Source organism: Ambystoma mexicanum, chromosome 12 (genome assembly GCF_040938575.1).
Source record: "Ambystoma mexicanum isolate Mex_15411 chromosome 12, UKY_AmexF1_1, whole genome shotgun sequence".
Lineage (NCBI taxonomy): Eukaryota > Metazoa > Chordata > Amphibia > Caudata > Ambystomatidae > Ambystoma > Ambystoma mexicanum.
In genome coordinates, this window is record NC_090936.1 from 1022281168 (window position 1) to 1022353256 (window position 72089).

The following is a 72089-nucleotide window of genomic DNA, read 5'->3' on the forward strand; positions in this document are numbered from 1 at the left end:
CAACATATCATGTAGCTAGTAATTTCCGGAGGGTCCTAACAGGTAACTTTGCAAAATTTGGTGCAGGTTGGTGAAACGGTGTGGAATTGTATAAGGACAAATGCTTCACCAAGTCACAAAGCCACACATTTTCACTGGTTGCTGCGGTTGCAGAATACATGTTCATTTAGATACACTAAATAAAATAATCCCATACACCCCCCTCTGTGTGGGTATTAAGTTGTGCTCAGGAGAGTCACTGCATTTACTAAAATAAAGATACAAGTCCTATTATTCGACAGTCCTGGAGGTCCTTCGTATGAGTATATAGACTCACCTGTAAAGTGGGAAAGGCTCATCTGGGAGTTTTTCATAAGGAGATGAAATGTATACCAACTCAATGCTAGCCCAGATCTCCTATTTGCCAGATAGCACCAGATATGAAAGGAGCAGTTATACATACAGCAATTAACAGAAGCACCAGGAAGAAGCTGCATCCTAGACTAGAAGTTAGGAGAGGAACATGGGTTGAGATGTGGGAATAGGGAACAAATAATTTTGATGCCAAGGGGTAGGCCAGACTGATGGAGCTGGGGTTGTACCCCACTCTCCTGTTGGGGCAGGAAGCTTTTTGGTCAGGTTTGCAGTGGTTCCCTCCGCTCCCTAAATAGGGCAGGTGGTGTCCTCCGCTCTCTAAATATGGTGGGTGCCATGTTGGGTGACGGGTCACAAGGGTATCCAATGCACTTCCACGGTTACGGGAGGAGACGCAAGAGGAGCAGCAGTGGACTTTTTTGTACTTGAGCTTTGTCAAAGCTTAGCCTGGTAAACCAGACTTCTGAAAATCTGGCCTGTGGGAATACACAAAGGAACGCTTAACAATATAGAACATTCTGCCAGGGCATTACATTCCAAGGAAAATACTCCCTTGCAATATTAGCTCACTGGCAACAATGATCTATTGACATCATGAGAATAGGGTCAACCTCTTAAAACCCCTGTTTTTTTTTTTAGGATTTTAAGTCTGAAGCTGTGAGTTTAGGCTTCAATCCATACATAGTTCAACAAAATCCAGGGACAGTTTTAAATCCCAGAAGGCCCAATTTAGCTGTTCTGGATAAATATTGTGCCATTTATTCGCGTAATGATGGTGCACGTATCATTACAGTGCTTAAATAAGGGATCAATCTATCATGAAACACTATGGGAAAATATGATTTTATTATATTTAATACAATTAGATAATATTACCTATGCATGGTATGTTACTAGGAAAAACTTGGCTGTACTATTTAAAGCCCATCCATGTCATTACAAGGTGGTGGCACGTACACATCAATGTAGCTCCAGCTGGAGACAATGGGCCTCATTACACAGACGGCGGTGGACCAAGGTGCTATTAGCACCTTTGTCCATACCGGTAAAATACTGGCACTGCCTTGGTGGAAAGGGGAATTACCGCCCCATTCCAAGGTTGGTGGGGCGGCAATTCCCCCTTCCCCCATTGCCCTTCCCCATTCCCATTTTTGCCCCATAGGGCATAATGGTAATGGGGAAGGTTCTAATTACGGCAACGCAAATTGCGGTACCGTAATTAGCTCCCTGGTCCCTTTGCGGGTTGGTTTTTAACGCCTGCAAAAAGCAGGCGTTAAATTCTCCAACCCGCAAAGGGACCTCGTAGTAAGGCGGTAAGGGTTTACCGGTACCGGTAAAATACCGGTACCGGTAAACCCTTACCGCCTACCGTGTAATGAGGCCCAATGAGTACACTAAAGTGTTACATGAAGAGGTGTCCAATCCAGGCCTTGATAGCCAGATCCATGTTGCATTATAAGGATATCCCTCCTTAATATTCATGAGCTAAATTTAAACACAATGATTCTAAATGTATGCAAATGCTGTCTCATGAATATTAATGAGGGATATCCAGAAAACATGTCAGGTTGTTGGCCTTCGAGGCATAGAGTGGAACAACCCTCTAACAGTATTCTCTTTTCAATAGAATTGCAAGCATGTTTCAGTGAGGTATCAAAATGGAGCTGTTTTCCCAGGCATGAACAGGCATAGGTGGATATGTGGCTAGATACAACCCAATATTAGGCCTGGTTTAAAAAGTCATATTGCAGAAATGAAGAGTGCACAAGATTATTTAGGATGCAGCTGTGATTTGTTAAAGAAATAACAAACTCAAGCAATACTAAACAATCATAAATCACGGAGGGCAAAACACAACAGGAAAAGAAAACTGAAAACAAAATGGCATCATATGAGCAACTAGTGAGTGACTGTTGCCACGTCCAGAGGGCAAACTACAAATCGGATCGCTGATCCGCAATGCATCTAGTGCTTGCCGATTATCTCGTCATAAACAAAGAGCCGATTGAGCCAGGTAGATGTGGAGCTTCGCCATGTGTGTCCTGGTTGACCTCCGCAAAAGCATGCTTCCCAGAAACATGTTAGGGTATCACAGGCCATCAAAGCTCATTTGACCACCAGGATTAAAAGGCAGAACCTCGTAATTGTACTCTTCCACTGGGAATCTCTGGGATTTTATGGGGGGTCTGACAAATGAACACATGGGCATGCCATATCTAACTCAGAGAGATTGCCTTTATAGGTGCCAAATATCAAAATGTTGTTGGGTGACAGATGGCCCTAGGGCATTTCTTAGGTGCTCTTTTCTCATAATTATACAATTATACATTGATGTCTATAGTTTAAAGAAGTACATACTGATAATAGACTGACAATAGACTGTTTCCATTCCTCATAGTACTGGAGGCTGAACTTGAAATGGAAAATAAACTTACCTTTTCTGGTGATGCTACATTGATTTTGTAGCAGCTACAGACTAATGGCTGGAAGGTTTTGAATCAATCATAACCAGTTGTATTGCTCTAGTCATCCCTTTAGACCCAGGGTGTCGAACCTTTATGTTGGCAGTAGCTACTAGTGATTGATGACCAATAGGCGGGAGCTACTGGTGAGAGCTACTCGGGTGGTGATGTTCATAATATGAGAATTTGACCAAGATTTTCCTGGGTGGTTTATTTGCCCTTTATATAAAATAAAAGTACAACATATATATTTACTATGATATTTCAAAACATAACTTCAAAATTGTCATGCATCTCAGAATGTAGGAAACCAAACCAGACAGTCAAGGTGAAGGCTGATACTGCATGCTATCCACCAGGGTTCAGTAATCTGGTGTGCAACCTGAAACAGCAACAGCACTCAGATGCTATTAGAAGGGATCAACGTTTTGATTTTAGGAAGTGGATGTCTGAAGAAGGCTGATTCGCAGAGATAGGCAATCACATTCCCTGATACCCTCCTGGCCAACATGTTTGCACCTAACTGTACACCTAACATGGCAGAGATCAATTTAGGACAGTTATTAAAATCTCTTACCTTTTATTGTTAGAGAAACTTCTGATGTCTTGTTTTGTTACAAAACATGCTATGTAGAAATGTTTTTACCTATGTGCTGATGTTGGCTATGTTTAGTTCATACCTAATATGTTCTTAAGTTTATAAATTTGTATTGTAAGGTTTAAATAAACCAAGAAAACGAATTAATTTTTTTTTTTTTTAAATCTCTTACAACCAACTCAGACATGGGATATTCACTGTGCCCTTCACAATTGCAACATCTGTAAAAGTACATTTACTTTCATCAAATAATTGGCAACTTTGACGCATGCCTCTGCAATACTAAATACTAAAGTATTTCCATTGCAGCATTGAGATAACCTACTTTTTAGAGTCGCAGTCAGCTACCTTTGGGAACATTATTGTCATAATGTTTGTATTATTGCAGAATGCCTCTCAACATTACTCTTTTTTCCCAATGTAACTTGGGCACCGTAGATTAAAGATGGACATTTTCTTTTTATGCTGGGAAAATAAATCGGTTTCTCACTCTGGAAGGAAATGGTAAATATTTTGCCTTTTGTTGAACAATGTGCATGCATCTACACCCAAGATTTCAACAAGGATAGTTTGTTTCTTTTGGGGCCGAATGTGCAAAAACAATCTGAGGAGTATTTAAACAAATGTGTTAAACGGTTTTAACAAAATTCAGCATATGCCATTTTCTGTCTTGTCAAAAAATGAAATCCACTGCCATTTTAGCATATCCCCAATTAACCCAATGCCTACTTTATTGACAACCCTTAAACGTTGTTGTCAAAATAATTTTCAAGCTTTTAAACATGAACACATGGAAATCATGTGATCAAGTTATATGCTAACTTGTGTAAATAAAAGGGCTTAAATACATTTTTAGCCAAAGGTGAGCAATATTGTATTCACAAATCATTAAACAACCCAACCAGACAATATATGAATCTTTATATTACCATTTTGAGCACATAGAGTATGGTTGTAATGAGGAGAGATGCATTCGTAAAGGGTGGTAACAAGCCACCCATCTGCCCTTTACAAAGCAGTTAGTATCACAGAGAAAAACTCTCAGAACCTCTGCCTCTCCCTGCAGGAATCATGCCATATGGGCCATGCCTGGCATGCATGCACAGCTTTCTCAGGCATATTGAAGGTTCTAGCATCACAAAATGGTTTAAAATGGCAATTTTCACATATTGTTTGCAATGGCATCAACATGTGATTTACAGTTTCGGTTCCTGCAGCGTGCTAGCATTTCCTGCTTACTGTTGGTGACCAGGCATCCATTGGAATATTCCATGTGTTGGAGAATTACTTGTAAATTGTAAGCTGTTTTGCAAAAAATGTTTTGCAAAAATAGTGCTCAGAACTGGCACCATTTCAATCCAGAATTGAAATGCTGAAAATCTCCAGCCAGAATTTGAACATCTGCATACAAGTTCCACACAAATCTCTGTTGATCTCCTTGTTTGTTTACATAGCCAAAGGGAATCAGCCCTATTAATTGTTCTTCCATCCCAATGCACTCCACAATGAACCCTCCCTGCATTCACCACCCTGTTACTATAGTGCTGTGTTAGTTAATAACTAGATTTAAGCTATATTATTCCTATGCATCAAAATATATACAAACAAACCACTGCTAACATTTCCTAATTACTTCATTCATACTCTTTTTTTTCTTAAAACATAGGCTGCAACAGATGTTTTTTAAGTCCTGGCATTGATAGCACATGCCAATTTACATTCCCGTTTAGTTGTATAAATGTAAGTGGGCAAGTAACAAAATGCAGTGCAGCTGGTAGTTTTCCACATTTAGTTAAATGTAAAATTGGCATAGCACTTAATTTACTTTTATGGGGCATGCATAGAGGTAGCCTCCTCCAAAACAAGCAAATTTCATATTCACCTATAATACATTTGAGGTACTACTGCCTGAAAGCAGAAAACTACTCTGTATCTTCATGATAGATTTACCATTTTACTTGAAACCTGGGACTCACACGGTTTGTCTTTTTTCTACACACACACGCACACACACATGCGGAGCAAAAAACCAGTACAGCTGTAGCTTCATTTTCTCTATTCTGATTGAAGGCCAACAATGACCAGCATGCAAAGTAATGTTAACCAAAATAAATCTTAAGAAACACAGTGAAACTGAACCAATCACCACCCCAGCTTTGTTTCACATAACACACAGATGTATGCACCTCTTCCCTTTCTAATCAGCCATCATTTGCACCTCTTGGTGAAAATGGCCACACTACACCTTTCCCATGTACGTTTGTTGTTGATAGTTACCCCCTAGTTGGTACAATGACCCCAACCCTTCAACCAAACTAAAGCCCCTTCTCTCACTGTGCACACAGTTTCTGACTGTTTGCTTCGAAGGAAGAAGAGTGGGAGAGGGCAGGGGAAGAAGCCGAGATTCCTCAGCACCAAAATAAACACACAGTGCTCATATTAATGTCTGATGTGAGGAGCTACTGGGAAGCCTCAGGCGAGCTACCAGTGGCTCATTATCTACATGTTTGAGTGTCTGAGAGCCCGGTTTGTAGACCATAATTCTTCAGCCTGCCGTGCTGTTACACAAGAGAGATTACCATATGCCAATCAGTCCTGATACCTCCTAAATGGTCGGTCCAACCCAAACTGTTTGGTCTCATCCCTTCTGCCCAATACCACAAGCATCCACAGACATGTTCAGCCTATTAATTCAAAATCTTCCAGACACCACATTTTTGTGTTTAATCAATGTTGTAGTCCACTAGCCCTCTGCCTCCTCTGTATTCCTTCTCCAGTGTCCCATCATTAATGTATATCTGCTAGCGTGGTACTAAGGTTTTTTGGTTTCCTTCAAAGTTTTGGTGCATTAGTGAATGGATGCTTAATTAAAGTCAGGTCTGAGAAAAAACCTCAAAAACTGGAGAGCCGATGTCCACATAGGACATACATACATACGTACTTCCGCATTGCAAAGCCAACTGACTCACAATTAGCTGTTAGTCTATACAGGCACCTTTCAGTAATAAAGTTGCATGCATTAGATAAATGTGTACATGGCATAATGAAAAGCAGCAACAATGTACTTTCATTTAAATGTGTACAGGTTTTAAGAAAAGGAATCAATTGTATACAACTGCCCCTTCAATTTTCATAATTGTTATCACATGCAGTAATGGTAACTGAGTACTGTGGTAATGCCAGAGGCCTCACATCCAGACTCGTAATGAGACCCACAGGGTAATTCTGTCTTCTCAATGAAAACGTTAAATATCTTCCAACTTTATCAGTGACCAACATTTCTAAAGAAACCTCTCATTTGAGTAGCTTGTAGTGGACACTGTTACGTTTTATTCGGATAAGACTTTTTCAAATTTCAAATTTACCAATGAGAACACAACCAGGTCCCATGGTTTCTTCACCTCTGCCACCGCATGGTCTGGCCTCTCACTGCTCTCCTCCCACGTGCTACTGCCACATCATTTTCCATTCTACCTTCTGACCCTTGTCTGTACTTCTCTCCCTATTATATCCACTCATTTTGCTCTGACTACACAAAGTCTACTTAGAGAAATATTGCAATTCTGTGCCAATCTCTCAATTACTTCCAACATTGAAATAAGCCTGACTCACGTGAAAGACCAGTTCTCAGATAAGGAAACATGCAGATATCCTTGCCAGCCCTTGCAAGGGGGCAGGAGGCCTAAGGTTTGCTGAAGAAGCATCACAGTGGACTCCTTGGAAAGGGAGGGGGAATTTGCGGAGGACAACAAAAGACCTTCCCTGGGATTTTTCACAGCTCTGTGTCTTGTTAGACATGTAACTCATCTCAACCATCACACTCAAATTCTGAGCATTGTAAACAGTCTTGATTAGGCATATCCCTCCTTCCATTACTCATATAACTGGCTTATTTACTCTTGCTGGGTACTTTTCAATTCCCCTCTCCTCCCTAATTTGTCACCTCTGGAATTGCCACTTCGTGGACGGACAATTTCTGACTTCCATGACCGGTGGAAACTGTACAGAAGACCTCCCACATCTGCTAACTGGTAAAATCGATCATCAATTCATCTTATCAAATTGGCGGCATACTCTTTCCTGGCTATTGCATACTTTGCAATCTCGGACGGGTCTAGAAAGTGATCTGTGACACTTCTATCTTCCAAATACTCTCTTCCTTCTCCCTCAAGACTTAGCTCATACTACTAATTCATTTTACCCTGTCATAAAACTCCACAATAAATATATCTTTCATACCTAAGTGGTCTGCACACTGCCGTTTGTTGTAACATGTTAATTTCTTCTTGTTTTATGTTTTGCTAACTTTAAAGACCCACATGCTCAGTCACACAAACACATGATTCTTAAAAATGTTTCACTTCCTTGTTTACTTTCACTATAACCCCAATCCTGGCCAATCACTCTGACAAGCACCATAACAGATGTCCCCACCAAGTCTAAGTTGTCAATCCCCTCTGGAACTGGAATGTTCACACTGTCGCTGTCACCATCAACAAACCAATGCAACATTGCTTGTGCGCCAACCATACAACACACGCCCCCCAACATTGCCAATATACCTGCCATCTAAAACTAATGCACGCTTCACCAATGCACATACACCAAAGACAAAAATGTACCAAAATTGCAATCGACGCAGCTCTGCAAATTTTGAGTGCAAATTGCACAACGATTACCCAACCAACTGACAATGCTTCCACCTGAGTAACAGCCGTCAACAACCATTTTGACTGAATGATATCACTAACCAGTAATGATCTAGCATAAACCGAGTGCCCATCAATGAATCATGCCATATTACCTCTAAATGATGGCACACAACTCCTAAGTTTCTCAAACAACTTGGTCTTGGTGTGGAATGAGGAATTGAGGGGCAGGCTCTAAGTATGGGGCGGGGGCTGGAAATGACTTTACTTCCAAGGAGACTGGAATCAAGCAAGATATGATGTGCCCATCTGGCTTTTTGTTTCTTAATCACATGCTCGAACCCCACAGGCAGTCCTGTGGGGGTTGGAGAATATAATTAAGAAAAAAAGGAGTGGCTACTGCAGTGCTAGTAGTGATGGCAGTGATAGCAGTGTACCTGTCTCTTTTTTAGTTTCTTAATTATAGGCGCCAACCCTGTCAGGCATCTCTTTCTCCCAAGAAAGCTGCCTGGTTAAAGGTCTGTCTGTGGGGGTTGATATGTCTGAAAAAGAAACCAAAGAAGAGTCAAGCACACTGCTATCATACCTTTTGTCTCACCCTCCTCTCATTTGTTTCTTTAATCTGAAGCACCGCCACCCGCAGGCAGCCCTTTCACAGGAATGGGTTAGCACCTCAAGGGTTATTTCGGTGGAGTACAGCAGTGCTGCGGCTAGGGAGCACATTTTGAAGACTGCCATGTCACGTCTTAGCCAGCCCTGGCACACTTAAATCCCTGTCATGCAGCATGTTGGGGCAGACGTCTGCTTGTCATGGATTCCTCAAGATTCCATCTGAACCATAGCGTTTAAGCGGTCCCTCCCAACATCCCCGGTGGCAGGTTTCCTATCTTATTTCTGTCTGGACAAAACCAATCACTGCTGCAAGTCAACTGGAGATGTCACGACTCTCGACGCAAAGCCCATGAGTTCAACTACAAAGTGTAGGGGAGGCATGGTATCACAAGTATGACACTGACACAAAAGGTACAATTTGAAAAACCTTTATTAAAGTTTCTGGGTTTGTAAAAACTCCTATTCTGACCTATAACTTGGATGGGAGTGGTCTCGACCATTAAATAATAAATAAAACAGTCTTAGTGAAGTCTGGCAAATCAAAATGGCCTATGCTAACGAAACCTAATGCCTGCCCTATCTCTTGTAAAAAAAGTGTATAAAGGAAATATGTATGTAAAGGAAGATCAGTGTTCAAGTATAAAGAATTAATGTGGCTGAATCAGCTCTCCTCCCCACGTTAGACAGCAAGGAGTAAGGCCATCCCCGTAGGCAGGATGACACACTCTGGCTCCGGTTCTGAACACAAAACAGTACAAGGTGTGGATTGAGGTCCGCCTTACCTTTCAAGTTAAAGTCACTCTTCCCAGACTTCCAAATAGCGTTTCAACCAAATGTTCACACCGGTCCACCTTTGTCAGGCTCAGACCTCTTCAAAAACAAAAGTTCACTTTGGTCCCCATTCCACAAGCTTATTACAAGCTGGGTCTCCCTCAGTCGGGCTCAGACTGTTTTCAGATGTCGAAGACTTTTGAATTTGCATGGCTTTCTTTACAGACCTCCACAGGACCACTTTGACTCAAAGTTCAATGATCAGATTTTTACTCTCCCCTTCTCTTGTGGTTCATTTTGATCACTTTCACTTTTACAGTTCATTCACTTTATCGCTACAAACAATGCACCTTTCACATAAGTTTTCAAGTGGGTTACTTCCTTTCGCTGGACTACTCTGTTACTCAGTATGACTGATTTCACAGCCGTTCCTGCTTCAACGTTAATTCACGGGTCTGCCTTTCTTCGCGTTTCATACCCCAATATGCAGCCTTCACTTGCCACTTCAATCTTTCTTTAACACACACCGGTCTCTCAGGTTACTTACCAACTCACCGGCTGTGTGCGTTTCTTTCTTGGTTTTACGATTTCCAATTCACGAGTCAAGGTTAGTACCACAGGCTTGACCTCACCTCCTCACCTCTGCCATTCAGACAAGAGGGTCACTGGCATCCTTGATACACAATGCAGCCTTCTACTTTGGGATCTGGCCTTCTCCATATGTTTTTGTCAAGACCGGAGGGGGGGTCTGCACTTCCGCTCTCTATATGGTAGAGGGGAGGATCAGAGACCCCTGCCAAGATTCTCGATTACGGTAGCAATGGACGAGCAATCAAGGCCTAGCTTCTCGGGAGGTGATGCGAGCTGGTTCTTAAGTAGAGTGTAGTCCCCGAGCACCCACGAAGGAATGTCCACACACTGGATCGGTTAAAGCACAGTCTTTATATAATTAATATTTAAGGTCATATACACAATCACGATAACTCACTTTGTACTCCAAAAATCAACAATGGTAAATATGTACAAGTCTAAAGTGGTACCACTAACGTTACGCGATCTTATTAAAGTGCATACGGTCAGAATGACACACATATCAAAAGAGGAAACCAGCAGTAGAGAGAGGAAGGAAAGCGAGATGGTTGAACAATTGGCAGAATACTGGCCCCTACCACGAGACACAGTTCTGTGTGGAGATCCCCCACCTGGGCAACCTGTAGAAGAAAGATACAAGCCCAGTCCATATATTGTTCACCCTTAGACTTCCCAATAGTTCTGCAACCCCCCAAAGTACCTTGGTGTTGTAGCGTTCCGCATCGGGGAAATCGACAACCCTTCTTGAGTGTCCTCCCTTTCAGGCAGGATTCACAGGTCGTCGAACGTCAGACGGAGAACAGGTCGAGCTATGATGGTGAAGTGGCAGCGTCGTTCCTAGAGGTGATCGTTGACGGGGAAGTGTAAACGTCCTGCAAGGAAGAGGCGTGCAGGGCACCTCGGTGTCGATAGTTCTGGACCGCAAAGAGTTGAAGAACTGTGGCCCAGCAAGGGCGTTGAGTCGTTGACGTCCCTGTGGTATTTGGGTGGCGGGAAACCCAACGGTGGATGCTCCTCAGCGCGTAGACGGTCAGGCCTTCTCCAGCAGGATACAGCAGCGACGATGCAGACGAGAACGTCCTTGGATCAATGAAGTGCTTAGGCAACAGGGAGCACGGCGGCTCCAGTCGGCGATGGTGGTCGGTGACAGTGGTGGACAACAGTCCAGGCGCTTCTCCTTGGAGTTCCTCAGCAATCCCCGTATCGGGTCGGCAGCCTGTCGAAGGTCTGTCTACCAGGGAGCTTAAGCAAAGATCAGCTGTGCACGATGGTTCCTCGTAGCTCAGGAAGAGGGCGCCTTACCAGGTCCTCTCTGGGTCAGTTCTTGAAGCACAGCAGCTTTCAGATTGTGAAGGAGAGCAACAGCAATTCTTCTCCTCCAGCAGGGCTTCAGGATCAAGCTTCAGTTACTCCAGTTACACAACGTAGTGAACTTCAGCTTCTGAACACGATTCTTATCAGTGAGAGGTCCCCAGATATACTGGTGATCTCCCATTCATTTCGCTGGGTCACACTCAAGCATCCAATCAGGACTACGGGCATTCATGCAGGCAGGCAGCCAATCAGGCACACGAGGTATTCAGGCCATTTACTTCTCTCCAGACACTCACAACAAGTTATGTTTATTGGGACAAGTACCGAGCCATTCAACACTCCAAGCTGCATTCATACCGGTTTCGGGCAGGGCTGTCTCAACCATTGTGTCAACCACCAGATACTAGACTGCCACAACGTAGAATGTATATTCGTCACACACTCCATTCACCCAGGTCCCACCCGTAGGCGTACCCACAACATATGGTCATTGAGAAGGCTCCAGCCAGTCTGGTGGCACTTCCCCCACACTACCATATACGGAACTTCCACCCAACAGCCAGTCAGGGGGAAGGGACAGAGGCAGGGCTTCCCGAGAGTTTGGGAAGATCAAGATAACAGGTGATGGAAGGCAAGAGGCCATGGGGGCCATTTTGTCTCCATCAGGAATCTACCGATTCCAATGACAGGGCCTGGCCATCCCAAAATGGAGGACGCTCAGGGCACCAGTAATTTCAGCATGGAGCTGCCACCAGCCCGTACCCTGCTCTGTGGGTCACACACAGGTGCCCAAAAACATACACTAGGGGCACAGGGTTGTAACCCTACCCAGGGGTGCCATAAGGGTATCCCATGGGTCTGTTCACCAAACCAAAAGAGAGACAGCTGCACTGCCAGGAGTCCCACATGAACTTCTGCGTGGAAAATACAAAAGAACACACGATAAAAAGCAGTAAAGGACAAGGATACTGAGGCCCTGTCCCTCTGATGCATTTCCAGCATCACAGTCACCCCCCCCAGACTGAGGTGGAGGGTGCCTAATCTCCCACGGGATAGACACCCTCATCCAGACGGTCAACATGCCTTCTGGAAAGGCCATCTGCATTATTGCGACTCTTCCCTGGTCTGTGCTCAATGGTAAAGTCTAGTCCTTGCAGACTAATAGACCACCTGAGCAGTTTCGGGTTTTCACCTTCATCTGCATACGCCACTTCAGGGGCTTATGGTCAGTTTGGACCTTGAAGGTAGACCCGGTAAGGTAGGGCCTAAAACACCTAAGGCTCCAAACTATACTAAAACATTCCTTTTCAACAGTAGCTCACCTAAGTTCCCTACCCTTAAGTTGTCTACTGATGAATATGATCGGATTTTCTCTTCCTTTGTTATCTAACTGGGACAAGACAGCTCCAATTCCGGTGTTGCAGGTCTCAGTTTGAAAGATAAAGGGCTTGCTGTAATCAGGTGCACACAGCACGGGTGCCCGACACAGACATCCTTTCAAGCCATCGAAGTCCCTCTGAGAGTCTTCAGTCCAATTAAACTTCATAGGTTGTTTGGGTGAAGACAACGCTGTCAAGGGTGCAGCTATGGTTCCATAGTCTGCCATGAAATTGCGTTAATACCCAGTGAGGCCCAGAAAGGCTCTCACCTGGGTTTGTGTAGTGGGAGTCTCCCAGTCATGTACATCCTGTACTTTACTGGGGAGAGGTTGGATTTGACCCCCTCCTACCTCATGACCAAGATAGGTGACTTTCCCCTGAGCTATCTGGCACTTGGTGGCCTTGGTAGTGAGGTTAGCCCTCTTTAACGCCTGCAACACTTTATCCAGATGAGTCAAATGCTCTTTCAAGGTGGAACTGTAGACGGCAATATCGTCTAAGTAAGCCATACAAAAGGCTTCCAGTCAACTGAGCGCATGGTTGACTAATCTCTGGAAAGTGGCAGGGGCGTTCTTCAACCCGAAAGGCATGACTCTAAACTGTTAGAGTCCCTCTGGTGTTGTGAACGCCGTCTTTTCCTTGGCATGGTCCGTCAGAGCTATTTGCCAATAGCCTGAGGTAAGGTCAAAGGTGCTCACAAATTTGGCAGCACCTATCGTGTCCACGAGCTCATCAGCCCGGGGCAATGGGTGCGCGCCAGTTTTGGTGACGGCATTGACTCCTCGGTAGTGTAAGAGGATTCAATTCAACACTACAGCTAAGTCAATGCCTAGTCTGGGATGCTGAGGAAAACCCTTATTGATGTATTTTTATAATCAGTTCAGTACTCTGGATGACAACCCTTGTATAACACCCCCCTCTTAGAATCCCCCTGACCCCACTGAGCCAAGAAGTAGGTTTGTTTTGCAAATTAAAAGGTTTATTTGAAAAATTAAACAATATATATATATGTCACACTTTTATAATAAATTAATATCTGATAGTATACATGATGATCAACAATGGGTAATCTGGCACTAGCACACTTCTGCAATCAATGAGGAGTTAGTATAGGATGGATAAAGTAACAAAAATACTTTTATGGTTTCAAGGGAAAAGCAATGAGGAATAAAATGCAGTACAGAAATACTTGATATGATTTTAGCAAAAGATAAGATAATCACTTTTTCGCTGGCAATTCACCTCCCTCCCCTATGCAATGTAAGAAATGGAAGGAGATGGAAAGTTCTCAGGAATGCAATCAAATACCCGACGAAATTCAGTTCCCCCCCAGCAAGCTTAGAGGAAACAGGTAGGAGTTTGAAACACAGGCCCAAAATGCTTTTTAAATGTGATGGCAATGGATGAAAAATATGCTGAAAATGCTTTTAATTCCCTTTAGGAGGTTCAGGGTGAGTGAGAGATACTTGGGATGAGCTCAGGCTCGCTTTCGCAATGATTCAGGGATGGGTATTAAGAGACAAACGAATTTTTAGCACAGGAAAGCAAAAAGCTGCTATCTTTTTACAGGTAAAGAAATCAGGCCAAATCGCAAATCGCGGCAAAATTCGTGAGTGCGTGAATCGTGATTACGGCAAAAGTATAAATGACAGGTGACAGCTTGCAGCTTCAGAATTGACAGGTGACAGTTGTGCAGCTTTACAAATGACAGATGACACGATTTCTAGGAGGCTGTTCTACTTAGGTTAAAATAGTTTGGATTAGATTATTTTAACTAAGAGATTGGTTCTGCACAGTTCTGCTAGGTACTCACAATATAAATTTGAAATAGGCCTCGCCACGGATCTGGTCAGGTTTTGGACTGGACTCCGGTTCTGGTCTCGGCACTTCACAGTGATCTGGGTCAGCTCTCTGGTTCTGCTAACAGCGGTCTGGGTCACTCTGGATCTCTGGTCTGGTCTCTGGCAATTGTTCTTGGCAAAAGAATTCAAACAGCTCGCCCGGCTGTGGAATAGTTTGCAAATGATTTTAAGGTTGCTGAGGCCTGCTGAGAAGAGTGCTCAGTTTGTGGGTTTAGGCCCTTGCTTTAAGTTCTGAAGTAAAGTTCTGGTCTTTGGAGATTGATGGATTTGAAGTCTGGATCTCTGGATGTGAAGTCGTCGGTCAGCATGCTCCGCAGCAAATGGAATTGAATCTCTACCTGTCCCAGCAGTCTCTTTTTATGTGTTTTGAAAATGGGTGTGTGCCTGGGCCTAGCTAAGCCTGCCCCTCTCTACTTGTCATTGGCCCAATTCTCCCCTCTCCCATGATTGGGGGAAGGAAATGGATTGTCATCATGATGAGGTCTATTTATGGGTCAGAGGATCCTCCCCTGGTCAGTTTGCCCACAAATCTATATTTGATTCAAATACATCTTTTCCAGATATACAATTTGTTGAAATTACATGTGCACATTATATATTCCTTATGGTCCATGCTTGTTCGCCTCTGATCTTCCTGGGGGCTTGCATTAAAAAATGACAACATTTTGCGCTTTTTAACTGGTTTTGCAATATTGGACATTTACCCAAAATTACACACATGTGCCCAAGGAGTATGGACATTAATTGATGAAGTGTCAGATTTTTAACATGCAGACATTTGGAGTGAGACCCTATTTTCCGTTAGCAACCCCCAGAATACACCACAGGGTCCTAACGCCTCTCAAAATGTTCACAGGAAAATCACAAAAAAAATGATATTACTTATATAATTCTGACAAGTCCGCACTATGAGTTATCTATCTTTTTAAAATTATGCCCTGGTCAAAAAGGGGTGTGGCTTCCCACATCACAGGGTGGAATAACTGGTTTATCCACTTCGCCCAAGCTCAGCTGCTAGCAGAGGCACTGCCCCTCCCAGTTTCCCCTAAGAGGAAGCCACTTTTACGACGCCCCCAATATAACATTTGCCTGAGTCCAGGACTGGCCTTTGTTCAACTCCCTGTAGTCCCCAGCTGCCACTCTCCTTTCAATCAACAGAGCCATGTGACCTCAGGATGCAGCCAGGCCTGGCAGGGAACACAGCTGTTGATCCAGTTTCAACTCCTGTTGGGGGTAGTTGTCAGGCAGAATCCAGTTTCATTAAGCCAGGTTTCAGCTAAATGTCACTTTTTGTTCCCAGTTTTCTACATTCAAATCAAACTGACAATTTTTACCAATACATTAAATAATTACTTCCTTCAAGTCATTTCAGAATATAGTTTTACATTGTATACACCTCTTAGCAAGTCTTTCCTTGGTCTGGTTTTGTTTCATTTGTTCAGTTTTACACAAAAGTCTGGTGGTTTTAAAACGCCGGCTTTCTGATAGTGGTGAATACTGGTAATGCAACCATTTTTGGGATTAAGAAAATGAATTCCCCACAGTTCTGGGTTGCTTTTGGCAATCAGCATTGCCATTCCCAATGGTTTGAGGCTACTGTGTGTAGCCCATGGTGGTTTTAGGCAGTGCCCTTCTGTGCCCACAACATCGGCAAAAATGGGTGGCAGCCTATTCTTCATGCATTTCCCTGTGCATTTTCTGGGAAGTTCTGGCCATCATGATGTTTTCAATGCCAGTAAGGCACAGTTTTTGTGGTAGGGCTCGGATGCATGGGTAAAAACATCCCACAGTAGTCCACACAGAACCTCCTGCCTGGGAACTTGCCTTGGGGACAAGGACCACGGGACTGGACCAGGGACTGGTTGAGGGTCCAATAACACCCAGATCCAACATCTTGGCGACCTCAGCCTGGATGTGGTACTTGACGGTATCTAACATACAGTAGCACCTGCTTTTGACAGGCACACTGTCACCGGTGTCAATCTCGTGCCTATACCATGGTGTAAGGCCTGGTGTCAGTGAGAACAGAGAGGTGTACTGCCGGAGCAAAGTCCTGCAGGCCTTCTGCTGCTTTGTCGTCAGATCGGGAGAGAGATGCACTCCCTCCACTGAGCCATCCTGAGGGTTGCTATGCAGCAAATCAGGAAGGGGCTCACTCTAATCCTCTTCTTGCCCTGAAGCTAGCAAGAGACATGAGACTTCGGCCCGCCTGTGGAAAGGCTTGAGCCTGTTACCATGGAATATCTGAGGGGCTACCCCAGAGGCTCCCATGTCAACCAGATAATTGACCTCGCCCATCTTGGAGATTATCCTGAAGGGTCCAGTCCATTTATCTGCCAAAGCCCGGGGCTTGGTAGGCTCCATCACGAGGACCTCCTGTCCCGGAGTCCAATCCACTTGTGATGCTTTAAGGTCATGCCAGTACTTATTCAATTCCTGGCTGGCCTTAAGATTCACTGTTGCTTGACCCATCATCTGTGTCATCCTCCGTCTGAGGCCCAACACATAGTCCCCCACTTGCTTGGCGGGACCTGGAGGGGGGGCCAGCCAACCTTCTCGGATCAAGGTGAGGGGCCCCCTCACGGGGTGCCCAAAGAGTAACTCAAAGGGGCTGAAACCAACACCCTCTTGAGGTACCTCTCTGTAAGCAAACAGCAGGCATGGAAGGAGAAGATCCCACTTCTTCCCGAGGGGCTCATCCAAAGCGCCTAACATGCCCATGAGAGTTTTTTTAAATCTCTTAACCAAACCGTTGGTCTGGGTTGGTAAGAGGAGAATGTGTAAGTTATTCTGCATTAATTCCACATGGTTTTCATGTAACTCGACATGAAGTTGGATCTTCTATCAGAGACAACCTCCTTAGGGAATCCAATGCGGGTGAAAATGCCCAGGAGAGCCCTGGCAACCACCTTGGCCGTAACCATCCGAAGGGGTATAGCCTCAGGGTACCTGGTGGCATGATCTACCAAAACTAGGATGAACCGATGTCCACCCGACATGGGAGGGTCAAGGGGAACGATGATGTTGATGCCCACCCTCTCAAATGGTGTGCCCACCACTGGCAACGGTTGCAGTGGGGCGATGACTCTGCCTCCAGTCTTGCCAGACAACTGACAAGTTGGGCAGGTCCTGCAGTGGGACTCCACTTCTACTCCCATTCGTGGCCAGTAGAAATGGGCAGAGAGCCTCTGCTTAGTCTTCTTGGTACCAAGATGACCAGCCAAGGGCACCTCATGCGCCAACTGCAGCAGGAAGGGCCTGTAAACCTGGGGTACCACCAACCTCTTGAGGGCACCAGGTTCAGGCTTAGTGGGCTCACTAACAAGGAGCTCACCCTCCCAATAAATCCAAAATGTCCCAGGCACTTCTCCTTGGGCCTGGGACAGGGCCTGTGTCCACAGACCCTCGAGAGAGTGGCACTCTCTCTGTCCCTTACAGAAGTCTGCCCGGGAGGGTCCTCCTTCAGCCAACAAGCATTGAAGGTTGTGATGATCCTCTGGGTTAAGAGCCTCTCCCACAGGAAAGTCTTCTGGCTCGTCTCCCACAGGAGTTGAGACGGGATTTACTACTGGACCCAGCCCGTCCGGAGCATGGATCCCAATGGGTGCTGTCGGAACAGCGGGAGGAGCAGGGGCTCCCTCCAAAGAGGCGGCCTTCTTACTCCTCCGTTTCTTTCGTGCCTTGGGTTTCCCTGTCGGCAAGGGTACCGGGCTTGCAGCCGGACCCTGTGTGACCTGCGATCGGGTGACTGCCACAGCAGCCATGGGTAGACCATCCGTGATCATCCCCGACTCGACAAAATCGTTTCCCAACAAAAGGTTTGCAGGCACGTTGTCCTGAACCAGGACCGGAAGCTTTGCTGTCTTGTCTCCAATCGTAATGTTGACTAAGGCTACAGGCGATAATTTGGGAGGCCCACCAGCTAACCTGGTGGTTCTCAGAGGAGCACCTACATAGTCCTCTGGCTTGAGCAGGGTCCTATCGACCACTGTCATGCTTGCCCCAGTGTCTCTCAAACCAGTAGAAGGCTGGCATTCAAGAGGACACTTCTCAAAAACCTACGAGTGTTTTGCGGGATAGTCACCAGTATTTCTGCATACTGGTCCCAGGCCCCAAGGGACACTAGGGAAATCTCTACGGGAGCACCGAAGGTGATCCCAGTAGAGGAGGGGAGGACGGTGGTCTCCACCTCAGGTACGGAGTAGGGATAGGTCAGGCTGACAGCCTGGACTCCAAGTGCCTTACCCTTACACTTGGGGTCACCCCTTCGGTGATCCAGAGCCCCACAATCCCAGCATGTGCCGGGCATGCGGGGTACGGTACTGGAACCACTGGGACCCAGCTTTGCAGCAGGCAGACCACTACTCTTACTCCCACCCACAACAGACTTATCCCCATTAGGTTTTTGGGTCTTCAGAGAGGAAGGTTTTGGGTTACCCGACTGTGACTGCTTTTGGGACTCCTCAGCTTTCTGAGAGGCCCCCTTTTCTTTGTCCTTGTCCTTCCCACTGGAGTCCTTAGGGGACACCCGGTGGGAGACCCACTTGTCAGCCAACCTAGCCAGCTTAAAGGGGTCCAAAATGTTCTGGTCAGCAACATACTGACTCAGCTCTGGTGAACAGGCTTCTGAAAAATGCTCAAAAAACAAGATGTGAGACAATTCAACAAACATTTTCACTTTGTAACCATCAATCCACCCCATCATGTTCATGTGCGCAGCACTCACCCAGTCAACCCAAGACACATTCTCTTGTTTCTTAAAATCCCTGAACTGTTTAAGATATTGCGTAGGCGTTTGCCAAACTTGGCGATTAAGGCAGACTTCATGCACTCATACTGACCCCTTTCTTCCACACTCATTTTCAGCATACAGTCATATCCAGTTTGAGGCACTCTGCTTAACAAACACTTAGCCCAATCTCTCTTATCAACATCGTGAATTGCACAAGCCATTGTGCAATTCAAACACTTCAATCCTTTGGAGGATATCAGAACCCTCCGCATACACACCAACCAAATCTTTCATAACCTTGGTTGCTGGGGACCTGACACTCTCAACTGGTTTCACTGAAGTCTCCACTCGATCTTTCTCTAGCTGGATTCGCTGACATTCAGTGTCCCGGTTCTTGAGTTCCAGGTCCTTATCTTTGAGTTCAAGATCCCTATCTTTCAATTTAAGATCCCAGTTCTTGAGCTCCACTTGCTGTGCCAACTCCTCTTTCTTAAGCTCAGCATCTAGTTCCAACTTGTGATATTCAAAGGCTAACTTCGTCCTCAATAACTCAAGCTCTAAAGAATTGCTGGGGTTCAGAACAGAGGCAGCAGGAATGGTGGCATTCCCAGAATCAGTTTCGGCAACAACCCCTCGGGTAGAGTCCTCATTGGTTGCACCCCCCCCCTTCAAGAGTTTCACAAGCGATCTGGTAGTCCACCAGGGCAGCTGTCAGCTCGGTCCTAGACTTATCCACAAAGTCTAATTCCCTGGCTTCACAAGCACTCTGGAGAGCCTCTAAGCTTATCCGAGTCAATTTACCATTCGCAATAGATTCCATTGCTTGTAATGCAGTTATCTTGTACACGACTAAACCTTAATATAACAAAGTGCAGATATCCTTCGTAAGTGGCATGGTTATACACTGAGTCTTAAAACCATAAGCATCCCACCGCTGCCACCAGCTGTCAAGACCGGAGGGGGGGTCTGCACTTCTGCTCTCTATATGGTAGAGGGGAGGCACAGAGACCCCTGCCAAGATTCTCAATTACGGTAGCAATGGACGAGCAATCAAGGCATAGCTTCTCGGGAGGAGATGCGAGCTGGTTCTTAAGTACAGTGTAGTCCCCGAGCACCCACGAAGGAATGTCCACACACTGGATCGGTTAAAACACAGTCTTTAAATAATTAATATTTAAGGTCCTTTGTACTCCGAAAATCAACAATGGTAAATATGTACAAGTCTAAAGTGGTACCACTAACGTTACTCGATCTTATTAAAGTGCATACGGTCAGAATGACACACAGATCAAAATAAAGAGGATACCAGCAGTAGAGAGAGGAAGGAAAGCAAAACGGTTGAACAATTGGCAGAATACTGGCGCCTACCACGAGACACAGTTCTGTGTGGAGATCCCCCTACCTGGGAAACCTGTAGGAGAAAGGTACAAGCCCAGTCCATATATTGTTCACCCTTAGACTTCCCAATAGTTCTGCAACCCCCAAAATACCTTGGTGTTGTAGCGTGCCGCATCAGGGAAATCGACAACCCTTCTTGAGTGTCCTCCCTTTCAGGCAGGAGTCACGGGTCGTTCAACGTCCAACGGAGAACAGGTCGAGCTACGATGGTGGCCGCGTCGTTCCTAGCAGTGCTTATTGACGGGGAAGCGTAAACGTCCTGCAAGGAAGAGGCGTGCGGGGCACCTCGGCGTCGATAGTTCTGGACCGCAAAGAGTTGAAGAACTATGGCCCAGCAAGTGCGTTGAGTTGTCGGCGTCTCTGTGGTCTTTGGGTGGCAGTAAACCTACCGGTGGATGCTCCTCGGCGCGTCGACGGTCAGGCCTTCCCCAGCAGGATACAGCAGCGATGCGGACAAGAGCATCCTTGGATCAATGAAGTTCTTAGGCAACGGGAGCACGTCAGCTCCAGTCGGCACCGGCGGTCGGCGACCGTGGTGGACAACAGTACGGGCGCTTCTCCTTGGAGTTCCGCAGCAATCCCCGTATCTGGTCGGCAGCCTGTCGAAGGTCTGTCTACCAGGGAGCTTAGGCAAAGATCTGCTGTGCATGATGGTCCCTCATAGCTCGGGAAGAGGGAGCCTTACCAGGTCCTCTCTGGGTCAGTTCTTGAAGCACAGCAGCTTTCAGATTGTGAAGGAGAGCAACAGCAATTCTTCTCCTCCAGCAGGGCTTCAGGATCAAGCTTCAGTTACTCCAGTTACTCGTCGTAGTGGACTTCAGCTTCTGAACATGATTCCTATCAGTGAGAGGTCCAGAGATATACTGCTGATCTCCCATTCATTCCGCTGGGTCACACTCAAGCATCCAATCACGACTACGGGCATTCATGCAGGCAGGCAGCCAATCAGGCACACAAGGTATTCAGGCCATTTACTTCTCCCCAGACACTCACAACAAGTTATGTTTATTGGGACAAGTACCGAGCCATTCAACACTCCAATCTGCATTCATTTCGGGCAGGGCTGTCTCAACCATTGTGTCTACCACCAGATACTAAACAGCCACAACGTAGAATGTATATTCATCACACACTCCATTCACCCAGGTCCTACCCATAGGCATACCCACAATATACGGTCATTGAGAAGGCTCCAGCCAGTCTGGTTGGCACTTCCCCACACTACCATCTACGGAACTTCAACCCAACAGCCAGTCAGCGGGAAGGGACAGAGGCAGAGCTTCCCGGGACTTCGGGAAGATCAAGGTAACAGGTTGTGGAAGGCAAGAGGCCATGGGGGCCATTTTTTCTCCATCAGGAATCTACCGATTCCAATGACAGGGCCTGGGCATCCCAACATGGAGTACGCTCAGGGCACCAGTCATTTCAGCACAGAGCTGCCACCAGCCTGTACCCTGCTCTGTGGGTCACACAGAGGTGCCCAAAAACATGACATGCAATAGGGGCACAGGGTTGTACCCCTACCCAGGGGTGCCATAAGGGTATCCCATGGGTCTTTTCACCAAACCAAAAGAGAGAGAGCTGCACCACCACATGAACTCCTGCGCGGAAAACACGACAGAACACACAATAAAAATCAGTAAAGGACAAGGATACGGAGGCCGTGTCCTCCCGATGCATTTCCAGCATCACTCAAAGTTCATTCACAGGTCTGCCTTTCTTTGCGGTTCATACCCCCACATGCAGCCTTCACTTGCGATATAATGTTGCCACTTCAATCTTTCTTTAACACACACCGGTCTCTCAGGTTGCTTACCAACTCACCGGCTGTGTGCGTTTCTTTCTTGGTTTTACGATTTCCAATTCACGAGTCAAGGTTAGTACCACAGGCTTCACCTCGCCTCCTCAACTCTGCCATTCAGACAAGAGGGTCACTGGTGTCCTTGGTACACAATCCAGCCTTTTACTTTTGGATCTGGCCTTCTCCATATGTTTTTCACATCCTTTTGGGGGAAACAGCCTCCTGTAGGGAACTCATGGGGTTTGCGACCCGCTGCTCTCGTCCCTTGGTCTGTCGCTATGGTCCAGTAGGTTTGCCTTCGCCCCAGAAGTTCTGCTGGTACTCATGTTCCACCTTACTCAGAATGTGTCTCTAGGTTCCGCCTTTTATCCGTTTGAGAGCTAATTGGTATCAGGTGTATTTTAGTTTGTGAACCTCAGAAAATGTGCCTCAATAGTTTATTGACCTTAAATTGTGTAGCTTAGGGATCTTCTAGACCACATTACACATAACACCCCAACATTATTCCTCTACATCCCACTACCCTCTTGCTCCTGTGGATTTACTCCCAGCCATTATTAGTAGCCAAACATCATATGGGTCTCATTACGAGTTTGGTGGTTATTCAGTGGTAAATCTGCTGAATTACCTTCAAACTCAATTACTGTTACCTCCACCTGATCTGTGGATTTACTATGGGATTACAGCTGGTGGTCATACCCCTATTTTGGTGTCCATAGGTGTCCATGGGTATTTTTGGCAGATTTACCATCAGTGGAATAACCATGTGGGCAAATCTGGCGACTTTTGGTGGTAAAATGATGGATTCACTTGCTGCTTGTTGCTGGAGGTATATCCTCCAATTCACCTACAATGCTATAATTCAGCGGTGTGGGAAAAATGGCAGCAATTCTGTTACTGCCCAAAAGGTGGTGGTAACAGAATTACCTCCACTTTATTCCCACACCACACTGGCAAATGTGTAATGCAGCCCAATGTTCTTTGATACTTGTAAAAGTAGTGGAAGCCACGTGCTGCCTCTACTGGGAACTCGTTAGAATGTCAGACATGACAACATGCCCCATTACATTTGGGGCACGTTAGAGCAGGTCTTTTTTCCCATTGCATTCTGGGATTTGTAGTCCAGGTTTAAGAATGGGATTCCAGTTCTCCAAATCCCATAACGCAAAATTAAAAAAACAACACGATAAGACTGGCATGTACTTAATGGAATAGGGCATGTTGGCCTGATTGTCATCCTGTGATTTCACCTCCTCTCATTTTAATTCGATTACTTATAATGAACATGGTCTCTTTAACTTTTCAGAAATGTATAGACAAGTACTGGTCGATAGATGTGCCGTCTTTTAAGCTGGTTGGACATACATTTCCGGAGTACTCAATTCGGCATCACTTGTAAGAAATCCAGTCTAATCCTATAAACACGAAATGATGATGCATCGTTATTATTTACGTTTCTAATTGCAGTTGGAGCCAGGAGCACTTGAACAGAAGGTTGGGAAGGAACAGGCTGAGAGCCAGGGTGGGAATGACTCACTTTCAGCTGCGTTTAGTGAGCATTCCCCACCCTCTCTATTTGCGCCCATCCTGCAAATCTCGCTTATTATGAAAGGAAAGCAGTGGCAGGAAATGGCAGTGACTTTGACAGCCACCACAGACATAAAGAAAAATAATCAAGGAAATAAACACATCAGAAGAGCCATTAGTAGACGTGATCACGAGGGAAAACTGCTACTTTCAATGTGCGGTGCTGGCCTGGGGACGGCTGTGCAATATGAAAGTGCAGGCAGCCTCTAAAGCTGGAGTCTATATCCGGAATGGTTGTGCAAAGTGGAACCTTAGAAAGGCCCTGAAATGGCTGTCTGTTTGGATACGCTGTGTACTGTAGCCGGACCCTGTTTTCTGGCCCTAAACACGGCAAGAGAGTGCTCCTTCCCTGCCCAGGTTATTGACAGTAACCATGGGAGCTACCACCCTGACCCCTTAGGCTAGCTGGATAGGGAGGGGTGTTGCACTTGCCACATAAAATTGTTGTTAAAAGGACCTGGGCTATACCCTGAGTTCTTACCTTGTTCATTGGGCACAGACACCAAGGTGAATTTTACAGGGATCCCAAAGGTGACTCCTCTCTATAAAAAATAAAAATAAAAAAATTCTTATGAACCTGTTCCAAACCCTTACTCCTTTCCTAAAATGGAGTGAGTTCCTATATCTATGACTGCCCACCCTTCCTCAGAGGGGTCACATTGAGAAACCATAGGGTGAATCTGATACAACCTACCTCTGCCCTAAATCATGGTACCACCAACTGTAGTGTGAGGCCAGTGGATGGCCTCTGTGTGTGTTCCCACCTCCCTAGGCAGCCTCAGGCAGCCTGCCACATTCACCTTCTTAACTCACGCGGGGGTAACTCCAACTACTCCCTTTTCAGTAACTTAAAATATTACACCTACATTACATTTACACTACTAAACATTTCCTCCTCAATGTCTCTCCCTCAAACTACAATTCTCTCTGCTTCACATTTAACCGACTTAACATATAGGGCCTCATTACACGGATGGCGGAGAACCATGGCGCTATTAGCGCCATGGTTCATGCCGGTAAAATACCGGCACCGCCTTGGCGGAAAGGGGAATTACCGCCCCATTCCAAGGTTGGCGGGGCAGTAATTCCCCCTTCCACCATTGCCCATCCCCATTCCCATTTTTGGCCCATAGGGCTCAATGGGAATGGGGAAGGCGCTAATTACGGTACCGCAAATTGCGGTACCGTAATTAGCTCCCTGGGTCCTTTTGCGGGTTGGTTTTTAACGCCTGCAAAAAGCAGGCGTTAAATCCCCCAACCCGCAAAGGGACCTCGTAGTAAGGCGGTAAGGATTTACCGGTACCGGTATTTTACCGGTACCAGTAAATCCTTACCGCCATCCGTGTAATGAGGCCCATAGTATTTACCTAATTATAAACACATAAATATGCATACTGACAAATAACATATAAAGCCTATGATGCATGTCTCTGTACACAGGGTTGACTTCTGCAGTCAGTCACCCACTTACAGCACCTTAAAGGGCTGTCTCTATTGGATCTTGGGCTGCGTGGATTTTTGCCCCTGGTGAAGATGGAACCTGGCCCCATTTTTGCTTTCTTCTGGGTGGCCCCATCCACCACATTGGGCCACCCATGCTCACCATGCAGCCAGCAATATTTTAAAGCTCTTGGATGTCCCCCCTGCGCATGTGGGACTCACCCACTCTCACCATCATGACCTGCTGCCTTGTTCATTCTTTTGGGTTATTACCCATAGGCTGGGCGGCCACCCACACTCACTACCACTCCTGTGGCAGGAACAAACTCTTATAGGCAGCCCATTTGGTGAGGTCTCTGTGGCACTCTGTGGTGCCCTGTTGATCTCAGACAGCATACCTGTTGGCATGGGCAAGATGCTGCTTTCACAGCTGGACCTAGCCGCCATCTTTAGCTCAGGCAGCATTCTCATTGCATGTCCCCCAATGCATTGTGTCGCCGAGACGCAGGGGGTGGGCCCATGGAGCATCACACGGGCCATGATGACCAAACGGCTGAGGGTTTCTCTTGACCCAGGCTGCAATGCCTGAGCAACCCAGGACTTTTCTCTTTAACTGAGCTGGTCCGGGAGGCCAGGACTTTTCATCACCTGGGCTGCTTCAGAGGCACAGGGAATTCTTCACCCCCACCGCCTGCCCAGGGGGAGCAGACTTCCTCACTCACTTCCTTACTCCTTTCCTGGGCTACCTTAAAGACACGCCCAGAATGATTTATCAGCAGGCCCACCTCTCCGGCCATGAGCACAGGGGAATGGTTGGGCTGCTTGGTTTCAGCCACCCCCACATGTGGCCCAAACTGGGTGGATCTTCATGGATGGCCCATGGTAGCTCCATGAATGCTTGCCAGGCCCTTCAATCTACCTGGACCGACACCAGCCATGGCAACGTTGGGGCCTAAACTGTTCCTGACACGCAGCCCGGCCCCACTGTTAACCCACTGAGTCACCCCCTCCAGATTCTGCCCAGTACAATGATGTCTGTGGCACTGGGGGTGGAGGGTACCCAAGGCCATGGACCCTTGAGGGGGTAATTTTCTTTTCCTCCCCCTCTGGTTTCTCTTTCTTTCTCCTTCTCTCTTTTTCTTATGTTCTCTCTTCAACTGTCTGTTCTTTAACCGTCCTCTTTTTCAAATCATATTTAGATTCCTTTCTCCCCTGCCCAGCCCATTCCTGGGCATGGGAGTTCTAGTCATTTGTTCTTTCCTTCTTTTTATTTCTTCAACATTCCATCCAGCGCCATGGTGGACTGGATGGATTATTCCACACAGACACATTAATAAACACACACACAATGCATAAACTTACAGGAAAGCATGCAGCCCTAACTAGCAGGGTGCTTTCCGGTCCATGGGCTACAGTACTATTCCAGATAACTCCTGAAGCTATCCGGTATTTTAGAGGAGACAGCGGCCATCTAATAACATTGCCACCACTTGGGACTCGGGGGCTATCTGCACATTATTGCAAATAGACGATGCAGGTTATATTGAGCCGGTCTTGCCCTTTTAAACCCACATTGGTCTGGCAAAACAAGCCTAGTCATGAGAGTAGTAGGTCTATTTGCCAACAGTTTTACCAACATGTTATTATCAACATTTAGCAGTGAATGAGGCCTGTAAAAAGCACACATGTGACCATCTTTCCCCGGCTTGGGTATCAATATAATGACGGCTTCTCTAGCTGTGGGAGTGGTAGAATCTGCTTTTCCAGAGCTTCCTGATATACAACTACATGCAATAGGGCCAGTGTGGTTGCAAACTCTTTGTAATACTCTATGCAAATACCATCAGGTCCTGGTGCCTTACCATTAGGGAGGACTATGATAGTTCAAATAACTTCAGCTGTTGAACTAGTAACATGTACCTCAACTACCCAGACCAGCTCAGCCCTCTCTGGATACCGTGACATTCCATCATGGGGGTATCTTTGGGTTTACTATATAAGGCTGAGTACAGACTAACAAAGGCCTTCATAATGGGATCCTGGTCTCTAAGAATCGCTCTGTCTTCTCCTATCTCCAAAATCTGAATTTGTGGCCTCTCGGGTCGAAGTGCCCAGGAGAGAAGTCTGCCTGGCCTATCTCTTTCCCCATACCTCCTGGCTGAGACTCTGCATCCAAGAAAACATATCTCCCTGAAAGAAGCATCTCGGAACTCACCCAGTGTTTCCTTGATGGCTGCCAGCAGCTCGTTGGAATTATTTTTTCAAATATTCCAGTTTTTATTGCCAGCTCTGTCCTGTCAAGAGTACCCTTCAGTGCCCAAACGCTACGTTCTCCCTAGAAATACTGACCCCTCTTAGGTATATCTTATATGTTTCCCAGAGCGTTGTCACTTCAGCTTCCGAGCCCCTGTTAGTATCTATAAAGCCTGACATTTCAGTTCAAAGTTTGGAAATAAATGGACCTGTCTAATGTGAGATTAGTTACCATGTTCATATCACCTGCAACAAACACTGCACAATTCATACATGTGTGTTATTTAACTGAGATGTTTTCCAAAAACGGCAGGATCTTCTATGTCATGAGCATATATGTTAACCAATACAACACAGTGCCCAGGGATGCAACCAGCAAGAATAACAGATCTCCTCTCATGGTCAAGTACTACTTTATGTTGTCTAAAGCTTAATGCAGTCTGCATAAATATCATGAAGCCACTATGAGTAAGTTGTATACGTGGTGTGCCATTTCAAATAAACATGTGGATTTCCAGAATTGTTCACATCCTTCCCATGTAAGATGTGTTGCCTGGAGCATCATTATGGAGGCCCTATGTCTTTTCAGGTCCAATTGTGCGCTGTTTGATTGCATTGGTTAGCCCCATAACATTCCATGTTAAAAGAACAAGATTGGGCCTCATCAATATATCATTAGGTGCCATAGCGTTGGCTCACACCATCTCCTGTGTAGTACTAGGAATTCAATATCTGAATAAAATCCGGCACAGTAAATGGAAACAGGGTTCGCTTAATAACAGGCAGATGATTTCCTTGTTTAATTCTTAACAAGATCCGTCACAGTGACCCCCAGCTCCCTGCACCACCAAATCCAACAGTCAACTGACAGGATGACTGGAATCACTTTAACTCTAAGCATTCTAACAACATAACATAGTTCCACTTATCCATGGATACACAATTCAAAACATCTCCTTTCCTCACATGTATAAACATTTTCTGTTTGATTTATTGTTATTTTATTCTTTTGATCAAAGCAACTCTACCCAGATTCCACACTTGACATCGCACACCCTTAGCGCACCCCTCAACACTTCCACCAGTTGCACAGCTTTTGAATATAACAACTCTCCCTTATTTTACCACGCCCTTTTTTATTTGGATCCAATCACCCACATGTACCTCAACAGTCTTTCATCCACTTCGCTCATATACCTTCTTCACCCACACATCCTTCTTCTCATCGAGAGTTCTCATCAACTCCTCCACTACTCAATCAGAATCCATTGCCCTCCCCCAGCCAGGGGGATGACACTCTTGATGTATCTTTCCTTCCCTTCATTAACTCAAAAGGGCTTACCCCTTTAACAGCATGAGGCGCCATGAAAAGTGCATACAGTCTCTCTGTCTCACTGCAATATTTCTATCCTTACAACACACCTGCCATCCACACAGCCTCCATTATTCATCTATTCATCCTTTCCACTCCTCTGGGTGGTAGACAGCAGTCCTTTTGTGCCTCACAGCACACCGTGCCAAGTACTCCTCAAAGCATCCTCCAATAAATTGTCATCAGAATGGATTTGGACAAACCCTCTCTCTCAAACACACCCTGAAAAAATCACACAACTGCTTCTCCAGTAGCTTCACACAAAATGTTAAATTTGGTCCAATGTGACAACAAATCCAAGATGAATTTTCCACGTCCCCCACAAAGATCAACCGGACCCACAACATCAATGGGTGAATCATTCCACACCTTTTCCGAGAAATTCCACCTTCACCACAGGCTATAAATGCACCACCACACCTTTTCCAGCCTTCCCACACACCATGCACTCTCCCAACAACCACTTAATATGATATGATATTATATTATATGGGATTTATAATGTGCCTATACACAAGTGTTTCAAGGCGTGACAAGTCAAGGGAGGGGGAACAAAGGGAAGACCGAGACAACGATCTAACTAGGCCAGGTGACATTGAGATCACACAAGTGCAGGGGAAAGGGGTTGTGAAAAGTATGAGGGTGAAGGGAAGGGGGCAGTGCAGTACATGGGATCAAACAATAAAAGAAGTGTGGCCAGCAGGTGGCAAGTGCATGGGTAAGTGCAGACAGCAGGTGTCCAAAGTGCAGGTAGTGGGACTGTAGGGATTGCAGATACAAACCCAAGTGCAAGGGTTGCCAGGGGGACAGTGCATGTGTGCAAGTGGCGGGGAGGGTCCTGGGCCTGAGATCAGAGGGTAGCCAAGTGATTGGTGTAGCTTCAGCCAGGAATTCAGCAGGGGAGAGGAAGAGAGAAGACAGAAGCAAAGAGGATAGTCTTGAATTACTTCCGGAACCGGAGATGGTTCTTCTCAAGTTTCAGCGAGGCACGGAGGCTGTTCCAGAGGGAGGCCCCAGCCGAAGGAAGAGATCTATTACATATTTAAGAAGAGAGAGTTGGAGGTATTGAGGCCCCAGAGCCCAAAAGGCATTGTGGACAATGAAGAGGGTCTTGAACTTAATCCTCACAGCCACTGGGAGCCAGTGCAGAGATTTCAGTGCTGGAGGGATAACGTTCCAATCCAGGCTACCAATATTCACTTTTTAACACAGCCTTGGTTTTTGTGACACCTATGTGCCCTTCATGGGCAATTTCAACCAGTCTCTTTCGCACCATCCTTGGCACAACTGTACAGTCTGCCCCACACCCCCCTATAGAGCAATCCATCTTTTGCACTTATTCCAGCTCAAACCTCCCAGTACACCTTCTCCTCATTAGTTAATAGCCTCTTCTCAGGCCATCCTTGATACACACAACTCTTTTCAACACACGCTTCAGCCTCACAGCTTCACTCCACTCCTCTCAAGAAATTACACCATCATGGGTAACATACACTTTGTCAGTTAACTCTGACTCCTCACCCTCTTCAGCACCTCTGATCAACAGCAAGTGGTTCGCCAAGACATTGTCCTTTCCTGGGATGACTTCCATGGAAAACGTATGGCACTGCATCCTAGCTACCCATTCGGCAACTCTCCTGGAAATTGTATCCAAACCTTTCTCTTCAAATACCATCTTCAAAGGCTTATACTCAGTTCTAATGGTAAAATCTGCTCCCCACACAAGGTTTTCGAATGTTTCCACAGCCCAGAGACATGCCAGGGCCTCCTTCTCCTGGATGGAATAATTCCTCTCCATAACTTCAACATCATTGAGGCATGAGTGATCACACTATCCTTACCGTCATCATTCATCTGAGACAAAGCAGCCCCAATGCCAGTATCACTTGAATCAATTGTGATGACACAACCTTTTTCTGTGTCAAATTCCCCAAGTGGCTTCACCATGTCAATCTCACTCATTATTCCTACACATTCCCTTTCATATTCCACATCCCAAACAAACTCTTCTTGTTTTAACAACCACATCAATCTCATTACTTTGTCAGCAAGGTTTTGCACACATTTCTGGTACAATTCGATCATAACAAGAAAAGACCTTAACTCCCCCTTATCTTTTGGAGACAGAACTTTCTTTATGACCTCTACCATATCAGCCTTTGGCTTTTGCCCCAAGGCGGAGATCTCATGGCCCAGGTACTCCACAGCACTCTTTCTAAACACACATGTGTCTTCCTTCCAAGTTATACCTCTGTGTTTCAGGATTTCAAACACCTGTTCTAGGGCCTCCTCATGCTGCTCCAAAGTTTCCCTGCAAAACAACACATCATCCTGGGAGCAATTTACCCCCATACCTTAAAGGACATGTCCTTCATCTTCTGAAACACAGATGAGGCAGATACAAGCCCAAACAGCATTCTACAGAAATGAAAAATTCCTTAATTTGTAATACATGCCTTAAGTTTCCTCGACTCTTCATCATATACAATCTGATACTATGCAGGTGCCATATTAAGTTTTGAGACGTGAATTGCCTTGCCAATCAATGCAAACATTGATTGTTTGGGCATCACATTGGGCAGGAATGCCTTTCCTCTACCACCACACATGTATTAATTTCTCACAAATCTATGCATAACCTCAGCTCACCATTTGCCTTTTTCATAACAACTGGAGCGAGATATGTGTTGGAAGCTGTAGCATTGTGATGACCCTTGCACTAATGTGGTGATTCTGCAACGTGGAAGAAAGAAACATTGGAAATGATACTATTGCTCCGTTGACCGTCACTGCTACGCATTTCCATTATCCTTTGAAGCTCTATGGGACATTGCTTTTTGCTTTCCGATGCACCGAATCTAGACAGAACGCGGCTTGGCCCTAGTCTGGGATGGTGCTTCTGTGCTGGGTGGCTAGCTTCTCATGCCTTGAAATACTTGTGTATAGGCGCGTTATACATGCCATATCATATCATATCTAGCTGCACTGCAGAGATAAGGACCCAATGGGATCTGTGTCAATGGTGTGTGCAACTCTGTAGAAATTCGCTAGTGCCCACACCGCTGTGTTGGAGGGCGACAAACTCGTATTCTCACACATACTAGTATTACTTGGGAGGTCAGTCTGATTGCTATGATATGAAGCAATGCGATTATTATGGGGATCTATACAGCTGTTTGGGATTGATATAGCCCCCTTTTGCCCCATCAACCCTACACATTGGAACCTCTAATGGTTTTCTAAACATCGAACTGGTGACAAAAGCCCTCTGTGCTGTATTGTATTTTTGATATGTTTGGTAGTTGATGCAGTGCTTTATGCTGCATAAGTGGATTTGGGCTACTTATGGTCAAGCTGTAGTGTGGAGGCTGCATATACTAGCTGCCTCCCCCCAGATACTTCATACAGGGGACCGTGGATAGGCTACTCCTGCTATCAACCTCCCCCATTAACCTTCTTAGATAGCGGTTGGGGGTGTGTGGAACTTAGCCATTGACATGTTGCAGTGTTCTCTCTGACACTCAGACTTTCTGGATGCTGCGTGCCCTAGTGTCACAAGCGACTAATTGCGTTCCAAGGAGCTACTCCAGCACGAAAGACACTGCTGCAATGGCTTTTCCTACCACTCCCCTGGCACGCTGGATATGAAGGCTACCCTCAGCGCACTGGACCAGGAAATGGATACCCTTGCGAGCAGACTGGAGAGAAAGCAAGATAACATCAAACAATTATGTGTCCGAATGGCGGAGGTGGAGACACGCAAATGCAACACTGAGGTTGGTCTTGAAACAAGAGTGAAATGCCTGGAAAAGGACACTATGATGGTACAGGAAAAAAAACAATGACTTGTAGTCCAGGTCGCATCAAAGTAATATACAAATTGTTGGTGTGCCAGAGGCTTGATTGAGTGAGCCCAGCTGCAATTGGCCTCAGACCTGCCATGATATGCCCACCCTGTACAGTCATTGCAAGTAGTATTATTATCTAGCATTTATATAGCGGTATGAACCCTCAGGTGTCTGAGCGCTTCCTATTATTATTTATCGAACCTGCGTCAGCAGGCTCTACACAGATGTCAAAGCGAGCGCTCGCTGTGCTATCGGATCGGCTATTATATGACAAGGAGAGGGATCTGATCCTCAAGGCTACCACAGAGAAGGGGGAGCTGCACTTTGAAAATGCTCATATTTCTATATACCCTGACTTCAATGTTGCAGTTCAAAATGCTAGAAGCACTTTTTGTATGTCAAGTGCAAGCCCCAGAAAGAAGAATCTGAAGTATCAAATGCTTTTCCCTGCTAAACTGAGAGTTATACGTGGAGACATACCACATTTTCTTTACATCCCCGGAAGCGATATCAAATTATTAAGACTCAATGTGAACTATCCTTGTTCTTGCACTGCTCTCTTTGTTAGATGGCAAATCCTTATGGATGTGTTATCGATGGTTGATACCCACTGTTAGCAGTCACTGCGGTTGTGATCTACATGGTGAATGGTTCTCCGGGCGGGCTTTTGTAGGATGCCTCCCATATAGTGATGTACGCTAGTTATATTGGTTTATTTGGTTGAGGTTTTCATTTTTTTCTTTTATGTTTCACTGTTGTTAGATGGGGGGTTACTGGATACTACACTGGAGGTTGGGATGTTCCAGTGAGGGTGGAGGGTGGGGGCGGTGTTGCTGGAATGGGTGAATGGTTTGCTAACTATTACATTGTTACTGGAATAATTATATTAGTGCAAACGTTAAGACAGCATGCATTATGTTGTATTTTGTATCCATGCATACATGAAACTATGTTATGTAGTTAGAATGTTTGGAGTTAAAGTGATTCCAGTCCTCCTGTCAGTTGACTGTTGAAGTTGTTGGTGCTGGGAGCTGGGGGTCACTATGCCGGATCTTGTCAAAAATAAAACAAGACAATCGCCTACCTGGTGTCAAGCGTACCTCATATCACTAGTGACAAGCTTCAAACTGCCTTTGTGATGCCCTCCTGTCTCTGCTGGCTGGCTGCTGCCACTCCCATGCATTCCGTCAGGAGACTTTGAATGTGGCCAGCCTCCTGCAATGGTGGAGAGGTATACCTGATGGACAGCGAGAACCTGCGTAACATGCCGGGGCACCAGTTGAGCACACAAACTGTTCTTCTTTCCCAGTGCACCTCTGTGCTCAGTAGCTAGAGACTGGGCATCTCGGGTGCTGCTGGAAAGGTCTGTGTCACAGCAGGCTCACGAGGATGGGTTCCACTTGAAGATCGGAGTCAAAGTTGTGACGTCAGCGCAGCTGCGCTGAGCGTTCAAGTAGCACACATTTGAGTTACTTTCCTCTAATTTTGACCGGCGCTCACTCGCATTGGCTCCACAGCCTCTCCATACTTAATGCTGTAGTAACAAACAGCGGTGATTGAAAAGGATCTGCGGGCAATAGGTGTGAATGAATGGGGAGCAGAGGAGCATACTTTTTTGGGGGATAAGTGAAAAAGCATATTTGGAAAAGCACATTTCTGTTTGTATGAGTGTCTCTTTGGGGGACACAGAGAGTGCGCTCATTATGGCTATGCCAGGAGTGCCTGGTCCTCCCATCTTCATGGCCTACCCAGGTCCACTGAAATGTCAATGGAACCAGTGGAAAAAAGTTTGCTACATGACATGTAGGCTGCATGTGATAACACCATATCAATTGATCGCAAGGTGTTGCTATTGATGCATTTTCTTGGTTATGAAAGGCAATGTATATATGAATATTTGCCAGATGTAGAACAGTCAGAGGAATCATCCGTTTCTAATGAATTCGATGTTGCTTTCATAAATTGCTGTCCACTTCGATCCCAAGACCAGCACAATACTTGAGAGATATAATTTTGGAGTTAGAGTGCAAGAGAACCTGTAGGAGAATACTTCACTGTGCTTTGCCATTTGTCAATGATGTGCAAATTGGCAATACATTGGATGAACACATAAGGGACCAATGTATGACTCATTGGAATAGTGACGAGATTCGAGAAGAACAATGTTTTAAGGACGAGCCATGTATGGATGAGGTAACAGCCATTGCTAAAAGAGTGGAAAATTCAATGGCTTACACTGCAAAGCTGACAAAAAAGGAAAGCAAAGTGGGCAATACTGGGATTTTGAGAGTAGGTGCATAAGAAAAAGGAAAGAAAAAACAAAAGGGTTGTGTGCAGGTTTCTCGATGAGGTCCTGACTCTAAAGGAAATAGACCTAGTGGTCAAAAGGCAGAGGAACGTTTGTGAACCCAATGTGCTAGTGCAACTCATTTTTCAGGTTTGCCAGTTTGCCCAGGCAGGAAAGTAACATTGTCCAAATGCAGAAAATAAGGCCATTATGCAAATTGTTGCACAAATGTTGCTGTGGGGGTAAAGAAAGTGTTTTATGTTACAGAGGAAGGACATCCATCACCAGAAGACGAAGAAGAGCACGTCGAGTTAATTACTATGAATATGGTGAAATGTTTGGATGATGAGGAGTGGGAGAGCCCCTATCAGAAGTGAGTATTGATGGGTAGAGTGTGAACATGGTGGCTGACTCAGGTGCCAAAGTCTCTTTGTTATCACAAGAGGTGTTTGATAGAGATGTTTGTGGTCAGGTTAAAAATGTATTACTACTTGACATAAGGCCAGGAGGATACAACCTGTGTAAGATTGAAATGCCGGACGACTTTTTTGTGATGCTGGACTTCAAGTGCAGGAAAGTATATGGAAACATTTATGTTATGAAGAGAGGGGAAACACTTTTAGAATGGAAGGAGCAAAAGAAGTTGGGAATACGAGTTGATCTAAATACTGTCAAACAAGTGTTGCATGTAAATGAGAATGCATGTGTGACGTTTCCAGAGTGTTTTCACCAACAATATTGCATGTGTTAAGAGTATGAAGCATGCAATTGTTCTTAAGGAAGGATGTGTTCTTGTTGCTGTCAAGTTGCAAATTGTTCCCTTGGTGTTGAGGGATGATATTAAACAGGAACTTAAGAAATTAAGGGAGGCAGAAGTGATAGAGAAGCAGGAGTGATAGAGCAAGCAGGAAGTGTGGAGTAGGTGTCCCCATTAGTGGTTATGAAAAAGGCAAATGGTGAGCTGGGATTGGTGCAACCCCCAATGGGTATGGGATTGACCCATACCCATTCATGTAAGCAATGAAAGGAAATAAATGGTACTTCCAAAAACATATTCCATATAATGTATGGGGTATAAAAATATTCACCAAAATGAATATACTCAAATATAAAATGGTATGGGGCCGCCAGTGGGCGTCATTTGGGGTGGCTGCCTAAGCGTGAAGCTCTGCCTGGAGAACCTGCTATCCTTTAAAATATATGTGGTTATTAATGCTTTCCTCAATAATTTGCACTATATATGAGATGGGAAATCAGATGACCTAATTTTGCAGTAGAAAAATGACTTACCCTCGTTGTTGTGCGTCGTACTTCCTGAGAGACTGAGAGAGAAAATGGCAGTCTGCGGTATCGCCCGTTTGATGAGACTCACCACGGTAGTCATTGGGATTGGTGGTAACCCCCAATGGGTATGTCAAACCCCCCAAAGGCACTGAAACCACGCTCAGACACCGGCACAACCACTGGGGCGCTATCTCCCCGTGTACCACAAAGTAGTGCAATCCCAAATATAGCACCAAGTAGTGCTATCAAGATAATGAAATCAATCAAGGCCCTGATCAAACCGTTCAAAAAAGGAGGGGAGTGCTGTATAGGGGACCACTTAGAAACGGTGCATGAAATATTTAAAGCCCTACACATACCTAAGGAACAATGCAGACAATATTTTCACTTAACTCTGGATACCCCCACAGCAAGCATCATCAGGGGATTAAACAAACAGCAGAACATGTCATGGGCAGAATTTGAAAAAGAGATTAGGTGTCATTTTTCACCATTCCAGTCATTACAAGAGGCAAAGAAAGCTGCATATACGATTACAGCTGGGCCAAATACGTCTCCTAGCCCATTTCTTCAAGACTTAAAAAGAGCTTTTTCTCGTTTTGATGTATCTTTTGATCCCAATTCCAATGAGTTTAAAACTGCCTATTTTTATGGTTTGCAGAAAGACATTATATCACAGTTAGTCCGCGAATTTTATTGTGAGAAGTCACTTGAATGGATTGTCCACCAAAGTACAAAACTATATGAAGTGCTCTACTGTCAAGGTAGAGAGAGTGATAAAATGAAAGAATCAAGATCAAAATCTAAAGAGTCCTCAGCAATAGTAATGGAGATCAGGTCAGCTAAAATGTCACTTTAGTCTGCTCAAAGTCCAGGCAAAAATAATATGACCCCCCCGAACAGACGGGTACTCCACAGAGGTTGCCACCCTCTGCACCGATGTTTCAGTCTTATGATGCTAATAATAGGGAGAGTTACATTAGCCCTAGGTACTTAGGAGACAGACCCCGGGCAGGATATCGACCCGATATGTCAGGCATGAACAATAATCAGAGAAAAAATCAAGATCAAAGAAGTAATAGTCCCTACCAGACATTGGGACACAGAGCAGATTTGACCCCAACACCATGATATATGGTAACCAGGACAGACCCTTGTATGTGGATCGATTTACTGAAAATGGGAATCAGCATAGGGGACAGTACTCACAAAATGAAAGACAGGACACGAGACAGAATATGAACTATGCTCCACGTCAAAAGAATCAATCACCGCCACCAGGAGATTACAACCAAAGAAAATGTACACCCCATTCCCCGCCCCACATGAATCAAGAGTTCAGAAACAATTCAAATAGGAATCACTCTCCTGAGAGATACCAGAATAGGTTTAACCACGGGGAGAACAACCAATATCGGCATAGGCCGCAAAGAGAAGATTCTAGAGAACTGGAAAGATTCCCGAGGCCCAAGTAAAAAAAAATGTTGGCTAGACAAATAGGAAAACTCTGTACAGCTCAAAAACAGTCATCAAATGAAGGAGCAGAAGGTCATGGAAGGGACCTGGTGACTTCTGATAATAAGTGACTAAATATTCATGACACCTGCAATGATAAATAGACAGATTCCCCTGATCCGGTTTTGCATAATGACCCTGAGCTGTTTAATGATTTATAAACAAAAATACCTGCAAATGAACATGAGGCAGAAATTACAAACACATTTAAAAAAGAGGTTTGTTTTAACCTGGTGCTGAATAAAACGTTGGAGATTTGTACACATGAAAAAGGAAAACGAGAAGAACATGAAATTCCAAAGGAACAAAGAGACAGATTTAAGAAAAACAACTGCACTGATAAAATAATTGATGAGGGAGTAAAGGTGAATGTTAGATCACCCTCCCTAGACCATCAAGATGCTAATAAAATACAGGCAGGAAAATAAGTACTAAAAAGGAGGGTACAGATCAGTCACCTGAAGAGTTCTTTGAGCCACATATTTTTGAAGAAATTAAATGACTGGTATTATACCAAATACCCACAAATGCCCAGAATTAGAAAATGACAATTTATCAGGTGATGTTTATTCGCATGTTCAGTTGGAGAATTTCAGTGTGAACTCTGATGTCCCCCGGATGGAAGGGCGAACAATGGTCACACACCAAATGACCTCTGAACATGGGGAGATGAGTAAGGTTTTTCAAATGGAAAAGGACAGAAAGTAGGGGAAAATGTCATTTCCTTTAGCAATGTGCTTAGCCAAGAGTGAAGAGGGTCTGAGAAATCCTGAAATCAGTAAAAATGCATACTTTCTGTGTGTATTAGAGGAAGTTGAAGACAGATATTATGCCCCCATTACTGTGGAAGAGAAGTGCAGTACATTTGCAATGATTGACACAGGTGCAGAGGCCACAATTATGTCCAAAGAATTGGTAAAATGTATCAATGAAGGAAGATCTCCACAGAATCAGATCAAAGACAGAGTGGAGGCCCAGTACATAACTTTAATGGTGAGGGGGTGCCTATCGAAGGTATCACTGAAGTTGAAATAAAGATAGGAAAACACAGAATGAAACAGAAAGTATTGATCACATCTATTTGTGAAATTCCATTCTTGATGGGAACAGATTGCCTGAAAAGATTGTCTCCTCTCATTGATGGGGTAAATGGGGTTCTGCGGTCTTTAACCAAAAAACCGTTAAGGTCTAAGAAAATAAAGTCACAAAACAGCAGCATAAATGAATGCCATACTGTTGCCAAATCAAATGATGCAGTGGAGGTGTACCTCCAGAATAGCTGTGCGCCTAGTGTCACCGTTATTTTGATGTGTCAGGACAAAATGCAAAGTAAAAAAGAAACACAATCTGTGCAGATTTATTTGGATCCTAGGAAGAAATGGCAAACTGAGATAGAAGAACACACATTGCGCTTAAAAGAGAGGAAGTGCAAACAGAACGCCATCCCTAAAGCAGAAACACAAAAACACATCACCACTCTTGCTCAAATACATATGGAAGATGAGCAGTCATGGATTCATATTGGTATAAATGGCCATTCTAAAATGATGAAAGCCACTTTGGCGCTTGAACAGGAAAGGAGTTTTATTAATGAGAAACTACTGCAGAGAATAATGGAAAAGGAGGAGATCCCGAAATTTAGAATTAAAAAACAATACATCTCTGGTGTGGACAATCCAGATTTTGAAAATCAAATTGCAGGAAGGTTCATGCTAAAGATTAATGTTGGACAAAAAACCATCTACCACAATGTCTGGGTAGTGAGTGGAACACAAAACAATTTTTATCTGGGTATTGATATCATGCACAGGATGTGCATGATGTTAGATTTCCTTAACCAAAAAATATCGTCCCGGCTAGGCGTGCCTGCTCCCAAATTTGAAGACAAAAGAAAGGCTTATCATTGTGCACAATTGGTGCTATATGCAATTGAACTACAGGTGAAGAAGGATATTACTATTTTTGCATTCACCAAGCAGGTTGCTATAACACTAAAGCCCAAAAATAGACAGCAAATGAAGGTTTCTGATGCATTTGTGTGTTTGAATGAATCCAGCAAGGGTTGGATTATGAATATACCCCATTGGTAGATATTGGGCAGGGGTCCGTCAAAATTATGGTGGATAATAAAGGATGTCAAGATGTTCATTTAGAAGAGAATTCCGTGCTAGGAATGGCAATACAAAAATCACATTATACTGCAGATTTCAACAATATGGTGATTGGGAATATCCCTGAGAGATATGTAGATGCACAGGGTGTATTGCCAGGGTACCTGGATTCTCAAGCAAAAGGGATGTTCACAATTCAATCTGTGTACCCTTATGATTCCAATGAGACAATGTGCTGTCACCAGGAGAATTGTATATTATTTGATTTAAATGAAAATAAAACAGGAAATCAGTACATTGAAATGGAGGCTGATATACTCAAATATTTAAAAGTGGCAGCTTTGCAGAGAGATACAGCCACACAGTTGGAAGAAAGCACAGAGGTTCCTCCATTGGAGGGTTTCCCAGAATGTTTTTAAAAAATGGTAGAGGAACAGATTCTGTTGGCAGATGCCTGTGATAGTGAAGAGGATAAGAATGAATTGAGAAAAATATTTATGGAATTTAAGGAAGTTTTTACCAAAGACGCATATGATTGCGCCCTAACTGATTTACATGTTGCCACATTAACAGGGGGTTTGGTAGAAATCCAGTATTTGTGCACCAATATCGATTGCCACTATCATGCTTAGAGTCATTGGCAGAGATAATAAAGACCCATTCATAATACCTCCAACACTCCCATTTTGGGTGTATTAAAGCCAAATGGTCAATGTCGTCTGTGAGCAGACTTGAGGGGATTAAATAAAAGAGTGCCAGTGTCTAGATGGCCGCTGCCATTCATTGATCAAGGCCTTGCTCAAGTGCATGGGTCAAATGTATTTACCACATTAGATCTTACATCTGGGTACTGGTGTGTGCCATTGGCAGAGGATATTCAGAATTTATTTGCATTTTCATTTGATAAAACACAATACGCTTGGTCTAGAACACCATTTGGGTATGTCAATAGTGGGAGCGAATTTGGCATATTTTTGAGAAAAGCTATCCCATGTGCAGCGGAAAGAGGGACCAGAGTTTATGTAGATGATGTCCTGATAAAAAAAAAAAAAAAAAAACAGTATTGGCGGTTTATTATAATTATTTGATGGACCCCAAACAAAATCCTTTCACTGAAAATTATTTTACAGGAAAAGAAGAATTGAGAGTGTTATTAAAGAACAAAAAACTAATTAATCTGTAGGATGGTCTGATGATCAGTGAATTCATAACAGGGCAAATACAGTGGGTGGTAACTCTTTCATTCAGAGGGCTAATGTTACACCATGCACATGATGCGATAATTGCAGGAAACAGAGGTTCACAAAAAACTTTAGAGATTCTGAAAGATTATGCTTACTGGCCACACATATCCCAAGATGTGGAATTATATACCAGGGGGTGTCTGGTATGTGCACAATTTAAACCTGCTTCACCAATGCATAGAGCTCCATTAATGAAAAAAGGTTTAACTCTTACATGGTCAGATTTACAAATCGACTATGTATGGCCTGTAAAGAGATTGAGTAGGGGAAACCGTTATCTTTTGACGGTGGTATATTTAATGTCGAAATGGGTAGAATATATTCCTGCACCAGATTGTAGTGCGCAAACAGCAGCTACACTGCTGGTAAATCACATATTTTCAAGATTTGGGTTACCACAAAGAATAGAGTCAGACAGAGGGAGTCATTTCATGAGCACCTTGATGAGCAAGGTATGGCAGATATTGGGGGTAAAAAGGAAATTGCATATCGCATATCGGACCGCCTCTTCTGGGAATGTTGAACGTTGAAACAGATCTGTCGTGGAGATACTAAAGAAATTTGTAGCGGAAGCAGATTCTAGTTGGGACAGGTGTTGACAGGAAGGAAAATGGTACTGCCACAACATTTATTATACAGGACACATGAACAGACACTTGTGAGTGCATCTACAGTTCACAAATATGTGGAAAAACTGAAGAAGCATTTACAACATGTATTTGCATTTGTGCAGTGAAATTTGGAAAGAGCTGCTTATAGTGCAAAGTCATACTATGATAAAAAGACATCTGTGAAACAGTATAAAATAGGTGATCGGGTATATAAGTTTCATTTCGAGAAAGGTAAACATAAAAACTCAAAATGTCTTGCGGTCTGGCAAGGTCCCTTTGAAATAGTGGTTAAAGTGTCCCCAGTAGTCTATAAAATATGAAATACAGAGGGTGAAATGGTGACAGAACAATGTGTTCATGTTAACCAAATTAAGCCCTGTTATCCGAAACATGAAGTCAGGAGACTTGAGCAGGTAGAGACAGGTTAAAGGTACTAATTACATGGAAAAGAAAGATACAGTTGGCTATTTCATAATGCATGTAACCTAATGATAGGGTGAGATATGTCTCACGCCATGAGAAACCGGATAAATTGTTTAGTGTGGAGATAAATGCAAATTAAAATACCACATTTGGAAAAAGTGTGGTAATATGCATTAATGGAAGGTGCTGAATCAGTATTTTGCATGAAAATTATTGTGATGTATAATAATGTGAAATGTAAATATTGTTTTCTCGCTAACATGTGCTTAGTTGCAGCTATTCAGAGGTAAAAGATCATAATGTTTTGGGACACATTCTTTTTTGGCAAAGTAGTAGAAAGGGTAAAATTGGTATTGCGCTATGTACTTAATCTGTACCTTTTCTATTTGATTTAGAAACAACTAACTGACATATTGGTAGGGGTCAGAGGGGCAGGACCGGAGGATGCGAGAGATGATAGATTCCTGGAGTCCATGGGAGGAAGCACAAATAAAGCCTCTGGACTGAAGTATGGAGGTGAATAGAAAGAGACTGGGATGCGAAAAGGAATGATTTCTGTTGAAGAACGCCCAAGAACACCAGGATGAAAGAATTCCACCGAAAGGATGATGTAATGGAAATTTGGTGGTCAGGACATCTCAGAGGTGTGGTCATGAAGATGGTGAATGCCATCAAGGGAACAATAGTGAGTTGAACTTAATTCTGCAGCATTGCTGGTGAAGCATAGTATTATCCTATGTGACCGAAAATGGGAGTAATGGAGACTCACAAGTTTGTTATTTTAATTGATTGTTTTAGTTAGTTATGTTAGTCATTTATTTTATCCATTTATTTTATTTTATTATTTTGTTGTTATATATAAGAAATGTTGATTTCACACATATATAAAGACTATGGGCCTCATTACGACTTTGGAGGTCGCCATGGCTCTATTGGCGCCATGGCTGCCTCCAAACCTGTGTTCGGGTTCCCTGGATGGGGAAATACCAGGCCATTTCGAGTATGGATGACCCGGTATTTCCCCTTTCAGGGAACCTGGACCTGGACCTTCCCCTTTCCCATTCGAGCCCCCATAGGGCTCAATGGGAATGGGGAGGGAGCTAACAACGGGCCCATTACAAGAGGGCCTGTTGTTAGCTCCCTGGTTCCCTCGCGGGAATGGAGGTCTGGATAAACCAGCCCTGACTTGGAACTTTAAGATCTGTGTCTTTGTTTGTACTGTTGGGACTCCCTTTACAATTATGGAAGTCCTCCACGAGAGGTGTCACTTAAAATGGGCATTGGACCATCAGAGATAAATTGTGGGCTTCCGACTGCTTCAACTTCTTAGAGACAGTTTATCTTGAGGCTTCTCTTGTTGTACAGGCAAGCACAGAAGTGGGGAGCAGACTTCCCTCGGTCTTAATGTGCAGCTCTGCCAGTTACTTTTCTAGTCACCTCAGTCAGATGTCCAGGTATGTTCCAAGGGACAATTGGTTAGTAGGTGTTGAGGTGGTGAATATACCCCTACTGAGGTGTGTTTCCTTCAATGTTTGACTTCTGAGTAGGAGGCTGTATCTGTTGCACAGCTCTTCTATGTTCCCACTCATGTTAGCTACCAACCCTCGGTGAAGAAATTCACATCTTGTAATGATGTGAAACACCTCCCCTTTTCATTTTCATTAAAAATATAATGATGTAGGTAATTCTATTTCATAAAAGGTGGTCTGCTAATCAGATCCCTATTTCATCAAGTTCCAGGCCAAAATCCTAGTGTTCACCTATGCCCAGCTGTATCAGTGCAAAAACAAAGAGGTAATGGCAGGAAGGTTTAGACTGAATCTTAACCACTGGAATTGCCCTGGCCAACACTCCAGACCATTGTCCTTCACTTGCCAAGCCATTACAGAAGAGGAAAGATCATATGCAAATCAGGCTTGGTCCCACCCCAAAAGGGGCAGGCCAGCCCAAACTGCTAGGTCACATCCCTTCTGCACAAGACCACAAGCATCACCAAACATGTTTCGACCTTGTTGGGCCTCATCAGTGTCCCTGATGTGCAGCTAATTCCCTCCAGTGGCACACAGCAGGTTCAGGGGTCACAGGTGCCCTGTCTGAGAGCAGCTGTGATGGCAAAATCACTACAGCACAGAGGTCGCATGTAAGTTTACACCTCGGTTCTGAAACCATCATAATTATGATGACCTACCAGTCTGGTGGCAGGATAATCTGAAAATGCAAGCATGTCTAGGTTTTGGTATGGCGGTTGATGGCTCACATAATAATTAAAATCCACATCTGATTTTTATCATACCAGTGTCAACCCTATGAGCCCAGACAAACTATGAGAAGAAATGTGAATTCCAGAAAACTGCCTGTCCGCAGTCGGTATACAGTGATTATACCAAAATAAAAATACTGAATGAAATTACAACGAAATTATAATAACAAAAAAATACTGAATTTGAAAAAAATTGATATATGTTGGGATGGCTAAGGGGATAATAGGGTTGGGGAGGGGGCTTTGGGTAGGGTTTACAACAACATTAAACAGAGGGCTCGGGGGGATCCCCCCGAATAAAAAAAAGGAAATGTGTTCTTTTTTATTATTTTGTCACTATAATTTCATTTGTTAATTATTCATTAGTTATAAAGACATGTGACCCTGCATTCCTGTCAATGGGACAAATTATATGATCCCTACCTCAGTTGGCACTCTGGGAGGTTCGGTGGCTCCTCCCTGCCAGGTCAAGTGACTCAATTCATGCACAACAAAGTACTTTGGGTATGCAGCAACAAGACATAAGTCAAGGGCTACCTTATCAAGGATTAGACCCTTTAAGCAGGAATGCTTTTAGCCAATCCCTTGTGGCTTGTTGCCTTTATAAGTAAGGGGTGTTCCCCTCTTTCTTTGATTCATTTATGGACTTCAAGAAGAATTCATTTAAACCTCATTTGGGAGAGCAGACATGTCCACAGTCCATGCCAGTACGATGAAATAATAATGTTCCAAGGGAGAGGCAAGCTCTGATCGGTACCCATTCACAAGCCCATTGGGTTTAATTTGCTGCTGGAACAAGACCTGCGTTTTAGCCAGCTACACTAGTACCCAGGGCCTCACTGGAGATGTTAGGTAGTTCCGCCGGGTAGGGAGAACGAGAACCAAGACTCATCTGGTCCCTGAACCCCTGGATTGGGACTCACTGCGTTAGAAGAAGCAAAGAAGCAGGCTTCATGCATTCTACCATGTTGATCCTCTCTCGATCCTCGTCGACCACATCCATTAGATCTGAATCGATCTCTTTGAACTGCTGTTGCTGCCACTCAAACCAGTTTGCTACATCACACCAGCTCAGTGCATTGCTTGCCCCCACTCGCACAAGAAGCTTGCCAGTGTAAATGCCTTTGAAACACCATGTCTCAAACCACGTTTTGAACCACCAGCATCTTTTTCAGTGAGCCCTGCTTAATACTGAACCGACCCTGGTGAGTTCATCTACCAGCATCCTTCGAATGTTGTGTCAAACCACAAACTTGACTCAATGTCTGCTCCCCATTTGGATCATTGCAATTTGCTGCATACAAACCTAATTCTACCCACTCACACAATGTTAAGAAGTCTGGTTTGATGCCATGGAACCACCAAGAACAGATTATGGTACTGTTGGAATGCCCCAGGCCCCATGGTCCATTAGTTGGGAACCAAGAGCCTGGTTAAGCTCCCTGAGCTTAGGGTCCTTTAGGAACGTGCATATGTAATAGATGGGATCATACAAAATAATTCTGAGTCTAAATAACCAAATCAACTCAGGAAGATGGCAAAATACTGCTTTATTAACAGTTATCTAAAACAGGAAGTTTACAACGAGCATCAAAGGATGGCCGCTCAGTCTCTCTCAGTGATCTTTAAACAAAACATAATAATTATATGAAAAATACATCAGAAGTGACGTCATCCTACGCGGCAATAATGAAAAACCTATCAAGAGTCAGGATTGGCTAAGGGTAACATCTAACTTTACTTTCTATAGGATCTAGGATTGTGATTGGCTGCCCGCTATCAGGTGGACAACATATGCCTACCTTTTAAAACATGTTATCTGTAGAAACATTAGATACAGTTTCTCATTGGTCTTCAAACTATAAGGTCCTTCATTATATGGACTAATGTAATTGGTTGGCACGCTTGTTTGTTTGTTTGTTTGTTTGTTTATTATTTGTAATGCGCCAGAATACCCTAAGGTAACAGGACGCAGCAGTAACATGAATTTGCGAAGCTTAGTTACAACAATAGTAATATATACAAGTATGTACACACAGTAATAGAAGTTACAATAATAGAAGTTACATGATTATATACAAGGATGCAGGTAAGCATATGTAGGTACAGGGTAAACAGTTAGCAGGCGTATAAGGACTTGATTAGAAATGTTAGAGGACTTCCGTTTTCAGCCATGCAACCATCTTAAATCGGAAGTTTTGATAGGGTAGGTCCATTCTAAGAGTAGGGGGTAGGGAGTCCCATAATTTAGCCGCTTTCACTGGGAAGCAATTGCCTCCTATGGTGGAGCGTTTAAAATTGGGGACGGAAAGGCAGTCTCATAGCTTGTTCCATGTCAGGAACATTTGGTTCACTTAGCAGCACGTAAGCCCCGACCAAGGTGCAAGGAAATGGGGCATGACACTACCTCCTCACCCAATAAGCTCACCATCTCTCATCGCCCATTCCTTTTGCATTGAAGATTGTCTTTGTACTTGGCCTTGCAAATTATCCTTGTCTTTGAGAATACACTGGAGTTAGGTCACTCACTATCGTGACTAGGACTCCAAGTTTGAATTCTATTTTCATCCTTGGCTCACGTGACAGGAGACCATAATTTGGTCCGTTTTGCAGGTTTCGAATGCTCAAAATGAATTAAACTTTGCACTCTTGGTGTTCATTCTTTTCACCTTAAGAAGGGATGATTCATCCTCTGCACATTCACTCATTTCCATAATAGATAGCTGACCATGGCTATTTCAGTCTTGCCTCCAGGCCAGACAACCTTGCCATGCAGCTCCACGATTCTGCTTATTCTTGCTTATTCTTGCTGCAACACAGTTTTCCCTTCCTGCTTCATGGGTCCTGGCTTACCAAATTCATGATACCAATGTCCAGCTTCTATATAATGGCAGCTTCTCCTGCGCTCTATTCACTACACATAGCTAGTGAAGGGGCCCACTCCCTAACAAAATATCCAAAAGTCAGAATAATGGACACACCCCAGTAGGGAATAAGACCACGTGATAGATTGCAAGTGGAACAAAGTTTACATGAGATAAATTGTGGACACAGAGAACTCTGCTGCCCGGAGAGTGCTCTACCAACAGATACATGGGCAGCACATTAAAAAGGCACCAAGCGTCATCACATTACAAATGTACAATTCTGCAACGTAACTGGGTTAAGTCTTCAGTGCCGTATATATCCATAAGTGTCAACCTCATGGGATTGGTGGGTGCTTATGCGTCACTCCCGCTACAACGTGGGTCAGCTGGGCTCATCTTTGCGAGGTGAATCGTAGGCCAGCAAAATGGCACTTTCCCTGACTAACTGATCTTGAAAAAAATAGTATTTGAGAGCATGAGACAAATGACACTCGTAAAGTCAGGTAGGAATAATGGTGCTTCCCAGAGTTCATAGACAAGTTATAGGTATGCATTGAACCCACTGCACCTCGGTACCCATAAACATAGAATCCCCGACCCAGGTGCCCACCTTGGAAGTTTTGATCTATCTAATGCCTCATGATACATATAGACAAGTGTTAGGATTAGGAAGAATATATGAGTGTCTGGGGTCAGGGCTCTTGGGGTGTGTCTTTGTTTGCCCACTATGGGGGGTCAGATGGGTATCTGTTTCAAAGAGCGGGGGGGCATAGGCTTGGTAGTTTACAGCTTAGTAGGGTAGGGGTCAAAAGGGACATGAGCAAGTTAGTGGAGACAGATGGGCTCTCAGGCGGGGGCCTGTACTGGTCTCACACAGTGCAGTGAGCTCATTTGTTCTGGGACAACACTAAAGGTTGCAACAATGAATAGCTAAACTCTGTGAGAACAGAGTTTGTATGAAGCTAGCAGGAAGCAGGGGGTGGGGGCCAGAGCTGGTGGTGTGAAGCGCAGGCCAGAGGGAGAGACAGGATTTTAAAGATCATTTTCAGGCCTAGAAAAAGATGGCACTTGACGGGCTACCTAAAATGGAGCCTGTGTATGTTAATAGAGTTAATTTGTATGCTTTTTGTGTTAGTAATTAGTAGATGATTAACACAGACTGTAATTGGGGGGGAAGGCAGGGGACATCTCCCCCCTTAAGCACAATTGAGATCTTTGTTACGGGAGTGGTGATAGGGGCTGGATAGACCACCTCTCTCCCAACACTCCCCCCTTTAGTTACTCCTAAAGTAACAAATACCCTCCTCCAGCCCTTCTACATTCCTCTGCCTTTTTCACAGCTTCATCGCATGCAGCTGTATCCTTTATTGGCCTTCATGCATGGCACACACTTCTTAGACTTTCCCTTCACCGCGCATATTCTTCAGGAGTACACGTCATATAAATACACCCTCCATCACCTGATAGGTCAACCCACACCTCCTTGTAGTTTTCTAAATCGTGGGGGTGTTTGATGGTTGTGTTCCATAGAGTATCTACTATATCCCCTGTGTTGTATATGGCCACCATGCTATATATGGGTTCATCATTTTCGCCTATTTGTACTTGGGCTTCCCTAGCATCTGGCATTTTCCCGGTACTATTTGGATTGCCCACAATAACCATCATCATCGCACTATTAGGAATCGCCTCTGCACAGCACCGTACCACCAGCTGGCACACACATAACATCAGCAGGAGGAAGACAATAACAGGGACGAGTAACTTCATGGCAGTCCTGAGCCATGATGGTACCCAGTCAAATACCACACTAAACCAGTCAGTACGTTCAACACCACCTTCTTCTTTCATCCGCACTCCAAGTTGATGCACTGCTGATATTACATGCAAGAGTGTTCCATTTTCAGCATCTGAAGAAGGCACGAATGTGCAACATGCACTCCCAATTTTCCGCAAATACCGCCTTCCATAGCCGTGAGCAGGTCGAGCACATACCAATTTTGCATTGTTATCAGTCTAAGTGCTCTTTGTTCTACCTTTATCACATTGAATCCTTCTTCTGTGTCGTTGGCCAACTGGGTCAGCTCCCAGCGCACAATTTGAAGTCACTAGGCATTTGCTCGTGCCTGGATGCTGGGGATAAGTGATGCAAAACATTTCTCTGCTGAATTGAATAGTTTGTAATGATCAGGTTTTTGCGCCAAGAGGTTTGAAGAGTCTTTCGAGAGGTAATTGTATGCTCTCTCTCTGTGGGACACTTGGTCTTGTAGCTTGTCTTCTGATAGCATGTCATAGATGGGGAGCTCTTCTCTTGCAGGTTTGGATGCCAGTTGCCATGGATTGGGCACCCCCTCCCCTTGATATGGTCCTCTGGAATCACCAGTAATGCAGAGTGCAGCATTTCCAGAGCACAGTGGCCCCTCCATGAGGATGGGAGGTGGAAGTATGCCTGTTTGCCACACACCAGAAGTGGTCCATCAATGCAGCTGTTCCTTTTCTCATGTCAGGTATTACAAGAGTTCTGTTGCAGCGTGTGTTGGAGCCCATGGGTACTCTTCCTTCCCCCTGGAAACACAGTTTGTATTTTTCTTCCTGCTGGATTGTCAAGGGTTTTGACCCATGTTGAATCAATAGACTGGGTAGATGTGGGGATGAGCTGTCGCCGCCCATTATTCTATCCCAGAACAAACTAAATCAATAGACTGGGTGGATGTGGGGATGAGCTATCGCCGCCCACATTCACACCAGAATAGGAGAACTGCACAGTTGGCACGAGACCACTCCAAAGATACAACCTTCTTGTGGGGGGTTCCACATCACCACTCTACTGTAAGGATGCCATCAAAACAATGTTAAGCAAGGGTCCTATACTATCAAGCAAAAGACCACTCTATTGAAATGCAGTAATTCAAGACAACTCAAAAATGGATGCAGTACCGACAAATTCCCCAAGGTGGCGCTAGTGGTCTAAACTCTGACAGGGAAACTGTATTTAGGAGTTGCAAGAGGGGCAGGGACTTCAAAGCTTGTTGGTTAATTGGAAACCTTAGCCACCTGCTGTTCCCAGAGGCCAAGAGGCTGGGAAACCTTAACACCTCAGAGATTCCACACCAGGAGGCAGGATATCACATGACCCTGTTGATTGATTGAGGAGAGACTTCCAGGCAGCCTGCTGGAGCCCACACAAAAGGCTCTTTCTGTTGAATGGGGTATGTTAATTTTGAGTGTTTCCTGTCAACAGCCCTCTGCCAGCAAGGAGAGACATGTGATCACTGACCCACCCAGACTCCTGGAGGCGGACCCAAACACTTGGGGGAGTTGAATTGCAACAAATATATATTTTATAGAAACAGTGATAATTTATTGTAACCAACCGACAAGAATGTACAACTTTGAGATTCTTAGTTTGAAAAATGCCCTCACGATTTGAGTCCAAACTCCAATTTGTACCATGTTCTGGGGCAAAATCCCGCTAATTATGATTATTGTAGAAAATTTGTTTAAGCTAGAGACATGGGCCCTCATTACGACTCTGGCGGAAATCGAAAAACGATGGCGGAAATGTAATACCGCCATCGAATACCGCTCGGTGCGACTATGACCCGTCACCGTAAAGTACGATGCCATTAGCGACACCGTAGTGAACGCCAACGCTAACTGCACCAAGTACGCGCACGCGCGCCATGCAAAACCGTAATTACCACCATGGCGCAACGGTACGCGAATTCTGACCCCAGCGGACATTTACTTAACGCCATCAAGCATGGCGGAAAGTACCATTCCGCCATGGTGAGAATTACGGCATCGTGGACCAACCGTAAATGGCCCTACTGAGTGCCTGTACACCACTCCCTGGCCACATTGCACAACTCCTCGTAGGTGCAATGAAGTTACACAATGCAACCAGTGAAATGCACAAGTCACCCATGCATGCCAACGAACAAATGAATGTAGGGGCTCCAAGTGCCTTGTGAGTGGCCATCCATATTTGGCATGTCACCATTGCCGTACTGATGCAGCACAGGCATGTGAATGTTCAAGTACAGCAAAATGAACTGAAAGATGAGACAAAACAACAACAGGCCCCCATCGCCTGACACCAGTGTAAGGCAACATTCAAAGCAGTATCCTGAGGAGGACTGCACCAGCCCTGTACACATGCCAGTAAACAAACCAACCATCAGCATAAGCATGTACCACACAAGTTGGCAGAGTGACTGAGCAGCCAGGCTCATCTCAAGAGGGGCCAATGGGAGCTGCAGGGCACATATGGCACGAATACAGAAGCTATTCCAAAGGACATGACCTCAGTCTCCCTCCAAGAAACGCACGCAAACACAGGCACCTGTGACCAGCCATTTTCTGATAATCACGTCATTCCACCAATCCACCTGGCTGACCGGCATCTGTTACACAAAAGCTAATCCCCCGCCCCTAAGCATGACATCATTAAAACAGTCATAATGGCAGCCCCTATCCCTGACCTTAGTGGGCTTCGTAGGCAAACGCGGCCAGTACAGTACCACGCAACTATACTCAGAAGCCGAGCTCCGAGCTCATCCTCCGAGCTCACGCCTCCGAGCTCATCCGTTCAACCTCACTGCTGAGCAGATCCACACCCTCTACCGTTTGGACCGGGACACAATAATCTCCATTGTGGACATGACACACACTGACCTTGTCAGCATGATAGATAGCCCAACCGCCATCCCACCCCTACTGAAGGTGGTGTCTGTACTCCACTTCCTGGCCACAGGCACCTACCAGCACACAGTCGGACAGTTGCATGGCATTTCACAGCCACTGTTCTCACGGACACTATTGCAAGTGCTCGATGCCCTCCTGAAGCACGCAGACGACTACATCTCATTACCACGCTCGGAGCTGGAGATTACAAACACAAAAGTGGGATTCCATGCACTTGCCGGCATACCGGGTTGCATTGGTGCCATCGACTGCACCCATGTGGAATTGGTTGTCCCACATGCCATGGAGGTCCAGTACCGCAACCGGAAACAATATCATTCTCTTAATGTACAAATGGTGTGTGACTCCAACAGGATCTTTACACATTGTTGTGCCCGATTTCCTGGATCAACCCATGATTCTATGGTCTTGAGGAACTCTACAATACCACGCTACATGGAGCGACACGCAGGGAACAGATCCTGGCTACTCGGTGAGTCTCAATCCATGCATGATAATGTGGGGTATGTGATGCGGCAATGACCTGGCAGGAAGGGGGGGGGATGCGTACGTAGCAATGTCATCCCACAAACATCCTTTATTGTCCACATACAGGTGATGCCGGGTATCCACTGAAGAGATGGCTCCTTACACCACTCCGGAACCCACAGGACCAGCATGAGGAGGACTACAACCATGCCCACTCACGTACCTGTGTAGTCATAGAACAGGCATTCGGCCTACTGAAGGCTCGTTTCCGCTGCCTCAGCAGGTCTGGTGGGGCACTCCTGTACCGCCATGAGAAGGTTGCAAAGATAGTCATGGCATGTGTCATGCTACACAACATGTGCGTACGTAGAAATGTGCCCATGCCCCCTGACGCAGAACTGCAAGCACCTGAAGATGGTCATGATGAGGCTGGGGATGTGGCAGCACCTCAAGGAGTCTGCGAGGCACAGGAGGCCCGTGAAATTCGTCAGAATATCATAGATTCATGCTTCTAGCACTCACGCCTGGTGGCTGATGCATGGACACGGGACTTGTGGCACTGTGTGTGTCGGGAACATGCACAATGTGGACTGTACGCCTATAAAGGCCTCGTACACAAGGAACAATGTCCACACATCTCATTGGATGATTATGTAATGTTTATAGCATATGTGAAATTATGTTACACACCCCATCGACCCGCCACCCAAGAAAGCCCAACACCCCCCCTGCACCCTCCTACCTCCCCTCTGAACACCAGTGTCCAAAGATGCTCATTGTCAGTGGGCAGATGCTATTGCAAGCCCCCTCTCCGGGTATCAGGGGCACCCCTGCCTGTGGAGCGCAGGTTCCTCCCAGATCTACGTTGGGGGCTGCCCTGGACGGAACTTGCAACGGATGATGTCTCTGCCTTCTCACGTCCATGCATGTCCCTAAGGGTTTGTGAGAGCTCAGTGAGCACACGGCGCACAGCGGCAAGTTCACCACATACGTCTTTGGACATCGCATGCAGTTCCCCCCTCAGGCTCTCGGTGCTTCTCTCCATTTGTACCCTTAGTGTCTCTGTACTTCGCTCCATTTGTGCCCTAAGTGTCTCAGTAGATGTTTCTATGGCTGCCTTAGAAGCCCCACGTTCATCAGCATGCTCCTTGAGGAGCGTGGCCAGTTGCTGCTGTTGCACGATCACCTGGTCGAGGGACTGTTGCCTCTGCTGGGCCATGGCCATTTGCGGTGGTGTCACAGAGGGGCTGATCAACTCATGTTGCCTTGCCACAGGGCTTGTGGGGGATGGCCAGTCGTCGTCTTGTGGGTGCCCCTGCGTGGTATCCTCATGGTGTACGGGATGAAACGAACAGAGGGATTGTGACAGGTCATGGATGGGTCCTACATCAACAGCACCGTTGTCTGTGTCGGAGCATGCTGGCATTAATGCAGTGTCACCTATGGTGCTGCTGCCATCAGAAGCAGTGCCTTCTGTGGCATCCATTGGGGGGACCTGTGGTGCTGCTGGTGTGGGCATGCTGGCTGCTGGGGTGCCTGTTGAAGTCCCCTCCTGTGTGCTGCCACTTGATTTGTGCTGCTGCCATGTCTTGATCCGTGCAGCTGAGGTGGAGGGTCTTTGGCCGTTGGTCTTGGCCCTCTTTGCAGGTGTGCTGGTAGGGGTGTCCTGCAGCTCGTCGTTTGACTCGGACCCTGTGGTGGAGTAAAGGAGGGCGAGCGTTATTTATGGGTCTGTGGAAATTGGAATGGCAATGTATCACATGCATTGGGGTGGTACCTGAGGGTGATTTGGGTCAGGGCCTTGGAGGTGGTTTCATTTCTGTGTGGATTGAGGATGCAGTTGTTTTGCAGCCTGCAGTTAGGGTGTGCATGCTGCACGTGTAGAGGGTGTTTTTAGGATTTTCAATTATTTATGTATTTAATGTGACTTTTAAAGTGCGCTATCAGGCCAATGTATGTGGACGTTCTCCTGGACATGTGTTTCTGTTGCACTATGTGGACACATGGTACTTCACATGATTGGACATTGTGGATTTAGCATTGTTTTATTTGGCCCACCTACCTGATTCTTCGGATGTCTGCACTCCTTTCTCCATCCCTCCGACTCCCTCTATACTCTCCATTCCAATGGTAGAGGCACAGATTTCTTCCCAGGGGGTCAACTTGATGGGTGATTCCGATCCTCCCCCGGTAGCTGTGGCAATGTTACGGTTGGCTGATAGTATGCTCCGTACGCGTATCCGCAAGTCGTCCCATCGCTTTCTGCATTGCTGTGGGTTGCGGGGTGCGGTCCCCACCGCACTTACCCGCTGTGCCACCAGGGCCCATATGGCCTTCTTGTTCGCAAGTGCCGTCCTGGTCATTTGCGTCGAGAAGACGACGCCAGCATTCTCCTGGAGGGTCTCTGTGAGCACGGTGAGTTCCTCATGGGAGAAGTGGACCTGCCGCTTGCGGTCGCACGCTTTTTTCGCAACTTTTCCCATTTTGATTGTTTTCACTAGGGTGGCTAACGGGTTGGGATGTGTCTCAGGGTCGGATTTTTAATGGTTGTGTTCGGATTCTGATTTTATAGGTGTACGGCGTGCTGTTTCCCGTTCCGGCCCCATGTTTTTACTTACGTTTCCGTATATTTACGGTCACCGTATTTTGCGATTAGCGCTCATTACGGTGACCGCTATGATGGGTGGCGGAATTGCACCTAGGGCACCGTACGACGGCGGTGAGGGGCGTTTTGGGGACATTTCCGCCATCGCGGACTTTGCATTTCCGCCATGGCGTAATGCTCGTGCCCGATGGGTCAGAATTAGCCGCACTTTACTCCATCGTGCAATGGCGGAAACGCTATTTACGCTATAGCGGTCGGGTCAGTTACTTTCCGCCAGGGTCGTAATGAGGGCCATGGAAAGTTACTGGGATATATGTGGAAGGGAAATGTACCTTTGTATAATTTTTTATGAAAAACCAATGTTGCAAAACCCACTAAAATCGAAAATTAGTTGCCATTTTTGAATGCAAGGTCCTAGAAACGCCAGAGTTGGGACAGGGACTATCTTTAGTAATATATGATGTGTGTATGTGATGTCAAACAACTGTGTACATGGGAAATATGTATTTGGATCAGGAATAGATTTGTGTGCACATTGAACAGGGGAGTGTCATTTCTGCAGGTCATAAAAATGACATCACTCTGACACACTATCCCTTCCCAAATCAGGGACCAAAGAATCTATTGACCTATCAAATCAAGAGAGGGGCAGGCTTAGGGATGCTAGCCTCTCCACCCACTTTTTAAAACACATAACAAGAGACTGCTGGGACAGGTAGGGACATTCAATTCCATTTGCTGCAGAGCATGCTGACCGACGACTTCACATCCAGAGATCCAACACTTAGACTTCTAAGCTAAACATAGACTACAGAACTTTGAACCTAGAAGGCCCACTGCAAGCAAAGGTATTCTCAGCAGGCCTTCAGAATCCAGCAAACCTAACCAAACTATTCAACAGCCGGGCGAGCTGTTTGAATTCCTTGCCAAGAACTGTTGCCGGAACCGCAGACGAGACCCAGACCGCTGTGAGCAGAACCGGTGCCTGATTGACCCGCTGTATCCAGAGAGGCTAGACCAGCAGAGCAGAGCTGACCCAGACACTGTGAGCAGAACCGCCCAGTCCAGTCCAGTTGACCAGATACGTGACGAGGCCCATTCATTTCAAAATTAGGAGTGAGTATCCGCCAAAACTGTGCAGAACCCAATCTCTTAGTTAAAATATTCTAATTCAAACTATTTTAATCTAATTAGAACAGCCTCCTAGAAATCGTGTCACCTGTCATATGTAAAGCTGCACAACTGTCACCTGTCAATTCTGCAGCTGCAAGCTGTCACCTGTCATTTTGAGTTTTACTTTAAATTCGAAAATCTACCTTTATTAAATCATCCGTATCTCCGGAACCGTTTGTGCTAGGAACGAGATTTAACTTTCATCTGAAAGCTTAGAATATAGGCTTTCGAACGAACCTAGAACGATTTGAGATTTGGCCCGATTTCTTCATCTGCAGAAATCAGCAGCTTTTTGCTTCTCTTTGCTAAAATTTGTTTGCAATCTGCTAATCATTCATAGAGTATTGTTAAAGTGAGCCTGAACTAATATAAAGTAGCCATCACCTACCCTGAACCTCTAGAGGGAATTAAAAGCAATTTTAGCACCTTTTCACTTCCTTGCAAACCACATTAAAGTAATTCGCCTGTGTTTAAAACTCATCCCTGTTTTCCCTAAGCTTGCTGGGAGAACTGGAACTGTGTATTGCATTATAAAATATGATTTGTTGGGATTCTTGAAGACTGTGTGCTCTCCTTCCATTTCTTGTATTGCATAGGGGGGGAGTGAATTGTCAAAAGAAAAAGTGATCATATTACGTTTTGCTAAAATCATAACAAGTTATTTCTGTACTGTATTTTATTCCACCTTGCGTTTCCTTGAACCATATAAAGCATTCTTTCCCACCTTATTCTTCTGTTCCTATTCATAAGCTACCTCATCCTCTACACTACTCCTAAGTAACCAAATCAGTGTACCCCTGTAACATTATCCATTTTTGATCAAGGCCATATTCTGAAGGGTGATATCAGTTATCAATTTATTATAAAGTGTGATAGATATATATTGTGGAATTGTCCAAATAAACCTTTTAATTTGCAAAACAAACCTACTTCTTGGCTCAGTGGGGTCATGGGGATTCTAAGAGGGGGGTGTTATACAAGGGTTGTCATCCAGAGTACTGAACTGGATATAAAAATACATCAAGAAGGGTTTTCCTCAGCACCCCAGACTAGGCATTGACTTAGCTGTAGTGTTGATTGAATATCGCTTACAGGATCTTGACCGGTTTTATGAGAGCTGTGACCCACGTTAGTTTTGCTGTGTGTTGAGACCACACGTGGGATCATGTGTCCTCTATCCATTTCAGTCTTTTGTCCGATAAGCCATATAGCCCTTCTGCCTTACACATCACTATTGCATCTTGCCATTTGTTTTCTGTGAACATTGTCCCTTTAATTGCAAAGAATGGCTCTTTAAACATATCATACTTTGAGTTTTCTTCTTGCCCTGCTTTTCATCAGGAGGAAGCAGTTGTACATTTGCTGTGTGTGCCTGGAAAGGTGCTCCTTATCCTACATTGTGCGAGATGAACGAGAAACGCAGCTTCCACTAAGGGGGATTATTTTGGCACTAAAACCTTAGGCGTCCCTGAGGCATGAGGTATCGGTGAACACACATAGCAGTTACCATGTGTTGCCTGTCTCCCTTTGGTGCTCATATCAGAGTACCACTTGTTAGACTGGTCTGGATGACGAAGATCTTCCACCTCATCTAATCACAACCCGTGGTATGCATTGTATTTTGATCCTTTTGTTTGCCGCTTCTGCCTGCCTGCATTTTGACTTATTTTTAACATTAGTTAATGAGCTTTTGTACCTTTTACCATCAACACTGGTTGTTTTGTGTGCGAAAGCATATGATCGATATATGGGGAAGAGACCATCATCAGATGTTGCATTGGTATCATTATTAAGCTGCCAGTATTGAGTATTCAAATGTGTTACTGACATGTCAGTAGGAGACAAAGTATATACCTTATTTACATTTGAGGTAGAACATCTGGTTGTGTACAGGTCACTTGGTGGTGTTGTAAACATTGCTGGGGTGGAAAAAGAGTTGTCATATACAACATTTACATTTTTGCTTTCATTCATTGCAAATGGCCCAAGCTGTGATGACACCTTTGTACGATTCTTGTGTAGTGTGGTAATATTTAAGAAGGTATTATGGCCCCATATTAGTTTCACACCATCCCATATTAGTCTGCTTCCTTCTTGTATTAGTTTTCATCCACCCCTCCCCCTTCTTTTATGTCCCCAACAATAAAAGTAATACTCTAATACAACCCTAAACATAACAATATGGTGGAATATACAATGGCCATAAAATAAAGGCCACATTCATAAGAATATGTTCTAGTGGCACTTATATTATTCCTACTTCCATCTAACTCAATTCTATTTGTAACCAATGAACTACTTTCAGCCATAGTTGCACCTACAGAGTGGGACATAAGGGGTTAAACATATTTTCAGTTCATCAACATTGTCAAAAATGTAAAGGTACAGGTGCAATTTTGAGAGAGAGAGAGAGATCATGATAAGCAATACATTATTTTTAAAGACATATGTTACTCTGAACTTCTCTTTTGTTGTCGCTCACTTATCTCTTACTCCACAATACCGTTTCATCCTGTATTCATTAAGGAGTTGCTACCTCTCGTTCATCTTGCTGGAGTGTTCCTGGCACTACATTGTCATGTGATTTTCTAACATCTGACAAGTGGATCCAGTTTTTTAGGCCCTTCAACTTTACTGCCGATGGTGTTCAGTATATAACCTTATAAGGGCCATGAAATCTTGGACTGTTCCACCAGCATACAAAATTGTGGACATATACCAGTTCCCCAGGTATTAGAGAACTTGACATGCTATCTGCTGAGGGCGTTGAAGTATCTGTTTCATTTTCTCTATTGAATGGTGGGGCTATTTGTTTTAAAATCAATCGCACTGCCCTTGTAAGCTGTGTGAGATATTCCTTGAAATCTCCTCCTAGCACTGTGGCACTTCTATGGGCATCAGACATTCTTCTTACCGAGGCCAGGGGTGTTTGCATTTGTTGCCCAGTTACTATTTAATGGGGGGACAAATGGTGGTCCTTACTGGGTTGAATATGCAGTTGAAATAAAACCAGTGGGAGATAATAATCCCAATTCTTTTTAAGCATGGGGCACAATTTGGACAACCTACTTTTGAGGAGGCTGTTGATTTTTTCTACTATACCGTTTGCTTGCAGGTGATAAATTGAACATATTTTATGATTTATTCCCAATAATGCGGTCACTTCTTTGAAACTTAGCTGCACATTTCGCATCTGGGTGGCTGCAAGGTCCATCCTCCACCCAGCAAAAAAACTGCACCTTTCTCCCATGTCGACATAAACAATGTGCAGTTCACGGAAAGGTCTGATGGGGTGGCGCAATGTTCCCCGCAGTGTTCTGAAAGTCATTCCAGAGCTAAATGTTTGCCATGTTATGCACTCGATTGTCAATGTATTAATGTATTCTTGGAGGTTAGGGATGAACCAGTCCTCCTGGATGTCTGCCGCATCCGCAGTGTGTTGTTTTCATGTGTGAGCTGGAAAGTGTAACTGCAAATACGCTATTTGCAATAGTTCTACAGGCATTACTACTTTCACTGTCATGTCCTGTCTCCATAGGTCTGTGGGTGACTGTTTGCATCCCCTTTTTGCCCATAGTTCTTGTTCTCATTGGGGTGCTTTCTTCTGGAGCTCTATTATTTACCCTGTGGGAGTTATAATAATAACAATAATAATAACAATTTAGCATTTATATAATGCTAAGAACCCTTAGGTATCTGAGCACTGCTTATTATTACCCACGGTGTGTGGTACACGTTTATTGACCTCAGAAGGATGAAAGGCTGAGTTTGGCCCTGCCAGGATTTGAACCTGTGTCAGCATGCTCTGCACAGATGTCAAAGCGAGCGCTCTACTCACTGTGCTATCGGACCAGCTGATAGCTGCTATCTTTCGGCTCCTCCGCTTGTTCTATTATTACACATTCTGTTGTTAAGGCTTTCTGGAAGTATGCTGATTGTTTTGCGGCGGCATCCACCGCTGCGTTTTCTAGTGATTTTTCATCTTTGCTATTAGTATGGGCTTGGCATTTTACCAGGGCTACTATTGATGTTTCTGCAAGTGCCTCTCAATTCATTTAATAATCCTGCATATTGCACAGGTGACCCATCTGCTCTCCTGAACCCTCTCCTCCATCTAGAGAGTCCAGCATGTACCATGGTGGTTACCTATCCTGAATCTATGCATATTGTCAATGCACACCCTTTGGCTGCATGGAGTGGTTCTATGAACACTACCAATTACGCTGCTTGAGCTGAATAATGCATTGGCAATCTCTACTGTATCAGCACCTCGTATTCCCCTTCCTCCAATCTCACTACTGCCGCACCAACATGCTTTCACAAGTTACTAGACAAATGGACGCTGACCCATCTACAAAATATACTTCTCCTTTACTCAAGGGAATCTCACTTGCTTTGGAAATGTCGTCTCATTCTCCCTCATAGGTGGCACAGTCATGTGTTTGCATATCTTCCAATGTACATGGCTCTGTGAGGAACGTGGCTGGGTTTACTGTCTTACAACGTATCACAGGAACGTTTGGGCTTGAAATAATGATCTCATAGGCAGTGTCCCTTTGTGTGGTGAGTGTGGACTTCGATCGGTCAAGTATGGCAAACAGAGAGTGTTCAACAAACAATGTTACTGAGCATCCCATCACAATTGTGAATCTTTTTTTTAATCGTGAAGGCAGCTGCAGCAAGAGCCTGTTTGCACATGAAATGGCCTTGTATCACTGAGTCAAGGGTACCGCTGTAGTATGCTAGTGGTTTGTTGCCCAATTATGTTTTTTGTGTCAATACTGCGGTCATCAGTGTTCCATTTGAATGTGAGAATGAGAAAAATTCTTGTTCATAATCAGGTGTGGCGAGAACGGGTGCTGTGCATATCAGTTCTTTTAATGTCGTAAAAGCAGTATGAATTTCAGGGGTCCACGTTATGGCTGTGTTTTCTTTCTGTGCTTCTTTTAAAGCTTGCAGTAGGTGTTGTGTGTACACAGAATAGTCTAAGATACATGCCCTGCAAAAGTTACATATGCCAAGAAACTTATGTGTGTCCTTCACTGTATGGGGTCTGGCTGTTGCCTGTACTGTTGCTGCTCTGTCAGGAATTATTCTTTTGCCATCTTTGGATATTAATTGGCCCAGATGCAACACCTCTGCCAAAAATATTGAAGTTTGCTCTTATCTACCTTGTACCCCTCATGGGTCAGTAACGTCAACAAGGTGACTGAGTCTTTTCTACCTATTTCCTCCCCCTCACTACACACTAGGAGGTCATCCATGTATTGAATATTCTGTTAAAAATGCGTATGAATTTCACAGTACCCCTGGGGTAATAGGCAATTGTTGTATCTTTTCCCTCCTAGAGTAAATGCTGTCATGTATTGAGAATCTGGGTCGATGGGCTCCGAGAAAAAGGTGTTTTTCAGGTCCACCACATTGAAGTGGGTGGCCTGTTTTGGAATACTGCACAAGATGGACGCTGGGTTTGGGACAAGAGGGAACTCTTTTTAGACAATATCATTAAGTGGGTGGAGGTCCTGCACCATCCTCCATGACCCCCCCTTTGCTTTCTCCATCGGATAAATTGCTGTATTGCATGGGGAATTTGAGGGTACATTGATGCCCTGTTGCAATAGTGCATATATGGTGTCTTTCATGCCCTCCTCTGCTTCTTTCGATAGGGGGTACTGTCTTACTCTTGGCAACACTGCTCCTGGTTTTATCTTTATTTTTATTGGGGTCACTTCCTTTAATAGCCCCACATCATGGGGGTTTGTAGTAACAAATTAGGTGGCACTAATTTTAAGTCTTAGTCACAGAAAGACAGAGGTGCATTGACAATGGCCATTAGGGGTTTGTCACTCATCTGTTTTGTACCATTATGATGCATGGCATACATACTTCCAATATTATTTTGCCATCTGTGTCATTGTCAGTGAACAGCTCTTCATCAGTTAATACACGCAGTGCTATGTTTGGGTTAATACACAATACTGTCTTCCACTCAAAGTCATGCATGTCCAATCCAATCGCCACAATACGTTTTGAAGAAACCTGAACCCCCTGCAGATCAAGAGACAAAATGGTGTCAGGCAGTATTTCGGGGGTCGCTACTGGGTGAAAAACAAAAATCAGAGGGTACTCTCCAATCCTTGCGTGTAATCTCTGGCACCACCCTTGCTAGTACCTGTATACCATAAACAAACATGTCCGTGTTGGTTGGTACCCCTCGGACAACTGTCTCGTTTGCTATTATTTGTATAAGTAGCATTGCTCGCATGGAGCACATACCCGGGGTGGAACATACCACCCCTTAGTCTGCAAATGCGATGGTCATGTTTAGTCTACTTAGTAGGTCTCGTCATAATAAACTCACAGGTGAGTCCTCATGATACAGCAGGGGTGCTCGTACTGTTCTTCCTCCTATTTTGACATCTAACTCTGTGTACTGAACCTTGACTACAGCCCCAGAACATCCCTGCGTCATGACATTCTTGCCAGATAATGGAAAATCATCTTTACATAAACACGATTTCTCCACTCCTGTTTCCTATCGCTGCCCCCACCAGTGGTTCCTTGTCTGTACGTAAGGTAATGGATAGGACTGGACATGCAAGGTCTCTCTATGGGCTGTCCTAATCTGGGTGGGTGTTCATGCCTGGACAAGAGAAAACATTTTCACTTAGCACACACGTTCCCTGATAAGGTGCTGGAGTACCGTTAGCTGTGGTGGCGAACAGATTTGCATGTATGTGTGTGATGCAATTTTGCTGCATTGGACATGTTTGTGCAGTATACCCCGGCCTATTGTCAGGCTGCCCATCTTGTGTGAAGGGCCCATGGGGAGTCCATAGAGGCTACCTGGATGTCGGTGCCCCTACTGTTGTTCAGTGCTGTACCTCACCTTTCCCTTACTCACTTTAAATACTTTCCTTTTTGCCAATGCCATAATTCCTAGCCTGTTTCAAAGCCTTCCCTCCCATCCTTCCTCTGTTGTCATTATTTGTGGGGTAGTCCATTATATTGACTTTACTCCTCCTACTGCCCCTTCATTGGCCTCATCAAAGTCACTCAAACATTCCTCGTCCCTTTCTGAGGCTACTGAATCATATCCCACACTTTCTGCCTCGGCTTCTCGTTCCACTCGTACTGCTTCTATTGAGGCACTGTCTATTCTAAAAAGGAATTCCACAAGAGTTATAGAACAGTATGGATACTAAATACTACTAATTTCCGAGCCTACTTGTTAGGGAGAATTCTCAAGAATGTGCTAATTTCCCTTACCCTTTGAGACCCCCAGCAACTTTGCTGGATTTCTAGGATTTTTATTTTTACCTGGAAAGAGTGTTAGCTTTTTTTTCCCACTCTTTCATGTATTTTGATGTGTGTTTTACTTTTGTGTTCTTTGGATATGGAGTTTTTAGACAAACTCCATAGGCATCATATTTTTCTTGTGTGTCACGCAGCACCTTCAGTGCAATGGCACAGGGATGTCTTTCAGACTCCCCAAAATTTAAACACCTTCTCTGGGACTGACTACCGTCTCCCAGAGCATGTGAAGTTAAATTGACTTTACTAGTTCTTTTAAATGTATAGGCCCAGCACGCACTATCTTCCTATAGAGTGTTGGAGGGGTTGCTTAGCATCCCCTGTGTCTAAACACTAATGTAACAGTCATACTTTACCCTTTCCTCTTGAATGGCTGGTGGTCGTGGTTTTAGAACAAACTACCATGATTTTTCCCGACCGCAAACACCTGTAGCTAAAAATCGGGTCAGCCATGTTTTTCAATGTGGCACCCATGATCGCCTGTAAAAACCGACTCCGGTCATCTTTTTTAGCTGATTCTTTTAGGAAAGGTCCTTCTTGTATTTAACTCTGCGTGCCAAACCAGGTTTGGTCCCTTTTTTCGCTGCCCTTTGGCGGGCTTCAGTGTTGAAGCCCTCCTCTGGTGCCTGAGTGTCTGGGGTGGACAGGATGTTAGGGAGGTGCCCGGAGCTCCCTCTGCTTAGTCTCCTAGGCGACCTGAATGCACTCTAGTGTGATTGGCTGGCTGATTGTCCGGCAAGCTGAAGGAAGATGACTGCTGCAACTCCTGGACCGTTGGTTTGCCGGTGAAGCCCTTCTGCAGGTCCTAATTGCCTGAAAATCCATCGACAGAGAAGCTCCTTCAAGGACGACTTCTTCCCTTGAGCAGGTGGGAACAATCAACTCATAAGCCACCTGGACACTGTCTCCATACTGGTCGAATTTTCTTCAGAGTGCTGTTGAAAACTGTATAGCTGGTGAGAAGGATACCAGTTTGTGGACTTTAGGGGCACTCAGACCTTAATACCGATGCTTAGCCAAGCTTGTGGTCTCTTCACTGGGCAGTGCAGGAACCTCCCGAAGTCCTCCTTCTTCTCCCCACGACTGAAGCTCAGGAACAGCAGGATCTGCAGGAACTGCCAGGAACAACTGCTTCAGCTACAGCTTTTCTTCATCATTAAGGTACTGTACAAACGCGATGTGGAAATCCTTTCTGCGGCGGTGCAAGTTTGTTAAACTTTCCCACCTTTGGAGTCTTGTTCACTCCTAAACCGACATATGACTTTTTTTCTGGCAAACTACTTCCTTGAACATTGGCAAAGACTTAACCGTTTACTACCAGAACTGTGCTATCCTGCCCAAGACTCGGAACCATTGACTTTGGCCCAGGTCTATTGAATTGAATTGCTGGTTGAAGTGAACTGAAACTATTTGCCCTGCCTATGAAAGTAATTGTGCTTTAAATTCTTTTAACCTTGTCTTTCTACCCCTTTTGAAAGTAACTGAAGTGCCATTTTCCTCTCACTTCAGAAGAGCTTAACTTGTTCAGAAACGCATTGGTTGTGTACTGTAGTGTATTAAAGTGTGATATTGAGCTGCTTGCTTAGTAGTGGAATGTTTTCCAACTGACTGTGTAAATAAATGTATATTATTTTACTAAGAAACCTTGAATAGTGTTTGTTTGAACTACTGTGATTGCAAGTCCTTTGTGTAACATCTTGTACTGCTCACATTGCTCTTGAGATAGGTGTGGCTGCTCAGCCACTGCCACCACATAACTGTGTAGTACGGGATTGTACCAAAGGTGAGATTGTGCTTACACCTGTAGTCTTACTTGTGTGTAGTGTGCCCAAACGGTACTGCATGTAATTCTGCCTAACACTACTAAATATACAAGGCTCCTACTTTATTCAATTTCCTCACTAATTTCCAGCACTGGTCGGGACAGTGCTACGTGGCGCCGCCTTCCACCCACTTTCGGAGTTAGGTTCTCGTATTTCCTCTTATTTTCTCACTGTACTTCTTTATATAAAAAACATAATGGCCATGAAAAAGGAAAAGCGCTTTGTTCTCAACAATCACTCCACCCAGTCACACTAAACCCAGTCCTTGCATGTTCCCCTTAATTCATCTGCTCCACCACTTCCCTTTTCCCTCCTTTACTTCCCCTTGAAATCAATACTCATGTGCCCATGGTATTCCAAGAGACTCTGTTTGTGGTCTATCCAAAAGTGGGGGCCTCTTCGTCGTGGCACTGCCCGACTCCGGCGAGCAGTTGGGTATTTACAAAGCAGGGACAAAAACCTGCCTCGTTGTGTCTGCGTTTTTTTGTTTGAATCTGGTCAGCCGTAGGTGGGAGTCGTCCTTTCTGGGGAAACCCTGGATCTCGCCACAGTACGGGGACGTCAGGGAATATCATGTTGGATGGTCACCAAATGAAGGTGCCCACTCCCCAAAACAATATCCAAAAATCAGAATAATGGACACACCCCAGTAGGGAATGAGACCATGAGATAGATTGCAAGTAGAACACAGTTTATATGAGATAAATTGTGCACGCAGAGACCTCTGCTGCCAGGAGAGCGCTCTGCCAACAGATACATGGGCAGCACATTAAAAAGGCACCAAGCGTCATGAGTGACATCACATTACAAATGTACAATTCTGCAACATAATTGGGTTGAGTCGTCAGTGACGTATAGATCCATAAGTGTCGTCCTCATGGGATTGGTGGGTGCTTAGGTGTCACTCCCGCAGCACGTGGGTCAGCTGGGCTCATCTTTGCGAGGTGAAGGACAGGCCAGCAAAATGACACTTTCCCTGACTAACTGATCTTGCAAAAACAGTATTTGAGAGCATGAGACAAGTTACATTCATAAAGTTAGGCAGGAATGTGGGTGCTTCCCAGAATTCATAGACAAGTTATAGGCAGGCATTGTACCCTCTGTACCTTGGTACCTATAAACCTAGAGTCCCCGACCCAGGTGCCCCCTTGGAGGTTTTGATCTATCTAATGCCTCATGATACAAATAGACAAGAGTTAGGATTAGGAAGAATATATGAGTGTGTGGTCTCAGGGCTCTAGGGTGGTGTCTTTGTTTGCCCACTACGGGGGTCAGATGGGTATCTGTATCACAGATCAGGGGAACATGGGCCTGTTAGTTTGCAGCTTAGCAGGGTGGGGTTCAAAAGGGACATGAGCAGGTTAGAGGAGATGGGTGGACTCTCAGGTCTCACACGGTGCACTGAGCTCATCTGTTCTGAGACAGCACTAAAGGTTGCAACAATGAATAGCTGTACGTCTGTGAGAACCGAGTTTGTACGTAGCTAGCAAGAGTCAGGGGGTGGGGCCAGAGCTGGTGCTGTGAAGTGCAGTGCAGGGGGAGAGACAGGATTTTAGAGATAATTTTCAGGCCTAGAAAAAGATGGCGCTTGACGGGCTACCTAAAATGGAGCCTGTGTATGTTAATAAGGTTCAGTTATATGCTTTTCGTGTTAGTAATTAGTGGATGATTAACACAGACTGTAATTGGGGGGAAAGGGGAACATCTCCCCCTCCTGCACAAGTGAGATCTGTGTTATGGGAGTGGTGAGAGGGGATGGATAGACCACCTCTGTCCCAACACTAGCTTCTATGATGCCCTAGTCTACCTCACATTTCAGCATCTGTACATCTATTGAATGGTTGATTTTCTGCAGCGCTTTGTGCATGTGTAATCTTCGTTGTATTTAAAAGTTCACTTGATTCTTTACTCGGTCATTAGTTTCTTTAGGATCTATTCATTATCTTCAGCCAGTAACTCTGGAAGTCGTACATACTTCTTTTCTCTTTCTCATATTCCTTCTGGGAGTTCCTCCCTTAGGTTATCATCACTTCTGGGATACATTCAGTAGGGTTGTCTCAATGGGTATCTTCTTTCGAACACACGCTGCGGTATTGGCACAATGACTGGTGTCAAACCCGATATATGGGAGGAAGGGGGCAGGGTCTCCTGCAGAGGTATGCAGCTGCTCCTGCTCCTCTACATTCCCCCCTATTGTCGACTCCTCGACCACCTCCTCGCATTTTTTTACATCTTGGTATTTTCTCTTGAAGAAGTGTTTCTTAGGTGTCCATATTTTCATCACCCCCTCAGGGTGCCTGCTGATTTGACATGTTCATCTACACTCCGGGGCATGTAGTTACATAGTCCATTCGGGGCACAATTGACCCACCGTCCCACGTACTTCTTATGATTCTTTGTAACAGAAACTTCATTCCCTCCGGTGCTAGGATGCTCGCCTTTATATATTGTCTGACAGCATCATCAGTCAGATGCTTGGTGTTTGGTCCATCTTTGGCATTGATCATGATCATCATTCCTACTGACTTCTTTGTGGTTTCTTGCATTGGGCAATCACCATCCTTACTATACAGAATCTAACCATCACTAGAACCAGTATTACCCCAAGAACCTTGAATAGATTTGCCAACAACTGGGGAATCCATGAAAACAAGAAGGTAAACCACCTGTCATCTTCAATGTCCTGTCTCTTCTTCCATCTTGGAATGCAGGTTTGTCACATCGATAGGGCCTCTGCCAAGGTCCTGTTCTGGCCATCGTGAGAAGGTATGAATGAGAAACATGATGGCATGATTCGGGCGCAAATTCCTCCTTGCATTGCTGTGATCATACCAAGGACATATCTTTCTGGAGGGTCATCAATTGTATAGCCCTCAGCTCTTCTTTAATGGTGTTGAATCACTTTATGGTAGCATTGATTGTCTGCAGAAGCTCCCATCTGGTGATTTGCAACAATTTGGCAATTGCCTCTGTCTGAATTCCAAGCATGATTATAGCTGTCATTATCATAGCAGTCTTGCTGAACAACGTGTGCCCTTCAGGAATAGTTTCATATGCTGTTATTGATTTGACTGAGAGGTAATGTTCTCTTTTCGTCCGTCGGAGTTCAAGTGATTTTATTTTTCTCAAATGGTAATCCACTTTTGGAAATTAACCAAAGTTTAGAGTGCTCTGAGGAATCACTAATTCTGGAACATGGATGAGCACCAGGGAACACACTCCGCCCCAATCCTTGTGCAACTTCATATAGGCTCTAGATCCACAAACCCAATATCAATCCATAAGGACAGTGGCCCCTTCTCTCATTCCGGGAACGTCAATTGTGGTTTTGCATCCTTTGTTATATCCCACATGGTTCTTTCCATGGCTTCGGAAACATAGTGTTGCATCACCCAATGGGATTACAACTACAGGGCCTGATTTGTCTTCTACCCATTTCAATAACTTTGAGTGCTTGGCCCATGACTTTAAGCATTCATCATTCACTCTCTGCACTTCTTGTACATATTCTGTTTTCAGCAGATGAGCTGCACAGGACATCATCACTTCTTCCCATCCCTTCTTGGTATGCACTCGTCCATAGATCAATAGTTGTGTTTGTTCCCAACATCCAGGGGATCCTGCAATTCCTGTCAAATCAGGACAGTTCATTCTCTTAATTTCTTCAAAGTTCACCTCATCCTGTCCTGCAGCAGGCTACACAAGCATTTTAAGAAAGTAAGGAGAGCTGGGGGTCGTAGTTAAGACAGTGCACTAGTTTATACCACAAAGATACAGGGGTATTGCCAGCTGCAATGATACACTTCCACTGGTGTCCCCTAGTAAACACCAGTACAGGTAAACATAAAGTTGATATTGGAAGTATAGGTTCAGTGCGCAGATCCCCAAAATTCTTGTTAAAAGTTCAAAGGACAAGTGAATCTGGCTTCAACTCCCAATTTATTGGTTACTAGACAGCCAACACGTGTTTCGACCTTTAAGGTCGTTCTCAAGGCTGTACGTTAGTCATAAATTGATATATTCAAGTACAACATACAAAATCATAGAAAGAAATGAAACATCCCAATCACAATGAAACCATTGAAAAGAGGCAAAATGACATACCAGTTTTAGGTGCATGGTTGAAGCCAATAGAAAGTAAAAATAAAAAAGGAAGAACATCAGAAATCAAAAACAGTAGACAAAAAGATCATTGAGGTTAGTCTCTGACAGGCCCAATTTCATTTTCACTAAGGCGAATACCCTTCGTAACAGACTTAGGGCCTCATTACACGTTGTGCAGTAAGGGATTAACGTTACCGGTAAGGGAATACCGGTAACGTTAAATCCCCATGCCAATTACGACCCGGATTACTGCTATTAGCGGCACCGCTAACTACGGTGCCACTAATAGCGGTCAGTTTGCGTGCGCTTGACCTTTCATCCCGTAAATAGCACCATGCCGCTAATAGCCCACCATCATAAGCCATGCGGACATGCTATTAGCGTCATGGTAAAGCCCCAAAAACCCCTTACCGGCATGGCGCTAATACCGGCATCGCGAACTACCCGTTAAAAGAACAGAGCAGTGTTCCCACCTGCCACAGGTGGACACAATCAGCACAGGTGGAGGCAATGGAGAATGTGGCAGCACAAAAGGAGCACACCACACCCCTTCCCACACCAAGATGGTTCCTATACTAGCAGCATTACGTGGGCTGGAGGACATGATTGCAGTGCAGCAGCAACAATAACAGGCAGTACAGAGGAGACGCAGGAGGAGGAGGAGGAGGGCAAGACAGGCGCAGCAAGCACCACCAGGGCACCTAGTCATACCACAGAGGCAGCCACCAATCCCCAGGATCAGAGCCAGTCCATTTAACCTAACCCCTGAGCAGATACACACCCTGTACCGTCTGGACCGGGATACCATCACCAGCATCGTGGACATGATACATAATGACATTGTGAGCCTCATAGACATCAGAACTGCCATCCCCCCTCTACTGAAGGTGGTGACTGTGCTCCACTTCTTGGCCACAGGCACCTACTAGCATAAAGTGGGGCAGATGTATGGCATCTCACAACCAGTATTCTCACGCACCCTGAACTAGGTACTGGATGCCCTCCTGAAGCATGCACGTGAACACATATTCCTGCCCCGGACTGCCCAGGAGATTCCAAACACCAAAGTTGACTTCTATTCACTGGCAGGCATCTCAAGTTGCATCGGGGCTATCGCCTGCACCCATGTGGAATTGGTGGTCCCACATAACAATGAAGTAGTCTACCGAAATAGGAAGCAATTCGACTCCATCAATGTCCAAATGGTATGTGACGCTAACAAGATAATCACACATTGTTGTGCCCGATTTCCAGGATCAACCCATGATTCCATGGTCCTGCGGAACTCAACCATACCACGCTACATGGACAACATTCGTGGCTACTCGGTGAGTCGCCGGCCAAGCACATGGCAGTGTGACTGGGGGGGGTGAGAGATACATACTCCAACTGGGTTTGTTTAGGGGGGGAGAGATACGTACTCCAAATGGGTGTTGACTGTCGTCCGCAGGAGAAATGGACATACAGATGTACCCCAATGTCCATCAGTGAAGGCCTCAATGTACCTGACAATAGCCCACATGCAATGATAAGCTGCACAACATAGAGAACAATCCAGGTCAACGAATGCTACACATCCATCCACATCCACATTGCACACCATGCCACACCACATAATACACAAATCAGCAACATGGCGGCAAGATGGTAACACAGAATTAGCACAGCAAAACATCAATACAGAAATGTGTCCTTGAATGCATGCAAAGGGATCACCCCTAGCCATAGCATTCAACCACACACCTATAGCACCGGTGAAGTGATTCTACACAGCATTGCAACATCGATGTCGGAATGCCACCACACTAGCAGTGTGGTATCAAATTTGCCTGGGCCCAGGGACACCTAAGACCTGGCCTCACCCAGGACATGTCAATTGGTGTCAGAGCCATAATTTGGGCATGTCCACTTGCAGGGTCAAGCTCACCTTTACACATTGCAGTCACACAGATTGTCTGCATGTATGCTGCTAGTCGTGGATATTAATCACAATGCAAAGTCGATTTGTGTGATATGTACAGGCCACTCCAGAGGTGACCAGTAACAGGTCCCCATTCTTCCCCCCATACAGGCGATGCTGGCTATCCCCTGAAGAGGTGGCTCCTTACCCCTGTACGGAACCCACAGAACCGGCACGAAGCGGACTACAATCGTGCACATAATCGTACCCGCGTCATGATAGAGCAGACATTTGGCCTTTTGAAGACACGGTTTAGGTGCATTAGCAGGTCTGGTGGCACTCTCCTGTACGGCCATGAGAAGGTGGCCAA